We start from the raw sequence: 72,089 nt of genomic DNA, 5'->3' as shown, positions 1-72,089 counted from the left end.
ATTCAAAATGAACGTGGCAATAACGGTAAACTGCACTTCCTGCTTAATAGGAGAAATATTGATTTAACACATATTTTATATATTACACAATCCCCTCTACAATGTACATGTGTGGTTTCATTCAACATGAGAAGTCGTTAAAATGTACATCATCTTGTTTCTACACCTGTCCAAAAGGGTTGATCAATTCAAATTGTGGTCAAATTCGTTTTACAATTCACACATTTTTTTCTATAATGTAAACTGTTCTATGACCTTTAACAATGAAATACAATTCTGTATCATGGAGCTTAAAAACGTAATCCATTTTACCAACAATCTTCACGAAGCATTAGTAAAACATCGCAAAAGGTCTAATAGGATTTGGTATTGCCTTAACCACCAAGGGGTATATTATACGCTGGACTGACAACGGGCCGAGTTGGCAGATAATCGTCATTAGCACGCACAATAGAGTGGATGGAATTGACGAGCTGTCGCTAACATCACTTCCTGGTGTTCATGGTGCAGTTACGATAATGTTAGGCAACTTGGGACAGGAAGCAATTGCTGGGAAAGGCTATCTCATTGATTCCTTTATGTCGCTTATTGTTTGAGGTTAAAGAGACAGTGCAAAATGAATATAACGGACAGCCTTTTTTTCTAAATTAGTAACCCAGGGTATTATTGTTGATATTAATGGGGTTTTTTTTTCTCAAAAAGATAATACCTTGCAGGATTTACATATTTTACAATTATTAGTGAATGTATAAAATGAATTGCATAAATGTGGTAAATGTCACTGACAACCCGATCCATTTGCAATGGTCCCTTCTTGCAAAGTGAGTGAGTTGGGTTTTACGCCGCTTTAAGCAACATTCCAGTAATATCACGGTGGGGGACACCAGAAGTGGGCTTCACACATTGTACCCATGTGGGGAATCGAACCTGGGTCTTCGGCGTGACGAGCCAACGCTTTAACCACTAGGCTACTCCACCTGCCCCCATGAATCAGAACCTTTAACTACTTACAGAACCGCCATATAGCTGGAATATTGTTGAGTGCGGAGTACAACTAAACTCATTCACTTATCAGAAGGTATTTTGGCCATGTAGTAATTCTCTTCCATTTCCTTTTTTGTTTAAAAATATATTTCACAAAATACATTAATCAAAATGCTTTTCAGTTTCATATGAAGGTAAATCCGAAAAATGGCATCCAGGTGTATGATCTTGCTGTAGACTTAAAATAAAACACCTGTGAACTAATCAGTCCGTGACTACAGTGAGGGTAGAGTCTATGTGTGCACCACTCTGTGTGTGCACAATTCATATAGCGAGACCTCTGCAACATCCACCCCTCCTACCCTCCCCCTCCCCCCTCTTCCGGGTGCACATATACAGTGTGTGCACGGGGTGGTGGTATTATGGGTATATGCTATTGTGTACTACAGCACAGTTCGCTTGACTTCACAGTCTGACTCATGGACATGTTATACTTGCACCTCCAAACTGACGGCCTACCGTTTACAACAAGATGTCGAGCGGCAGGAGATGAGAAGATAAGATGATAAGATGAGATGAGATGAGATAAGAGATAAGATTAATATGAATTAATATAATATAATAGTTTATGTCAAAATATGTTAACCTAAATTTGTCTGTTTGTTTAGATTAACTATCGACCATGCACTTTTATTTTCGTTAGATCAATAGATTTGTTAAGTTTTAAAATCCTTGTCAAGCACTTGTTAAAAAATATATGCTCCAGTACCTCCATTACTTCCTATAAGAAACACTTATACTTTTCATAAAATCAATGCATGAGCACCATTATAGGACCAATATCTTCATGACACAGTACACTACGCTTAGATCGAACTCGAAGGGACTACTAATTTTAGTTAATTCTAACCGAAGTTCGTTATACGCATTTCGACTAAACTCTACAGCAAGTGTCCGTTACTGAAATCATTTCGTTATAACCATAGTTCGTTATAACCGTGTTCGTTTTAAACGTAGTTTATTGCAGTTTGAAACATTACGACGTACGTTTTAAATTGTACTTCGTGTTTGAGATACATTCAGCGAGACATGAAACATGTTTATCTTAAGGTCAATGCATGTAACAGAGCCTAAATACACATTGCAGCGACAGCGTGCCTAGTAGATTGCTCTTAAAGCTTGCAGTATGACCACGCCCTGACTCTAATTGCTATCAGTTGACTGCGCATGTCTCTGAATCAATGATTTACCTGTTACTTAGCAACAGGGATGCCATGTCGGCAGCTGCCCCGTTAAACTGCTGGATGGTGCGACACATATAAACACAATCAATAGCATTAATACACTAGTGAAATGACTCATGTCCTATACAGGCATAGACAACCTACTGGCGGAAACCATACAATGAAATGTGTAACGGGACCGAAAGCAAAGCGTGACTCAGTCCATGTTAATTTGAGTAATTAGTAAGACACCGAGGTTAATGAGTTTCAGAGCATAGCATTTATCAACCTAAGGGTATACGTCTCGCACTGAACACATTAAAACACAGGTGTATCGCGGTCAATACACACGCAATCTGAATTGATTTCTCGGGGGTTCGGTTCATGCATGGAAGTGTAGACAGTGTTAAAGGCACGTGAATGTTACTGTCACCGTCACAGGAGCTGTAAAAGATAAGCGATTTTATTGTCGAAGGCAAAGTTATTAAGCATATGTGCAGTGTTTTTTGGACTTTCACTTACACTTATTTCATGAAAGCGAGAGCTAGAGAGAGAGAGAGAGTGGGAGGGGAAGAGAGAGGAGGGAGGGAGAAAGGGAGGGGAGAGAGAAAGAGATGGAAAGAGAGTAAGAAAGAGAGAATAACGTCAGTTCGCTCTATCCAATGTACAGTACACAATACAGTGCTATAGTGTTATAAGGTTCATGAAGGGTGATTAATTAAACACGGATCTGTTCACATTGTATGTAAGTGAGTGAGTGAGTTTAGTTTTACGCCGCACTCAGCAATATTCCAGCTATATCGCGGCGGTCTGTAAATAATCGAGTCTGGACCAGACAATCCAGTGATCAACAGCATGAGCAACAGCATTGGGAACCGATGACATGTGTCAACCAAGTCAGCGAGCCTGACCACCCGATCCCGTTAGTCGCCTCTTACGACAAGCATTCCCATATGTTTAATCCTCTGGTTTTAGGTGTGCACTTTCTTTATAAAACAAGTGTCTTTCTTCTATCAGATAACAGTGTGTGTTAACTGTAACGTGTCTGTCTGACTGCATGTTGACAGAATACGTTTGTCTCTTTGGACACCTTTATTACACGCATACACATGCATACGGTAACAGCTGCCCCTGCCAGTCTGTATAGTCGAGGTTATACGAGTAGTGTATTTATATTCATAAGGCATACCAGGGACCTTGGAGATGGCGGGAGGGAAAGAGTGTGGTAGATCTAACAATAGGAATGCTTTATTTAACAAGAGTAAGTATGGACTTTTTAAATTACACCTGTACAGGTGAGGGTTTAACTTCTCGATCAAGATGTATTCACTTATACAACTCATGTATGGACCTCCCTGACTGGTTTGTAGGTTTATGGTGCAAGCGCATTGAAATATGGCGTATATCAAAATTTATACCCTATTCTGAAGCGTGGAACTGGCTGCAGGGCTGCCAGCCAGTGTGATATCCCCTTCAGGCGAGCCCTGATGGGTAACGATAAGTACCATGTTGTGTTAGGACGGGGTAACGGGTTTGAACCATCGACCTTCCGCTCCCCGTGCAAACGCAGTATCCACAGTGTCAGTGAGGCGGCCGCAGTAGATGTATACCATATCTGTGATAACATGGGTGGCTCCGTTTTAGCTGAATATGTTCCGGGTGTTAGTTCACTACATCCTTTTATACAAACAAAAAATATTCAAATTGTATATTGTCAAAAATATGCAGAAAGTATGTTTAGTAGACATATCATACCATGTTAAGATCGCGAACAGCTCTCATCAGATTCCCTTTAATATTAAGCCGTACTTTCTTCCCTGTAGAACAATACTTTGTTTTGTTATATGATATCGATGTTCAAGATATAAACCGATATATAACATATCCTTTCCTAACACGGGGCGGTGGGGTAGTTCAATGGTTAAAGTGTCCGCTCGTCACGCTGAGGCAACGGTTTCGATTCCTAACATGGGTACAATGTGAAATGGCAAAAAGCGGCGTAAAACCATACTCACTCAATCACTCACTTTCCTTACACGGGGTATGGGTCGAATTTTGCGGTGCATAGTTGCGTCCCTTGTTTAAACCAGGAACCTATGGTTATCGGTGTAAATCCAGGTTAACCCTATTTGTGTTTCTAGGTATGTCAGCACCACTTCCATGCTCTTGGGTTTCACCCAAAGTGGTTAACGTCCAATACCTGCATTTACTTCGGGTTTCCCTCCCACTGTAGACAGACACGGCGTGATGTAATAGTAATACATTACGGGACCACTAATTGTGGTTCGTGATGTAACTGTCAGAGCTACAGATAACCTTTTGGGTCATTGAGTTATGTACTCGCTTGTGTTCATCTCAATTTGGTATCCCAATTTTCCTTTGATAGCCAAACAAATTGTACCCACCTCGCTCAAACTCAATTGGGTATTATGCCATTTTCGGTTTACTGTAATATTATTATAAAGTTTAAATGTTGGTTTTCGTGTTTGTTATTTACATTTGATCTGTAATATGTGGAACGATAAGAAAGACTGCAAGTAGCCAAGCTCATATACTGAAATAGAACCTCTCAATATACCTCAGATATCATATATATTTTTGTGTGTACGCATGTTAGATCAAATTTATTGCGTATTTACAAAAAGTCAAGCGTACTTGTACGCAACAGACTTGATAGGAATTATGCATAATGTACGCAGATACGCAGCGTTACAGTAATACGTTTCAAAGTGGCGGTAACCCAAGCCAGCCCAATTCCGTTTTGTTTCAGGTAGGTTTAGCGTATGATTAAACACGACAGCCATGGGTGAGCACATCCGGGAATTGTAATTAAATACAAATACTATGACTTAAAACATTGTCCGAAAACTTGTCACGAACTATATGAAACACGAAAATTTATAAAAACACCTTCACGACTATAAACGAGAGGAGTTAATATTTGTTGTTAGTTCCTGGTCTGAACCTAATTTCTTGCACAGTTTAGTCTAATATTTACAATCTGAGAGGCAATAGAAAATGGATTTCCCAGCTGATGTGAAATGTCACGATACCTAACACCAGAAAACAATATTTCTTTGAGAGGCATTTTAGAAGTAGAGAAGAAGGAAAACCAAGTCCGAGAAAACCAAGCTGATAATGGTGTTAGTACCTATACCGAAACGTCGCACTCATTGCAATAAAGGTGTTGACTATCCATAGAACTTGGTTTTCCTTAAAAACAATAGTAGTCTAGATTATCAATGGAAAAAGTTTTCTTATTAAATTCAGTCGCCTAAGGAGGAAGTCGAGTGCTAAGGACGCGTGGTAATGGGGTAGGGGGTGGTGGGGTGGAGACGACTTGGGAAAAATAACTGTCATGTTCATGCACGTTACTAAGCATATTTCATGGCGCTGAACACGCCTAACAAGATGTTTAAATATATGTGTAACTGAAAACGTTTTAGTCTACACAAAACTTTTACTCTCCGAGAACACCCTTTGCCAAGGCCATTGATGTGGTTTGTATTCATTTGGACTATATACCGGATATAACATTCATCCAGCTCGCATCAATGACATTCTTGGCTTGTGGTTAAACCCAACAGCACAATAGACAGATGCGGTAAGGAGTGGCTGTTTAGTCAAATTGTTCACCTTTGCTATCGGGTTTTTTCATTTCTATTTGGGATACCATTTACCGGGAATTTGTCGATCAGGATGAACGAGTATGTGTGGCGTCTAATACATGTGCTGCCCTGTTAAACAGATGGGGTTTGTACGTATACATATTCTCTGTTTCTTCAAAATTCCGGTGTCAATGTATCAAATGTATAGGCTACATTCATATGGTTTACTGAAGCATTTTACCCACACGTATCAAAATCTTAAAAACATTTTTCCAAGTCGTTGTTTAGTTATAAGAGTGAGCCTCTGCTAAGCAAACGTGACCGTTACTTTGTATGATGACGTTGATCTACGTCACATCCTGGCATTAATGACAATGTTGTTAATTGTCACTTCATGCGTGTATATATTTTGCATCTTGTTTGATGACATTTGGTATGTGATCATAATTGTATAGTGGTTCGATTGTTATCATCAATTGATCAACTGATCAACCACAGAATGATACTTAAATAAATCCAGTATTCGAACCCTTTTGACATGACATGATACAGCTTGGATTCTCCTGAAAACCACACTCACGTTAAGTTCATATTCTTGTGATATTGAACAATGTTACATATGTATAAATGTGAAGACACGTTTCATTCATTCATTCCAAACATTAACAATCTAAAAGTTAAATATCGTCATCTTGACAAAATCTATTCTGGTAACAGGCAATTCATTCATTCATTCATTCATTCCAAGAGACGGTGGGGTAGCCTAGTGGTTAAAGCGTTCGTTCGTCACGCCGAGGACCCGGGTTCGATTCCCCACATGGGTACAATGTGTGAAGCCCATTTCTGGTGTCCCCCGCCGTGATATTACTGGAATATTGTTAACAGCTCACTTCATTCATTCATTTTAGTATATATTCCAAGCATCAACAATCTGAAAGTTAAATTACGATAACTGATTCAGTTGGGAATAGATAGTAAAGAGTGGTTAAAAGTACATGACTACATCACTGAAAATCAGTGATGAGACGGGGTGTTCACGGAAAGGATAAGCACCGCCACTTTTGACCAGAAATATAGTTACACTATAACCTCTATGTTGTGTACAACTGTAGAGTGCTCGACTATTTTCATAAGCATGTGTTGTTCGGTTTGGGTTAGCATTTGAATCACAATCAGTTAACATGTGAACCACTATCATTTAGCATGCGAATCACTATCAGTTACCACGTACATTACTATCGATCAGCATTTTAATCACTATCGATTGACATGTGATTCACTATCTGCATGTGAATCACTATCACTTAGCATGTGAATCACTATCACTTAGCATGTGAATCACAATCAGTTAGCATGTGAATCACTATCAGTTACTATGTACATTAGTATCAATGAGCATGCTAGTTACTATCGATTAGCATGTGAATCATCACTATCACTTAGCACGTGAATCACTATCACTTAGCATGTGAATCACTATCACTTAGCATGTGAATCACAATCAGTTAGCATGTGAATCACTATCAGTTACTATGTACATTAGTATCGATGAGCATGCTAGTTACTATCGATTAGCATGTGAATCATCACTATCACTTAGCATGTGAATCACTATCAGTTAGCATGTGAGTCACTATCAGTTACTATGTACATTAGTATCAATGAGCATGCTAGTTACTATCGATTAGCATGTGAATCACTATCACTTAGCATGTGAATCACTATCAGTTAGCATGTGAATCACATTCATTTAGTCACTATAAACTATCTACATTAAACAAAAACACATATTCATGGACCTCTGGTGACCTTCCATTTTCCGGGACTAAAGTACAAGGTTTAAATTAATTCTTTTCATAAGGAAATTAATCGACGCCTGTACAAACAACTCGTGATACAAATTCACCATGCTCCATTTAAATTATGTCCTGTTGAGGAAATTCAGTATTTATCACATCTGTTTGAAACGGCCAAAACTTATTACACCACAACTATACACAATTGTTCTCAAGTACCTCACTGTCATTTCTATCACTAATGACGCGGGTTATCATTTCTGGGGAACAATACAAGCAAAGGGCTGCTCACCCACAGCCGAGAAGAGTGAGTAGACAGCGAGGGCAAAGCTTGAGTTCATCTGACCCTAGATGACCTTTGGGGCGAGTACCAGGTCCTGTGACGTCAATATCCCTGGCTATTCGACACAATGTCTGTTGGCTTAGTAACGAGGCCATTGTATCGCCCTCCTTCAAGATACATCGAAGGTTCCTTTGCAGAACACACGTCGTTGCAACAAGGCTGAAAATGAAACTTGGTCTGTTGGTGAACCATTGTTTTCCTTACTTTTTTACCTTACCGCATTTTAAAGCATGCATAATTATGTATTCATCGCGTGTTTCACTTCTAAATCCACCAATGTACAAGGAACTCCCAAAGCAAACTTATTTGAATTGATACTGACTTCAGGTATTACTTGACGTCCTGAAATATAAGGAATTCATCTAGCATGACTATGTAGCAGTGAGTTGTTATGTGTGGCCGTATTGAATTCCTTTATCCTGAAACTGATACCCGTCCAGATTGACAAGGTCAGCGTGACACACATGTATGTAATTACAGACTAGCGTGTCAGTCCCAAACCGTATACACAAAGCTTGTCTCGAAACAACCGACCTGGAACGGTTTGTTCTGTTTTGAGTGTGTCTCTCCTCACCTCGCCAAGATGTATACTGTTGAGACACTGGAGGTATTTTACAGGTATGGAGTGTTTCCACACCTCATTCCAGTAATAAAAGTTATAAATGCAAGTGTTAAAAAGGTGTGTCGATACAGGTGTGTGGGACGTCACCGCATGAACGTTTTTACATAACCGTGAACTCAGTTGAAGATTTCCCTTTCAGATTTGCACTCCATGCAGCTTAACGTCAAAATTGAAGACGAAAGGGGACAGTTTAAATACCTGTTGGTGACGACCAAGAAGGATTCTACTTTGGCAGCGAGTCTCGAGAACGTTCTTCCCGGTCTTCCAAGCTATGTGATAACAGGCCCGACCCCCCAGATCACCTGGCAAACACCTGCTTATCATCTCAAGGTAACGAGTCACCTTGTCTTGTACGCAAGAACAAACAAATCATACTATTTATAATGATAACTTAGCACTGATTTGCCGTATTTATTACAATGAAAGTGAGGACGTCATATACAAATTGCAATATGTACAATACTTTTGCTTCTACCCAAGTTGAGTATTACGTCTGATTATTAATTATATTATGTTACTTGACATTGTCTATTCTGTTGTGAGAGCTTGTGTTTGATGAGCAGAATACGTTCTATTTTGTTCTCGGTGTATTAAAATGATGTAGTTTCTGTGTAGTAAAACCTACAGTAGGTATCGTGTTAAATGTCTTTGTTTACTCAGTCATTATCCCTATCCGGTACATGGGTTGTGTTTACTTTTTGTTCGTGAACTGAGGAGGATTGTCTCGCTGGCTGCTCGAATAATGAATGCCCTGAAGCGGTGTATAAAGTACCTCAGGCCTTGTAGTCGATTTTTCATGTCACACATAACTGGGCGTAATGAGCTATTTAAAGCTTTACGTCAGAGAATTTAAGCGGAAACAAACATCATTGTCGTTCGTGGAACTGCTCGGATATATAAATATAGGTCTGTAGGTTGAATTACAGAAGTAAATATAAAACATCACCGTTGGAGGAAACTCTGTCACGATTAGCTGCTGACACATATTCTTCTGGGCTTAAGAGGAGACTCATCAATGACAGTAATGTGAGTGCATATATGACTCAAAATCAGTGATGACGTCAGGCGAAGCATATCCTGGCGACTGGAAGGGGCGGTGAGTTAGCCCAGTGGTTCATGCGTTCGGTCGTCACGCCGAAGACCCGGGTTCGATTCCCCACAGGTGTGGAGCCCATTTCTGGTATCCCCCGCTGTGATATTGCTGGTATTTTGCTAAAAGCAGCGTAAACCCCAACCTACTCACTGTCTACCTGCAGTACCGCCACCTACAAAAGTCACACTATATATTTAACCATTATTGTGTGTAAAGTTTGTAAATTTGCTCTCGTTAATCAGCTATTTGATTTTTCAAATTTGAATATTTATTTTTCAGGGAACACAGCTGTCAGTTAAGAAAGGGGAAATAACTGACGAATCTCACAGAAGCGTGTATGGCATATTACAGGTATCTTCTCAAAAGAACGACTGGCTGAAGGTGTAACAAGTAACCCAGGCTGTGGGTTCTACTTAGGATGTCCTTCCACTTCCCAGACAACACCGCTTCCCTTCAATATACCTGTGGTAGATGAAGCCTCCTCATCGAACAACCTATGTTCTGTGACTGCGCTCAAAGTCCGAACAAACGAAAGTTCTGATCCTGCAGAAACTTATGAAACGTACAACAATCTCTCACAGTGGGAATCTTCCGGAAGACCATTGCCATGCCAGGACTTGCCAAGCTCCTCAAACTCAAATCCAGATTTCTCAAGTTTTGAACTCCCTTGTGGTCCATCACATGTGGACCGTCAAACTTTGTTGAAGAAGCCATCTTGCTCAGTGGTAGAGTCGTATCCGACATTAGGGTCACTTCCCTCGGGGACTTCACCAAAAGGATACCTGTTTGATCCTGGTCGTTTCAGATCTGCATCCTTTGAACATGATGACGACGATACAACTTTTATGAAACGATGTGAGCCACAGAGAAAGTCAGAACCTAAGCCAAAAAAGCACTCCCCAAAAGTGTCCGACTACGTTCCCCATACACATCCAGTTCTCAGATTTTCAAACCAGTCCACGCCATTTCGCCAAGAAAACTCAAGTAGTATGGCATCATCCTGGCCTCGTCTAAAGCCTTTGCCATGTGTGAAAAATGAAATTTATGTTAGTCATGACAAAATACCCCCTTCTTCCTCCTTGCCACAAATGCCCGGGACAAATGCCAAGCCCATGCCGTGTGTTCTCCAGCAAAGAAAGGATGGTTATATAGATGTTGTGACTCAAGACAAAGGAGAACTCCAAGGCATGCACGGGGCGAATTCTCTTCCTGTGTTGAGGCAGACAAGTGAACCCTCTACTCTCCCTTCTGAAAGAGACAATAAAGAAGAGAGGGAGAGACCAAAGTCAGTTCCAGACGAGTTTAAAAAACCTCCTGCTCAGTGTGTTGTTTCAAAGGACAGTCATGGCTATGCAACATTTGCATCGCAGAGTTCGCTGATGGATGTCGATGTTGAAGGTCGCAGTAGATCGAGTAGTGGTGCATCAGCTTTTACTGTTATAGAAACTGATGCTGACGGATACCTGAGTTACAAAGAAAATATTGAGTCCATGGCATCTACCGCTGAAAGTGCAATGGAGGGTGAGCCTATTGAGAGTTCAATGGAAAGTGATGATGACAGACACTTGACTGTGCCTTTAGTGATTCAACAAAACAGTAACGGCTATTTTGGATTCTCAGCTTCCCCAAGTGTCAACTCGCCGCAAGGGTTACCTGAGGTGCAACAAATTGAGTATATGGCCATGAGTCGGTCAGAGAGCATGCCCGCAGCAATGCCATCACAAATGAATTCAGAAGGACTCGTGTACGCTCGGTTCGGCGAGGAAGATGAGGAACAGGATGCATCCTACTTTGACATGAAGCACATGACACCTTTTGTACCCAAAAAGCAACAAGTGAACCGACACTGGAGTGCTAATGATATGGAATACCTAGATTGTGTGGCTGGGTCCTCTCAGTATACTTACATTGATGCCATCCCCCAGAACCAGCCTCGGTCCCTCCCACCCAAACCTTCTCCACCAATACCAATGAAGAGACTGAGAACGTTCCATGACAGACCTATTGTCAGGGATTCATGTGATCTGGATACAGTGCCGGGATGGTGCCCACAAGAAACGGAGGACTCGGTAAGATACGTTGTCTGTCACTTTTAATAAGTCTTTTTAGTTATGTTAAATTTGGATAGTAATGGTGTGGTGATTTAAACCGTGAAGATCTGGGTTAGAATTGATCTTCAGCACCCATGCAGTAATATTCCAGCTATTTGAATAGATCGAGTTTTGACAATCCGGTGATCTACATCATTAGAATCGATATACCCCCATTGACATGACATGTGTCAACCAAGTGAGCAAACCTGACCACTCGATCCCGTTAGTCGCCTCTTACAACCACTCGATCCCGTTAGTCGCCTCTTACAACCACTCGATCCCGTTAGTCGCCTCTTACAACCACACAAGTTTGGTTGTAGTTTAATGCCACACTGAGCAATATTCCAGCTATATGGCGGCAGTCTGCGAATAATCATGTCTAGACCAAGCGATCTAGTGATCAACAGCGTGAACACCGACCCTCCGCAATTGGGATACGATGACATGTGTCAACCAGGTCAGCAAGCCTGACCACTCGATCCCGTTAGTCGACTCTTACAAGCATGGGTTGCTGAATACCAATTCTGACCCGGATCTTCATAGGTCCATATTGAAAAGTAGCGATTTATCAATAAAAGAAACAGTAAAATCCTCTGTTTGTTTTTTCATAAGGATAACATTTCTTTCAACAGATTAGTACAACCATGAGACGTTACCAACACGAAGATGGCAATTTCATTGTTTGGTGGATTGGGCGCAAAAGACAATATGTCATCACAGTTAGGTAAGTCATCAATGTATTGTGCTATGCAGAGTTGCCTCCCTTAGGCGTGCCCGAAACCGATGTTTCTTTGTTTGTCAGCACCATGCACGTGCTGATGCGTTTCACTAAAACGGTAAATGTCAAACACTTTAACCACATCTAGATAATTGTATATTATCATTTTGGTATCAGTTTTAGCCAAATAGGTAATATTCGACCGATTCGGTTAACCTGTAAAGGAAGAAAAAGTCATGTAAACAATGGTACCAGACGGGCATGTGTTAAATGTTTTTTTCAATTATGGATCGTAGGCAATACTTATAATTTATTGAAGAAGTCTTTTTCTTATTCACTAGATTTATATTTCTGGAGCAGAACTGTTAAAACCTTTCAATACTCTCCTTCCACTTTTTATATATGCACACCAAATTGACATGATCATAAGTCGTAGACATATTCATGAAGAGTATTGTGCCATTGCGGGGGATATTGATGACTTTGTCTTCTTCTTGTTATTATTATACATGGCGGAGATTTTAAACGATTCTTTCCTTTCTTACAGTCATCTCAATGCACTCCGTAACTATCTCGTGTTCGAGCGTCAACATGGCACCCGGGTTCGTCTGTACATCTTTCCTGGTGGCAGAGATTTTGACAACCTCAAGGAATTAGTGGAACATTACATGAGAGAAGGACTGAAAGGGCCGGATGTCAACCCAAATGAACGCAGCAGAGGCAAGAGGTGGCAACAGTTCTCCCACGTGAAACTAAGAAAACCTTTGAGAGTCAAATATTCACACACGGTGAGGAAGAAGTCGTCATGAAATATTTGGAGGAATTTCTGGAATCATTTTCTGAGGATCCTCCTTGGTCATTACATGTCTCTGAGACCCCATCGTTCTTGAGAACAAATGTCCATTTACACAATTCATATCACTGCACCATGAAGAGTGTCCAGTTATCGCCTGCACTCAGCTTCACGTCAAACAGGAGTCGCAAGGTTGACGTTTGGAAAGAAGAAGAAAAACCTTCCTCGTTGTGTGAGCTGGTGTATTGCCTTGAACAAGAGCAGGCGACTAATCCGGGTTCCAGGTCAAGTTATGTTTGGCCATAAGAATGGCCAGTTGTGGAAGACGAGTACATCAAAGATGTATTTGTTTCGTTGAGTTAGTTGAGTTTTTGACATGTCTTAAATACGTGTAGAACTGTGACTGCTTTGGCAAGTACCACGTAGTGGTATAGTTGGTGGAAGTACGACCAGTGTGAGTGTTATCTGGATTTTGTTTACCCGGTTGTTGTGCCTTTACAGAAGATTTAATCACAGATTACGAGTGACAGCGCTGAAAGAATTGTTCGATCTGACTCGAGACAGTTGTGTGTTGTATTCACATGCATTCACAATTTCACATACGCATAATATGCATGTTTTCCAGGAACACCATGACAATACCTTTGATGTACGAGTATAGTCAAACTTGTTGTTTATATATGTATAGTTTTTAACCTCGAAAGGACACGGGTGACCCAGTTGCCTATTGTCAATTAGTTGTGCTTAGTTGCGTCCCTTAGGCCTAACAGGATTATGTGATCTAGGATGAGTGAGTGCGTGTGCTTTTACGCCGCTTTTAGCAATATTCCAGCAATATCACTGCGGGGAACACCAGAAATGTGCTTCACACATTGTACCCACGTGGGGAATCGATCCTCGGTATAACAAGTAAACGCTTTAACCACTAGGTTAATGCAACGCCCATCCGGACTTGTTTGAGTGAGATGAGCCCACGACGTCTTAAGCCTGTACGATTCATTATCAATGCTTCAGAAAAGCTCAGTCCGACTTATGTCATTGTTAGCATTCACATCGACAGCTTCAAAGTATGACAACCTTTTGTTATTGTCATCCTTCCATGGCGTGCCTTCAAATTGTGATTACCAACGGAGCAATTAATCCTCCCTCAAATGTATATTTGGGAATAATACAACAAGCCGTCCAATGTTGTTGATATGACATACGCAATGCAACCTTCTTTCATATGTGATTATATGTGCTTTATACATGAATAAACACGGAATGCGGAATCTGTTTATGTTTATCCTGTAAACATACCAGGGCCTAGATTTTCTAAGCTCTCTTAGCGCTAAGATAGTCGGAAGTTAGTGTTAATGAATGGCATTTACGACTATCTTAGCGCTACGAGAGCTTCGGAAATCTAGGCCCTGGCGTAACAAGGGCCCATACACGTTTGGTTGTTGGTTAATGCCGCATTCAGCGATATTCCAGCTATATGGCGGCGGTCTGTAAATAATCTTGTCTGGACCAGACAACCCACTGATCAACAGCATGAGCATCGATCTCCGCAACTGAGATACGATGACATGTGTCTAGGGCTGGGCAGCAGGGAAAATAATGTGGTTCAGGGACTGTGAGACAGACTATGAATGTGAATTCATACCGATGTCTTTGTCGTCGAAGAGCCTTTTCACCCTGACTATGAGTTTGTTTTGTTTAACGCTATCATTTTAATATCGTCGTGGTATGTCGGCGGTCTGTAAATAATCGAGTCTGGACCAGACAATCCACTGAGCAACAACATGAGCACCGACCTCCGCAATTGGGATACGATGACATGTGTCAACCAAGTCAGCGAGCCTGACCACCCGATCCCGTTAGTCGCCTTTTACGACAAGCATGTGTTACTGAAGTTGTTAATAGACCAACAACTTGTTGTTTGCTGTAGGTACTTGAACAGATACAAGTGTAACTCTGCGTTTAAGTATGGGAGTTACAATGATATTGGTGCTAAGGTCGCTTTGTGCTAGCGGACCCAGGTGACGAGTATTGTTAATTGTGTAGAGTGTGTTTTTAACCGCCCAAAAATCCTCCGATCGTCGGTTGGAATTCAAACTCGCCCCGATTATGATCCTTGTTTTTTTCAGCAGGGATTAACCTCGGAGAATCTTGGATTATTCATTGCAGGAATATATTATATCGACAGCATCTCCTTTTCTCATTGTTCACACAGGGGAGTGACTGGGTGGATATTTTTAGCTTTACGTCATTTAAACCGTAAGTTCTTGTTTCGCTTTTAACTCCACACTCAGCAATATTCCAGCTATATGGCGGCCAAACCAGAAGTAAAGACACTGGATGGGTCAATAGTGGTTATCAAAACCGATCTAAGATATGGTCGGTGAACTGGTGAGAACAGACATTTTTGTCCGATGCAGTTCCTTACGTTGATTTGCACCATACGCTCACGAATACTTTCAGGTGCCAGTAAACAAGCGTTTGCATATGTTTATAACGAGTGCATCCAGTGGGTCATACGCTCACCTTTTCACGAACACCTGGTATCATCTTTATTTGATTGTGATTCATGAACACATGTTCTGTCATGGTATCATTCACTGGGTTGTCTGGTCCAGATTCGATTGTTTACAGCTGTAACACTGCTGAATGCGGGGCCAAACAAACATATTCATGATATAGTCAGTATTGTACAACGGTGAGTGAGTGAGTTTAGTTTTACGCCGCATTCAGCAATATTCCAGCTATATGGCGGCGGACTGTAAATAATCGAGTCTGGACCAGACAATCCAGTGATCAACAGCATGAGCATCGATCTGCTCAATTGGGAACCGATGACACGTGTCAACCAAGCCAGCGAGCCTGACCACCCGATCCCGGTTTACATTGGACTTGGAAATGGGGAAAGGGTTTTATCGTATCTAAACAAAACACTATATAATTTTAAATTATTGTAAACTCTAGAAAATAGTCCTCTGTTATCCCGTGAGTAGGGTAGGGTGGTGGTGCTGAGGTGAAAGAGGTTTTAACGATGCATGCAATGTGCGCTAGTCCGTACTAATGGCGGTTTTAGAGTGTTAACCCTCTGAGATACCATGCTACAATTAAGCAGGAATGTCACGCCCAGACACGGAGAACATACGCCGCGCCGATCAGTTTTGTCCCAAGGTAACAACAAGCACCACATTTAACCACATTTGGTAAGACGCGACCCGGGTTCGAACCACTGACTTTCCGCTCTTCGGGCAGGAACTCTGTCAAATAGACCACAGAGGCCGTCCGGGACGTTTGAAGGGGAAACGTATTTGTCAGATAAATATTAATTAAAGTATAATAAGATAACACACCAAGAATAATTATTAAGGAGTGAGTGTGAGCTGAGTTTACGCCGCTTTTAGCAATGTTTCAGCAATATGACGGCGGGGCACACCAGAAACTGGCTTCACGCAATGTACCCATGTTGGGAATCAAACCTGGGCCTTCGGCGAGACGAGCGAACGCTTTGACCAGGAGGCTAACTCATCCGCGCCGTTAATGGTAATAGCGGTAAAACATTGATGACGTTGGGTATTTGATAAGAATCATTAGAAACGACAATGAGGTTCTCCGTATTTTCTTCTGTGTTTCCCCGGAATTGTCATTCTGACGTGAAAGTTTTCGTATTTCATATTTCCAATCCGTTATGGAAATTTATGCCCCAGATGTGATAAAAATGACTCTTACCCCAGCACACTGTTATAAAAGACAGGTCAGCTTGACCTTTCTTCATCAACACCTATTTTTAAAAATGTTCCCGAAGCAAAGCGATTTATTCTACATCATAAATATATTTAAAACGTATTACCAAGTGATCCAAATCATATAATTTCATAAAAATAAGTTACACATTTTGTGAAAAATTTCAGTAAACATTATAAAAAATGTATTAACAATTTTTTCACCTGCTGGCTAGCCCGCTCTCTGCTGGTTGAAGCTGGAGAAATATAGAAATACGAATGGCCTCATATCTGTTAATACTGAGCTCCGGTGCTGCACGTGTAACTGAGTGGTAATTATCTGAAACTTTCTGAAACCAATGACAAACTGGCCTCTTAGTTAGTGTATTTTTGAGTGACTGACGTGATAATGTGAATTATGTCGTTTTGTGTATCATATTTCGTCAATCACGGGTCTTAATGGCTGACAGCCATGAGCTCCAACTTGTGCTCTATGATGTGCGTGTGTGGGTTGTAGGCCGCTGTTAGCAATATTTCAACCATATGGCTTCCTGAGAACAGTCGACTCTGAACCAGGAAAACTAGTGGCCAATAACACGAGCAACTTACTAACAGTAACACGCTCATCGCCACGTCAGAACCTTAAAGTTACTACTTTGAGTCTTCGCAGTTGGGATACAATGACATGGACTATTTACAACGACAACTACTACTACTACTGCTGCTGCTGCTGCTGCTGTTACTACTACTACTCTACTACTACTACTACTACTACTACTACTACTACTGCTGCTACTACTACTACTGCTACTACTACTACTACTGCTGCTGCTGCTGCTACTACTACTACTACTACTACTACTACTGCTGCTACTACTACTACTACTACTACTGTTGCTGCTACTACTACTACTGTTACTACTGCTACCATGCTGCTGCTGCTGCTACTACTGCTACTACTGCTACTACTACTGCTGCTACTGCTACTACTACTGCCACTACTACTACTGCTGCTGCTGCTGCTATTACTACTACTACTGCTGCTGTTACTACTACTACTGGAGCTACTACTACTACTGCTGCTACTGCTGCTATTACAACGCTGCTGCTATTACTACTACTGCCACTGGCAGCTGCTGCTAAATGCTACTGCTACTTGCTGCTGCTACTGCTACTGCTACTGCTACTGCTACTACTACTACAACGCCTGCTGCTACTGCTGCTGCTACTACTACTGCTACTGCTGCTACCGCTGCTGCTGCATACTGCTACTACTACTACTGCTGCTTGCTGCTACCACTACTCATGCTACTACTACTGCTACAGCTGCTACTACTACTGCTGCTACTACTACTATTACTGCTACCACTGCTATTACTGCTGCTGCTTCGCTGCTGCTGCAATGACTACTACTTACTGCTGCTACTAATACTACCACTACTACTACTACTGCTGCTACTGCTGTTACTACTACTACTACTGCTGCTGCTGCTGCTGCTGCTGTACTACTACTGCTGCTGCTGCTACTACTACTACTACTACTGCTGCTGCTGCTACTACTGCTGCTGCTGCTGCTACTGCTGCTGGTGCTGCTACTACTACTACTGCTGCTGCTGCTACTACTGACTACTTCGCGGTTGGGATACTAATGACACGGACTACTTTACGACTGTTACTACTACTGCTACTACTTACTGCTGCTGCTACTGCTACTACTACTACTACTACTACTGCTGCTGCTGCTGCTGTTACTACTACTACTACTGCTACTGCTGCTGTTACTACTACTACTACTATTACTACTGCGCTGCTGCTACTGCTGCTTACTACTACTACTACTGCTGCTGCTTGAATTACTACTACTACTGCTGCTGTTACTACTACTACTGCTACTACTGCTGTTACTGCTACTACTACTACTACTACTACTACTACTGCTGTTAATACTACTACTACTACTACTACTGCTGCTGCTGCTGCTACTACTACTTCTATTACTACTACTGCTGCCATTACTACTACTGAGTCTTCGCAGTTGGGATACAATGACATGGACTATTTACAACGACAACTACTACTACTACTACTACTACTACTACTAGTACTACTGATGCTGATACTTCTATACTCCTTTAAGACGGCTTTAAGAAGCATGGGCGTGTATATTCACATGGGAATCCCCACGATACAATCCCCAACTGCCGCTACACATGCAATCATTGATCACATGATCAACACGATCTAAATACTTCCTGGTGTTCCTCTGATTTGCAGAAGGAACAATGTAGATGTTTCAGTTAGTGAATCAGAAGTTCCTCTGTTCACTGCACGCAACCTCACTTAGAATCTGACCATGCGTCACTGTTGCTTACAGTGAGTGTAGGTCCTGTGTGTAACGAAAGTCATTCATGATCAAAGTGACGCGGGTGAGTTTGGTGGACAGGGTACGCGGAGTTACCTCCCTTGTCGTGCCCTGCCCTAGGCGATAAATCTACGTATTTCATTCTGTGATGTTGTGAAACCACGCTCGAGCTGTATGAAGCTGGTCTTAATATCCAGTTTAGTTTAGTGATGGATATTGTGATTTTGGGTTTTGGGGTTTTGGCCAGAAGGGCTGGGGATGTGGGTGTTGATGGGACTAAGACCCGTGTTGTGTGAATTTGGCTTGAGCAATATTGTTAAATGCAATGTCATTCATTCTTTGAACTTACTCCTTTTTAATGGCATTTCATGGGTTGTATTTCAGTGTTACTGCATTTTGATATTATACAGTGTTATGCGGGCATTATTGCTACTTGAAAGACCAACGAAATAGGGGACGGAAAAAACCCAAGACATTCATGTTTCTTCCCCCGAGTAGTAGTAGTGGTAGTAGTAGTAGTAGTAGTGAACAATGGTAGTAGTAGTAGCAGTAGCAGCAGCACGCAGTAGTAGTAGTAGTAGTAGTAGTAGTAATTTGTTTGTTTATATGTTGTTTAACGCCCACTCAGCAATATCCCATCTATATGGTGGTAGTCTGAACGTGGAAATAATCGAGTCTTGACTTGGCAATGGCACATCCAGTGATCCACAGCATGAGCCGTGGCGGCGGAAGCAAGCAAGTAGTAGTATGAGCGTATTGCAGCGGGAAGCAGTAGTAGTAGTGAGTGGCAGTAGCAGCGGAAGCAGTAGTGTAGTCGTGGCAGTAGCGGCGGCTTAGCAAGTAGTAGTAGGGCGAGCGGAAGCAGCAGTAGTGGTAGTGGTCAAATAGTAGCGGCGGAAGCAGTAGTAGTAGTAGTGAGTGGCGGTGGCAGTAAGTAGTAGTGGTGCTTGGCAGCAGCAGTAGTAGTAATTAATTGTAGTGGCAGCGGAGCAGCAGCAGCGCGTAGCAGTAGTCGTAGTAGTAGTAGTGTTGACTAGTGGCAGTAACGGCGGAAGCAGTAGTAGTAGTAGTAGTGGTGGCAGTAGCGGCGGAAGCAATGTAGTAGTAGTAGTGTAGGTAGTGGTGGTGGTGGCAGCGGCCGGAAGCAGTAGTAGTAGTAGTAGTGGTGGTGGTGGCAGTAGCGGCGGAAGCAGTAGTAGTAGTAGTAGTGGTGGCAGTAGCGGCGGAAGCAGTAGTAGTAGTAGTGGTAGTGGTGGTGGCAGTAGCGGCGGAAGCAGTAGTAGTAGTAGTGGTAGTGGTGGTGGCAGTAGCGGCGGAAGCAGCAACAGCAGCAGTAATAGTAGTAGTAGTAGAGGCAGTAGCGGTAGCAGCAGCAGCATTAGTAGTAGTAGTAGTAGTATTGGTGGCAGTAGAAGCAGCAGCAGTAGTAGTAGCAGTAGTAGTTGCAGCAGCAGCAACAACATCAGTGGTAGTAGCAGCAGCTGTAGTAGTAGTAGTAGAGGCAATAGCGGCAGCATTAGTAGTAGTAGCAGTAGCAGCATGTAGCAGTAGTAGTAGTAGTAGTAGTAGTAGTAGTAGTAGTAGTAGTAGTAGTAGTAGTAGCAATAGCGGCATCAGTAGTAGTAGTAACAGTAGCAGCGGCAGCAGTAGTAGTAGTAGTAGTAGTAGTAGTAGTAGTAGTAGTGGCAGTAGCGGCAGCAGTAGTAGTAGTAGTAGAGGCAGCAGCGGCAGCAGCAGCATCAGTAGCGGCAGTGCAGCAGCAGTAGTAGTAGTAGTAGTGGCAGTAGCGGCAGTAGCAGGGCAGCAACAGTAGTAGTAGTAGTTGCAGTAACAGTAATAGTGCAATGCAATCAACAGACTGTGTGTAATAACCACGTGGTTGAGAAAAAAGAAGAATATTAAAAGAGAGATAATTACATTTATTACCCACGATTTGATTGGATAACCGATGACCTCTCAATTAGGTCACATTCTGACGTAACAAACACGTGAATTCATTCATTCTACAACTTAAATGCATTGTGGGAATGTAAACATTGCGAACGTTGCCGTGTCGCTGTTTAATTGTGAGTCGAACTGAGACATTATATCCGTCGAAAAACATAAACGCAATGTTTCCACCAGTGATGTTAGCCGAATGAAGCAACTGGAAACCAAGAAACGGGGTGCTACGGAGTAGTTTACTCTAGGAGGCTGTACGAGGCGATGACAACTGACATGCATCGTGACGTCGGTTACCAAGGCAGTGACGTCATTACAGTGTGACGTCATGCAAATATTGTACTACAGTACAAAACTCTTCCGCAACCTCTTTATGAAACCGGTTTCGGTTTGAAACCAAAATAATAACAAAAATACGCTATTTTGTCAATTTAATGCATGTAAGACGTGGGTAATAAATAAAATACCACACTCGGTCTCATTACATACGCATTATACGAAACTCGTGACCTTCCTATGTTATCTGACCGAGCGAAAGCTCACATTTGAATATTTGCTACTACCACCAAGATCTGCACCCGAGGCGGCTCCACTCAGGCTCGCGCCCCAAGCTTCGACGCTCACCTCGGCGACCCTCCATAGGAAGGACACTCGTTTCGTATAATACGTATGTAATGAGACCTGGTGTAGTATTCTCTATATACGTGTATGTCGTGTACATTGTCCGCAAAATATACACTAACAGTTGTACAGTTCAACGAATCTATACTGACAGGAACACCTTTAAACTGTAGGGGCGGTGGGGTAGCCTAATGGTTTAAGCGTTGGCTCGTCACGCCGAAGACCCGGGTTCGAATCCCCACATGGGCACAATTTGTGAAGCTCATTTCTGGTGTCCCCCGCCGTGATGTTACTGGAATATTGCTAAAAGCGGCGTAAAACCAAACTCAGTCAGTCAGTCAGTTTAAACTGTATATCATCGGAAGAGAAGTAAAATTCATGCATTCTGATCCAGTACCAATAAGATATGCAGAGTTACTTCCCCTTCCGCCACTTTCCATTTGAAGCCAAAGCTTTTTTCGATAGTTTGACTGCTCTGCGTTTTCATTGCCTGGATTAACATATCTGATGAGAGTGCATATGCAGAAAACGTTTCAGATAAACCTTGCCTGTGGTTTCAGAGAAAGGTTGTGTGAGGGGCATAGTCGAAACGGTTAATCTGTCAGTGGGGATTCTTAAACCTTACTGAGCTCATAGGACTGGATTGGCGTTTAGTCACCAGAATGAATGAATGAATGAATGAATGAGTGAGTTTGGTTTTACGCCGCTTTTAGCAATATTCCAGCAATATCCCGGCGGGGGACACAAGTAATGGGCTTCACACATTGTACCCACGTGGGGAATCGAACCCGTGTCTTCAGCGTCACGAGCGAACGCTTTAACCACTAGGCTACCCCACCGCCCCCCGAATGAATGAATGAATGAATGAATGAATGGAACTTTATTTGCGAATCGATCTTAGCCTTAAAATTATCGTAAAGTCATCGTAAGGATATCGTAGACAGCTGCAGCATATTTGCGAAACTATCGTATCCCTCAGATGTGGTAAGAATGTCGTAAATCTAAGATAGATCCACACCTATCGTGAGTACATTTTATCTTCATCCATGATGGGGGCATACTTTGCAAGAGATATTAAATAATCTGCAACAGTAGTGACCGTGACCTTGTATAACTCAGGGGCAGTTAATCCTAGTTCACACTTTAGTTGGGAGAGCCTTACCATTGTAAATGTGCAGTCGCTAGACGAGTCCTTCCTCAATGTTAAAGGTTCCTTAACCAGAAGGTCCGGATGTCACGTCCAGGGGCGTAGCAAGCCATTTTTTTCGTCTAAGCCCGATAGGTTGCAAAGCTTTATATTTACAAAGTATTGGGGCTTGCCCAAATATAACAGAAAAAATCATGTGAAAGCCCGGACTTTTTTATAATGGTAGTTACGCCCCTGACGTAGTTTGAAAATGCTCGGCCTATATAAACTCTGTCAAAAAAGAAACGCAACCCCTGTATTTTAGAGATTTTGATCTGAAGTTTTAGGACGACACGGCATTTTTATTATTTAAGACAGAAGTCTGAAATTTGGCAGAATAATAACCCAGATGGGCATGTTTAAAATTGTTATTTCAAAAGTCATCTCACAGACACCAGTTTGTCACCAGGGGGGCGTCTTTCTCAGTATTTCGTATGAGCACCACGAGCTGCAATCACTGCGCGTCTGTGGCGGCGGCTGACGTTGACGTACGCGTCGATCCAGAGTATCCCACAGGTGTTCAATAGGGTTGAGGTCTGGTGATTTAGAGGGTCATGGCAAGACATTGACGTTGGAATTCTGCAGAAAGTTCATTGTTGCACGTGCAGTATGAGGCCGGGCGTTGTCCCGTTGAAAAATCTGTGTCTGTTGGTCAATAATCGGGAGAAGGTGAAGCTTTAACACGTGGTTGGTGTAACGTTGGGCTGTCAGGTTCCCTGGAACGATCACCAAGTCTGATTTCTGGTTGTATGAGATGGTTCCCCAAACCATGACGCTTTCTCCGCCAAATCTGTCCACCTGTCGGACGCAGATGGGCGCAAAACGTTTATGACGTCTCCTATACAGACGCTGTCTTCCGTCGTGACGTTGCAAAAGAAAAACGTGATTCATCAGAAAACCAGATGCGCCTCCAGCTTTGTAAAGTCCGTATCCTTACGTTGTTGCACCACCTGAGTCGCGTCGGCGTCGATGTAGGGGGCGTAGTACAGGTCCAACAACTGGTCTACAGGCACGTAAACCCGCTTCTTCAGACGGTTCCTAATCGTTTGAGCTGACACTCTCCTCAAACCTGGTATTTGTGTGGCAGTCACGGTTGGTAGGGCATGCCGATTACGCAGGTGATGGACCCGATGTACCGATTCGAAGGGGGTCGTGATTCTGGCCTTCCACTTCTCGGGCGATCGTTGGTCAAATTGAAGTTGTTGTAGCGGCTCCAAAGTCGGGATATCGTTGTTTCAGAACATTTAGGTGCCGTGCAACAGTTCCAAAACTTTCTCCGGCTTGAACACGACCAATGGCGATATTTCGGTCGGCAGCACTCAATCGTGGCATTTTAACACAGCTTCGGCGACAAATGAATGAATATAATACGAAAAAGCAATACGGGCTTTATACACCTCTACATTAACCGCCATTTTCATGATTTGCATGTGTTTTTTCATGCGAAGTCACCATGAGGGTTATTTCATGCGTTGTGACGGAATAAGCAATAAAATACACTTATGCGTACAAATGCAGTTGTTTGGATGGTAATCTTCATTAATTACGTGTATAATTTCAATACATTCGAATAAAATTTAGTTTGGAAGCAATAACTTCATTCAAACGAATTTTTCATATCTGAGGACAGGGGTTGCGTTTCTTTTTTGACAGAGTTTATATATAATGCATTCTTATGAACGAAGATGTAAGCTATTACAAGAATGATAATATTAAATACCATATTATACTTTTGTATTATCATATCTTTATCTACTTTATCCATATTAACCTGTATTGTATGTTCAGATTACCTGTATACATGTATGCAGATGGGCGAGTTTACATATATGCAAATTATTATAATGTATGAAACTGTATGTATATGGGCCCGATGGCCTTTGTACGGAAATAAAGTGTTGATTGATTGATTGACGTCCTCTCCTATCGCATTTGCATGAATGTTTTTGCCTTAATGTATTCCTTTATACAGTGTAACAGTTCAGCACTATGACAAAGTACAGAACCATAAGCGTTTGTCGTCAGTGTTACTTCTAGAATCGTGTTGGACATGTTTTGTTGGCTTTCAACAACTGAACTTTCAAGTCAGAGTTTTTATTCATTTAACAAGGAAACATACATAGTCAAATATGTGTACAATGTATTTGTAGGAAGTTTCATTTTTCAAGCAAAAGTTTTTGTGTTTTGTTTTGGTTTGTTTCTTTATTTGTAGATAACACGTAAATTATCAAAATGATTTTAAAAGAAACGTATTTGATGAGTAAGTATATTGTTTACCTTAAGAGCCAGATCACTGCTGAGATTAACGACATTTATTCCATTAAAATACAATTTATACAATTTCATTAATACAATTTATTTTAATGATTACAGCAAAATTCTATGCACAAATGGAATTTATTTACATTCTGTAGAAGTTTTAAGAATATATACTCTCCCAAAAAAGAAACGCATATAGGAATTTCAACTGTATTTTTATGTTTATTTTGAAACATCTTGTAGGCTTTATGAGTCAATGAAATATAGCGAAATTGCACACTGGGAATGCAGACCTATCCGTCTGTAGCACCAACTCGAGGAAAGTCAGTTTTAGTGTCACATGGAGACGTGTGGTGGCGCTGAAGTCAATACCCCGTGTGACCACCGTGGGCATCCTGAACTGCACGGCATCGCCTCGGCATCGAACGAATAAGTCTCAGAATCTCGTGCTGCCGAATCGCAGCCCACTCTGCCAGTAGTGCCTGTGCGAGTTGCTGAAGTGGTTGGGGCTGAGGGTTACGGCGTCGCACCCGTCAGTCCAGGGCATCCCACAGATGTTCGATCGGGTTTAAGTCCGGTGATCATGAGGGCCAGGGGAGCACATTGATGTTGTGGTTCTGGAGGAAGTCTCTAGTGTCACGTGCTGTGTGGGGCCTGGCATTGTCCTGTTGAAACAGCTCCCTCTGGCGATCAATGATTGGAAGGAGGTGTGGGCGTAGGATTTCGTCACAGTACCGTTGAGCTGTCAGGTTGCCCTGGATCATCACCAAATCACGTCTCCTACGGCAGGTGATCGCTCTCCACATCATAACACTTCCCCGGCCGAATCTGTCCACCTGGGGAACGCAAGCGTCGTCGAAACGTTCACGTCGACGTCTGTACACCCGTATTCTTCCATCGCGTCGTTCCAATAGAAATCGTGATTCATCACTGAACCAGATTCTACGCCAATTCGGTAGGTTCCAGGCCTGAACGTTGGTACACCATTGAACTCGATGTCGACAATGTTGTTGTCGAAACATAGGGCAAAAATAAGGTCTTCTGGCACGTAAACCAGCCTCTCTCAACCTGTTCCTGACGGTCTGTGCAGAAAGCCTCCTCAATCCGGGTATTTGTCGAGCGGTACTGGTCGCCGTAGCTGTTCGATGACGCAGGTGATGTACCCGGATGTAGCGATCCTGCGCCGCAGTGGTCGCTCGAGGTCGCCCACTACGAGGGGCATCTGCTACCGCATTCTGCTGGCGATATCTCTCCCTGAGCCGTGAAATGGTGCTTTGGTGAACAGTCATGCGTCGGGCAACTGCACGTTGAGACTGGCCAGCTTCAAGCAAACCAATGGCGATATGACGGTTGGCTTCACTTAGACGTGGCATTTTGCGTTCGTCAACAATATTCCAAATACAGTGAATAATCGACAGACAGCGATCAACCTTTTATACCCATCATTGAGACTATCTGATCCCCAACTTTCACGTGCATTGCATGTGAATTGTGTATTCTGTGACACTACACGCCGAAATTTAAAATCATGCTGTTAAATACGGGTATTTTACGGATGGTGCGTTTTGTTGTGATGTTTCAAAACATAAACAGTATAGGACTCATAAACAGAGCAAAACCTTTTGTAAAATGAATCACGTTTTAATTCATTGCTACATGAAATTGCTATTTTCATTATGCGTTTCTTTTTTGGGAGAGTATAGATTTTAAACATCAAATTCAAAATGGGTTGCCATTGGATATAAAGTGTCGTTAAAATTTAACAGTGTCCTTTTTCTAGTAAACGTCAATATATTGAAATGTACTGATCGATGTATATCGACATCAGTTTTTACAACAATAATCTGTACCCATGGACCCAGTATTGACAACCGACTCATAAATTGATACCTGCTGTTCACTGAAAGGTATCATTTACAATAAAGTGTCTTACTTTCGTCCTTGACTTTGCAAGCAATATGTTTATCTCAGTGGTCTGCTGGTAAGCCAGTGGAGTCATTTGAAGGGAAAAGAATAGAGTAACTTTCGGCACATTATTTCAATACTTACAGTGTGGTAACAAGTTGTTTTGATGATTATCATTTATAAATAAATATGATATAATAAATTGGACATTTATATAGTGCATCATATTCAGAGATAGCCCTGCTCAAGTGCGCTTAGTCATATGCTGTGGAGAAAAGGACGGTTTTGAGGTGGAGCGGAAGCTGCTGAGTTCCTTGATTTGTCTGACAGCCAGGGGCAGCCCGTTCCACACATCAGAACCTGCTCTAGGAAAACTCCTTTCTCCATATTATCGTTTTGTCCGAGAAGGCAGGACTGTTAGCAGGTTCTGATCTGCAGATCTCAATGTCCGGTTCGGCTTGTCAGCTACAAGCAGTTCTTCAAGGTATACAGGGGCTTCTCCATTGAGTAACTTGTGGACAAACGTGAGTAGTTTTATTTATTATATTTCTTGCCTGTGAAAAACATCTTTGCATTGGCACGTATATGTTATTGTTTTGAGTTACATGGTGTTGGTCTTTTATTGTAAGAACGTCTACATGTAGGATCTAGTGTGGAGAGTCACTCAGATGAATGTGGGATGAACTACATGTCCTCACAGTGTGATTATGAATTCCGCGTCAGTTCTCCACCAGTCTGCCGCAGGGAAATCCCCGCAACGTCATTAGGAAGCACCACTTGTTTACAATCTCCAACCTGAATGAGTTCTCTGTCAGAGGTATCTGTCTTTGTACTATCATTTGTCTCAGTTTTGAAAATGTAGTTTTTCTTAAACTCATGGTATCGTATTTTTTATCTTAAGTTCTTAAAACTAAAAGCTAAGGTCCTTCCGAAAATCGAGAACAATCATCGTAATTTCAGGCCTCGAGCTGAGGCAGCCTATTGCCAAACAATCAGATTTCACTTGATTTTTTTTTATTCTTATAGGACCTGGGAGTAAGATCGTAGTAGGAAGTGTTCTTGTGTTGCACGGTACACATTAGTATTATGTTTCACAGATTGAGATAATAAATGCATCAGAGAAGCTTCGGGTGATCCTGGCACAGTCAGGCTGGTACAATGTAAGGCTCATCATCAGCTCAGGGTCTTTGCCCCCGAGAGCTACACGCAGCCCAGACACCGAATGGGACGGCTCCCAGCAAACGCCTCCAAGAACCCACCAAGAACTTTCCGGAGAATAAGTAGACTCCCCAACACTGCAGGCTTCTGCATTACAGTGTCAGAAGGGACTGTGCTCCCGGTGGAGAGCCCGGGCACTCTCCTGATCTGCGCCAAGAGATGACATTGTTGTCAAAAGGGACAGAAAATTCAATTATACAAATAAATTCATTGGCTTTATCAAAAAGGACAAGATCAGGTTGTTGGCTGGAATTCTTCTGAGGCTGTATATGGGCCTATTCCACAGAAGTTTGAAAGCATCTTTTTCCATGACGCCCTGAACATGTTCAGGGTCGTACCATGGATGGACCTCAGAGTCAAAGCTACAGTAATGGCGGGGACGGTAGTAAAAGCAACGAGCCATGCCATCATTTCGTTTAAGATAAGCAGTTTGTGTCAAACAAGGGCATCCACTAACAAGGTGTTAGACAGTCATTGCATATTGATAATTTGCAAGAATCACATTTTGGCGATTGCCAGTGGGAAGTTACTGGTCCTGAGCAGCGAAAAGGAAGCCCTCCGCCGACTTCATTTTTATTCTGCTAATATTTGTACATCGCCAACATCCAGCTCAGCTGCTCAAAGGCGCTTTGTTTTTTCCCTCGATCATTGGATGTCAATCTCAAGCGGCACATCGTATTATCAATCCTAACTCCCTCGAGATCATACAACTCTTACACATAGGTTTGTCTTTGTGGTAAACCATGCCACTCAAAATAAGTCAAAGAACACCTGGACAACCTATATTAATAGGTTTTTTTTTGTTTGTTTTTTATTCCATTTCAAGTCTCACATAAAATACATATGGCAAAGAGGACAACAACCAAATATATATGTACATAGCTTCAGTGATGTTTTGCAAGGTTCTATATGACATAAAAGACAGTATTGCAAACATATACACACACGCGCACACATACATATATACATATACATACATATGCACATACATACACGCATGTATACATATATATAAATATAACATCATGAGATTACAACAATTATATAGATACATAAGATGTCATTAAAGTTTCTGTGGAGGGAATATGAAATTGGAGGGGTAAGGTTGAATAGTATGGTTGTAGTGAGTAGGGTCTGGAGGTCTCAGCTGATATTATAAGTAGAATTTAATGTTTAGCACATAGTAAGGTATCTAAATGTTTCCATTTCCTTATAAAGGGATCTAAGCTATTGTTTTTCCTAGCTATATATTTTTCAGTTGTATATATATCTTTTAATAACTTAAGAAATCCCTCAAGGGAAAGTGTTTGTTGTTTTATACTTGAAACATAAATGAATCTTTTGGCAAGAAGTATAATATGGTTTAGTATTTTATTGTTTGAGAACATTCCAAACATGATAGTGAATTTTGTAAATGTGACATCACACTGGAGGTGGGCATTTAGAAATTGTTCTACTTTTCGCCAAAAGTTTTAACTAAATCACAGTAAAAAATACATGCAATATGTCTTCTGAGGTATTTTTTTTACAAAAGTACAAGTATCATTATCAACTAGCTTCATCTTCAATAGTTCTTTCTTTGTATAGATTATTCTGTAAATAAATCTGTACTGAAAATCTAACAGCTTACAATCATTTGTGCATTTCCTGTAATATCTGAATACATTACTCCACATTATATCCTGCTGAAAGACAGTTTTCCAATACTCTAGTACTTTAGGGGTATTGTTGTTCTTAATCAATTTATCATAGAATATCCTTGAACCTTTAATATTTGAGATCATATCTAGGTAAACTCTATTAATGTTTAATTGATTTAAGCAGAGAGTTCTGTTTCCTACAAGTTGTCTCCAGTTCATTGGAATGTTATTTAACAAATGATGATAGTCTAGGAAGGTCCCGCTTATTTTGTACCTCTGTTTTACATCTTCAAAACTGAGAAATCCATTTTCATTACAAATATCGCTGACATAATGTATACCGCACTTAAACCAATTTCTTATCATGTATGAAGATTTAAAGAAATGGTTTAACCAGAGTGGCTGAGCTAAGATTTGGTCTAAGTCATCGCTGTCAAAGGTGTGTTTTTTTATAAAATATTCTCCATGCAGATACCTATATTAATAGTTAATCTGCAACGGTTTTCTTTTGAGTCGTATATCTGCATAAGAACGTAGGTACGAACTTGTTTTTCTGCAAGAACAAATACGTTGTGGCGGTTCATACTCCAACGAACATTAGTCAGCGTGTAGAATTATAGTTCTGCAGGAAACAAACAGTACATCAAAGCCAATACAATATGGATCGACGAGCATGAATCAGCATCGCCTAGGGGAATCAGAAAGAGTGCTTTGACGGTGTATTCCCATACTGCCTACAGTTCCAGTGCCTACAGGTTAAAACAACATGATAGGTTCCAGTGATCAGGAAGTGAAGTTAATGGGAATACACTGATCTGACCTGTTCTGACAAGTGTTGGTTGGTAAGACATCTTTATTCATTCTGAGAATTCTCAGTCTTTACATGGAGACATGGATATATCATGAACAATTGATGTCTTAGAGTCTTTTACTGGTTTTACAGTCCTTTTAATGGTTTCACAATTACACACAACTGACAAGAATGTCCATTTCGTTGCCATGGACTCCGATATGTGACGGGACCCTGATAAAATGTATTTGCATGATTATTTTTGTTTTGGTGGTATAGTATTCTTCTGTACATGTTATGTATTAGATCTGGTCTTTTTAGTTGTAGAGTAATTTTGGAGAGCCTGTATGGGCTCTTTACCTATTCAGATTTTTTAAACCTTTTTAATTCGGCATCCCATTCAAATTTCCCTTAATACTAGTTGTTGGTTTTTGTTTTGGTAGTAACACCAATCTTTCAAACTTTCTATTTTTCGTTCCCCTCATTTCCTAAAAGTGTACTACCCCGTCGCCGAAATACCTTAGTTGTGCGTGCAACATTAAATAGCTTTATATAGCTAGCTAGAACTGGAGTGTTCATGTTGCTGTAAAACAACTACATCTTAAAACTCACCTGCAACCAACGTCGCGTCCAGAATGCAACTATAGGCGGATCCAGAGAGGGGTGAGTGGTGCAGGAGTGCAGAGGTGCGCACCCCCCTTTTGTGCTAAAAGTTTGTTAAATGACCATTGAAACTCAGGTGAAAATGAAGTGTGCACCCCCCCTTTCTCAAAAAGCTGTATCCGCCTCTGCTCTCGGTCTCAGTCCCAAGTTGACATTTCGGCCTCTGTTTGTTTGGAATGTCAAAAGGAATGCCCGATATATAGCAACCTTATTAAGTTTAAGCTTTGCCTATTCGTATCCATATTTCGCCAGAGGTTAGGTCTCTTTCATAGCACTTCTTTGAAAAGTGTAACGAACACAGATGACCATGCGTGAAGGGGTTCACAAAATCCGCACGACGACAGTAAACAATCTATGCCCTTCCTCTTGTCAAATAGAATTTCTCAGGAAATGTACATCCGTGTTGTTTACGCAGTTGGATGATCATCAAAACTCGAAGTGCAGTTGTCAGTTTCCAATACATAATCACAACACTGTAGTCAGACAGATTACGCAGAGTTACCTCCCTTTCCTTGTAGGGAATCTCTAGTCAACGAAGGTTGACTAGTTGTTCTTGTCTGGTGCTACGTCCGCCGACATGGCCGAAAAGGCTGATGAAGAAAATTGCAAGTTTAATGATATACTTGAAGCTTTGAAGGAGGTGAAAGTGCAGAATAGTGAAACAAGACATAGGTTAGATCGTTTAGACCATGATATTTGTTCTCTTAGACGCTTGTCTAATATCTTTGAGGGCGTTGATAGTCAGTCGGGACCGCATGGTTCAGTGAACTTTGACCCTACCGCATGTGTGCGAGATAGACATAGCAACAGTGCTAGCCAAACTGATGATATATCAAGTAATAATTTCAATCCCGAGGGGATTCAGCACGATAGTGCCCAGGGTGCCGCTTTTATACGAAGTGCAGCTTTGATGTTCAGGAGAGTATCAAACGATACGTGACACTGTAACCAATGTAAAACTCCCTGCAGACTTGAAAGTGCCTGATTCTAAGCAGGGTATTAAACGTGAGGATCAACAACATGCGGCAGTTGTAGCAAGGTGTGCGCGTTATAGTGAAACAACATTGAAACTTTTGTTTCAAGTGGCAGATGCAAGAAACATTACACAGGACGCATTGATTAAACTATATCAAGTTCAACTCGCACAGATACGCTATCTGCAGGAGGAACAGTCATCTCTGATAGTTCAAGGCCAGTTTGACCGCAATACTGCAAGGATATACAGGACACTGCAGAGAAATACATGTTCATTTAATGAAGAATCCTTGAATACCCTACGTAACGCTACCACCATTGCGGCTGCATTCAGGCCACCACGGAACAGCGGGTTCAACCGAGGGCGTGGTTATGTCCGAGGTTACCACGGTTCAGGGGGTAGATTCTCCTACGGTCGCCGGGACGGACCACTTTTTCACAATAACAATCCTCGAGTGGATCAGGAACAGTAATGGCTCTACTTAGGTGTTACCAGAAATGGCAAAGTATTGGATGTCCAGAGTTTATATTATCCTGATTCAGAATGGTGTTAACTTACCTTTCCATTGCTCTCCTTCTGTAAGTGTTCAAGACAATCATCGCTTGACAAGTTCTCAGATTAACTTTGTTAATGAAGAGATTTCAAGACTGACAATTTCTGGAGCTATACAAAGAGTGTCTGATAAACCATATTGTGTGCATCCTCTAGGTGTTGTTCCTAAACGCAATCACAAGTCGCGCTTAATTGTCGATCTGCGATATGTGAACTCTTTTGTTCAGTACCAAAATTTAGATATGAAGATGTCTCTATGTTGTCACACATTATTGAGCCAAATGACTATTTGGTTACACTGGATCTAAAGGATGGATTTCACCATGTACCAATTCACAGTGATGATAGAAAATACTTAGGGTTTTATTGGCATGGATGGTATTATCAGTGGAATGTGCTCCCTTTGGGTTATCAGTCAGCCCTTACTTCTTTGTAAGACTCTCAGACCAGTTGCTCGACATCTTCGCGGGTTAGGAATAAGACTCCTGGTGTACATGGACGATATTATCATTGCAGCTAAGAAGGAGCTTATTTCAGACCATGCTAACAAGGTAATTTGTGTGTTAGAGTCTCTCGGATGGGTGATAAATTATGACAAATCTTCTCTCACCCTAGTACTAAAAGGAATTTCTTGGATTCTTGGTGGATTCTGTCGGACCTAAGGGTGTGCCTGTTCTAAAGGTTCCGAATCACAAGGTGAGAAAGTTGAAGAAGGACATACGGAGAGCGATATCTGTCCCTTACATTAGAGCTAGACATTTAGCGCGCCTTGCAGGCCAGTGTATCTCTGTCTGTAGAGCAATATTTCCAGGAAAACTTAAGCTTAGGTCAGTGTATAGGCTTCTTTGCGAGCAAACACACATATGGGAATCAACATTAGTTTGACTGATGATAGCCTTTCAGATCTGAAATGGTGGATAAGCGCCTTGGATTCTTGGAACGGTACCACTATGCTTGTGAGGACCTTCGACGGACAGCTCGAAACGGATGCCTCGAACACCGGCTGGGGAGCAGTTTTCAAAGGCCTTTCAGCGCAGGGTGTATGGACAGTGGACACTTCATTTCAGTCAATAAACTTTCGAGAAATGCTTGCTGTGTTAATGGCTCTAAAGTCATTTTCGATTCACCTGACAGGCCGAAAAATTCAATTGCTATCGGACAATGTGACAACAGTGGCTTACCTCAGTCACATGGGAGGTCCCATCAAGGAGTTAACAGAGCTGGCAACAAGAATATGGGAGCTCTGCTTAGACAGAGACATTATGCTAGTGGCTCGCCATCTACCCGGGGTGGAGAATGTAGAGGCGGACATGCTATCCCGCCGATTCGACCGGTACGAGTGGAGGTTACACCCACGTGTCTTCAATATGCTGGATTACATGTGGGGACCACACACGGTAGACAGATTTGCGTCGTATCAAACCACACAGCTGCAAGTATACAACAGTCGAACATGCGATCCGTACACTCAAGGAGTCGACGGGCTGGCTCAGAACGATTGGCATATACACAACAATTTTGTCAACGCTCCGTTCAGATTGATACCAGACATTCTGCAAAAAAGTTGTGTCCACAAAGTCCTTTGCCACAGTGATAGCACCATGGTGGCCAGCCCAGACGTGGTTTCCTCGTCTTCAGAAACTATCAGTCTGCTCACCTCTAAAGCTTCCTCGTCAACGACGTTGTTGCCTACCACTATTAGCAAAACCGGAACCACTGGCAAATCCAAAATGGAGACTGTTCGCTTGGAGGATCTATGGAGGGAACGGTTAATTCGTTCTGAGTGGACGACTCGAGCTGCTGATCAGATATCACATGCTCTGGCGCCAAGTACTCTACATTTGTACAATTCCTTTGTTAACAAGTTTAGAGATTTTTGTGTTGAAGAGAAATGTGTCTTTCCACCTACTGGTACATCTGTGTTAGCAACCTTTCTGTGTAAGGTTGCGGATTCATCGCCTAAACCTAGATCTCAGCTGAAAAGTGCATGTGCGGCTATATCTTGTCTGTATGAAACTATGAATCTTCAGAACATTGTGCACACTCCTGATGTATCTAGATTAGTACAGGCTCTGGTGAAGTCTGGTACAGAGGTTCCTATGCAACGTTCCACGGTGATGCCAGTATCTGCATTGAATGATTTGTTTCAGAGATGGCCAGATAACAAAATATTGTCAATAAAACAGCTCCGCCAAAAGGCAGTGACTCTATTAGCTCTGGTGGCTATGTTGCGCCCATCAGATATCGCCCCGAAATCGGTACATTATGATGCCCAGACCCGCTTGACTAAGAGCAACGAGTTTACCACAAATCAATTGTCTTTTCATGCAGATGGTTCTCTGACTATAAACTTCTTTGGCATAAAAAATGACACTTCACGTACTGGTTTTGAGGTTTTGGTTCAGCCTGCAGATTGCAGCAAGTTGGACCCTGTAAAGACCTTGAAGGATTACATAGAGCGGACAGACTCTCTCCGAACGGACACTAGTAGTGTTTTCTTGTCTCTGCATGCACCCCACAGAGGCGTGCAAGCATCTACTGTTTCAGAAATTCTAGAACAATCCATAAAAGATGCCGGACTCTCTTCCAAGGGGTTTTCTGCAAAATCGTTCCGTCCAACTGGAGCAACACTGGCGATTCAGAATTGTCAGGATCCTAAAATTGTCATGAAGGTCGGGAGATGGAAAACAGAGTCTGTTTTCTATGGACATTATGTACACAGCAGAACACCAAAAGACTTTTCAGAGTCGGTACTCAATGGTTGATATCAGTGTTTCTACCATAATTACAGAATTTCAGCATTTTCTTGTTACCATGAGTAAGCCTAATATTTTCTTTAAGATTTTAAAGATACTGGTGTACTATTGTGTTTTTTTTGGGGGTTTTTTGTGTTTTTTTTTGAGAGTTTAACATGTTTGACATGTTAATATGGCAGATTGCTTTATCATTTCCCTTACTCACTATAGAGGCATTTAGTTAAAACAATAAAGACATTGTTGTTTTATTTTTCAATTGTAATCTGTCTATGACGTAAGTTTACCAAAACTGTAGTCAGACAGATTACGCAGAGTTACCTCCCTTTCCTTGTAGGAATCTCTAGTCAACGAAGGTTGACTAGTTGTTCTTGTCTGGTGCTAAATTTTAATGAGTTGAATTACATCTGGTTATCTCAGTTATTACTGTATGCAAATGGGCCTAATTATGTATGTTTATGTATGGCGGTACGTAGCATTGGATTGTGAACATATAGGCATTTAGTTAAAACAATAAAGACATTGTTGTTTTAATTTTCAATTGTAATCTGTCTATGACGTAAGTTTACCAAAACGGCAGACCGATAAAAATAGAAATATGCATACGCGTGGGCGGGGCTAAAGCGGTTTTTGTTTTGGTGCATATTGATAATTTTTACGACTATTTTTCGTAAATGGATAGTGCAGATGTGGTATATATTCATGTTTGAATGGCATTATGTAATAAAAATGCATAGTGTTTAAACCTTTTTAAAAATCCTTTAATATGATATCAACAAGCGTTTATATACACACTCATTCCTCAAACGGATAGATTTAGGATATGCATGTATTTACACGGGATACAAGAGCACAAACAGATAATGTGAGTTGATAAGTAAATTCAGTTTTATTTAGGCAGTTAAAAGAAAAAAACACATGGTACAATAGAACATTGTAAAGGTGGAGGAAACGTGTCTTTTTTTCATATATACTATACATTATTGCAAAATCTGTCGAACTCGTTTTTCCCCGGATATCTTTACTCTGCTCTTAGCATTGTTCCAGCAATATTACAGCGGATGACACCTGAAATAGGCTTCACACATTGTATTCGAACCTGGGCCTTCGGCGTAATGAGCAAACGCTTTAACCACTAGACTATACCACTGCCCATTTAGGCATCCGCAACTGTGTCTTGACATACCCGCGGCTGATTTACTTATGTGTTTTGCTAAAGAAGGAAATTAATCGATTTATTCCATAGTCTTTGTGATGTAGATATTGTCCTAGCGACGCCACTTGCCGTTCTGTAGAACGAATCATTTACCAACGATTAAAATAATTTATTTAACGAAGCGTTGCGGCACTTGTCACTGCGCAGAGTGTTCCTGGGTCGTGTAGGCGTATGCGGGTCTCAAAAATGTGTCCAGGTTCTCATTTCATTTTCTGGATATTTACAACATTTTTCCCTTTCTGTTACCCTTATGAGTGTGGAAGCTTGCTGTTACTGGAACCGTCTATTGAACCTGTTCTGTTTCCATCTCAGAGGATGGTAGTTAAAAACGTGATCCAGTGTGAAACTGCTTGTCGACGAGACTCAAAATGCATATCGCTGAACTATGATTTCAAAACTGGGTTTTGTGATCTGAACACGTACGACCATGGGTACAAAGCTGATTCATCCGAGGTGAAAGATCTCCTTGAGAAGAATTGTGAAGTAAGTGTATTATATACCAATAACAAACACGATGGGCCAGTATTTCCAAACTTTATACATAGTACCCGTGAAGATCCGGGTTAGAGTTGGTCTTCCGCAACCCGTAAAAGGTGACTAACATGATCGGGTGGTTAGGCCGGCTGACTTGGTTGATACATATCAGTGGATTGTCTGGTTTAGACACGATTATTTACAGACCGCTGCCATGTTGCTGAAATATTGCTGAGTGCAGGCTTAAACAACAAACAAAACCTAACTTTATGCACGCTAGGAAATTGATGTCAGATCCGAGGTTTCTTTTGACCAACGTTTGCAATGTACGCATCATTTGGTCTCCATCTTGGCAGGTCATGACATAGAAGAACATACAAGGGACTGCTTGAACACTCAGTATCATCTCCACAGTATCATGTTCATGTTTAAATCACTAGGAACAGTACTGGTTTCAATTCTTCCCCTGTTTTACACCTACACCCTGTTTGACACCTACAACCTGTTTTACTCCTACACCCCGTCTTACACCTATTTCCCTGTTTTACACCTACACTAGGAACAGTACTGGTTTCAATTCTGCCCCTGTTTTACACCTACACCCTGTTTTACACCTACATCCTGTTTTACACATACGACCTGTTTTACACCTACACCCTGTTTTACACCTACACCCTATTTTATACCTACACCCTGTTTTACACCTACGACCTGTTTTACACCTACACCCTGTTTTACACCTACACCCTGTTTTACACCTACATCCTGTTTTACACATACGACCTGTTTTACACCTACACCCTGTTTTACACCTACACCCTATTTTATACCTACACCCTGTTTTACACCTACGACCTGTTTTACACCTACACCCTGTTTTACACCTACATCCTGTTTTACACCTACGACCTGTTTTACACCTACACCCTGTTTTACACCTACACCCTGTTTTACACCTACACCCTGTTTTACACCTACACCCAGTTGTACACCTACACCCTATTTTATACCTACACCCTGTTTTGCACCTACATCCTGTTTTTACACCTACATCCTGTTTTACACCTACGCCCTGTTTTACACTTACACCCTGTTTTACACCTACACCCTGTGTTTTACACCTACACACTGTTTAACACCTACACCCTGTTTTACACCTTACACCCTCTGTTTTACACCTACACCCTGTTTTACACCTACACACCCTGTTTTACACCTACACCCTGTTGTACACCTACACCCTGTTTTACACCTACACCTGTTTTACACCTACGACCTGTTTTACACCTACACCCTGTGTTTTACACCTACACCTCTGTTTTACACCTCCACACCCTGTTTTACACCTACACCCTGTTTTACACCTACACCCTGTTTTATACCTACACCCTGTTTTACACCTACACCCTGTTTTACACCTACACCCTGTTTTACACTTACACCCTGTTTTACACCTACACCCTGTTTTACACCTACACCCTGTTTTACACCTACACCCTATTTTACACCTACACCCTGTTTTACACCTACACCCTGTTTTACACCTACAGCCTGTTTTACACTTACACCCTGTTTTACATCTACACCCTGTTTTACACCTACATCCTGTTTTACACATACACCCTGTTATACACTTACACCCTGCCTTACACCTACACCCTGTTGTACACCTACACCCTATTTTATACCTACACCCTGTTTTACACCTACACCCTGTTTTACACCTACATCCTGTTTTACACCTACACCCTGTTTTACACTTACACCCTGTTTTACACCTACACCTTGTTTTACACCTACACTCTGTTTTACACCTACATCCTGTTTTACACATACACCCTGTTATACACTTACACCCTGCCTTACACCTACACCCTGTTGTACACCTACACCCTATTTTATACCTACACCCTGTTTTACACCTACACCCTGTTTTACACCTACATCCTGTTTTACACCTACGCCCTGTTTTACACCTACACCCTGTTTTACGTCTACACCCTGTTTTACACTTACACACTGTTGTACACCTACACCCTATTTTATACCTACACCCTGTTTTACACCTACATCCTGTTTTACACCTACATCCTGTTTTACACCTACGCCCTGTTTTACACTTACACCCTGTTTTACACCTACACCCTGTTTTACACTTACACCCTGTTTAACACATTACCCTGTTTTACACTTACACCCTGTTTTACACCTACACCCTGTTTTACACCTACACCCTGTTTTACACCTACACCCTGTTTTACACCTACACCCTATTTTACACCTACACCCTGTTTAAAACCTACACCCTGTTTTACACCTACAGCCTGTTTTACACCTACACCCTGTTTTACACCTACATCATGTTTTACACCTACGACCTGTTTTACACCTACGACCTGTTTTACACCTACATCCTGTTTTACACCTACACCCTGTTTTACACCTACATCCTGTTTTACACCTACACCCTGTTTTACACTTACACCCTGTTTTACACCTATTTCCTGTTTTACACTTACACCCTGTTTTACACATACACCCTGTTTTACACTTACACCCTGTTTTACACTTACACCCAGTTTTACACCTACACCCTGTTTTACACCTACACCTTGTTTTACACCTACACCCTATTTTACACCTACACCCTGTTTTACAGCTACACCCTGTTTTACTCCTACAGCCTGTTTTACACTTACACCCTGTTTTACATCTACACCCTGTTTTACACTTACACCTTGTTTTACACTTACACCCTGTTTTACACCTACACCCTGTTTTACACTTACACCCTGTTTTACACCTACATCCTGTTTTACACCTACGCCCTGTTTTACACTTACACCCTGTTTTACACCTACACCCTGTTTTACACTTACACCCTGTTTAACACATTACCCTGTTTTACACTTACACCCTGTTTTACACTTACACCCTGTTTTACACCTACACCCTGTTTTACACTTACACCCTGTTTTACACCTACACCCTATTTTACACCTACACCCTGTTTAAACCTACACCCTGTTTTACACCTACAGCCTGTTGTACACCTACACCCTGTTTTACACCTACATCATGTTTTACACCTACGACCTGTTTTACACCTACGACCTGTTTTACACCTACATCCTGTTTTACACCTACACTCTGTTTTACACCTACATCCTGTTTTACACCTACACCCTGTTTTACACTTTTACACCCTGTTTTACACCTATTTCCTGTTTTACACTTCTACACCCTGTTTTACACATACACCCTGTTTTACACTTACACCTCTGTTTTACACTTACACCCTGTTTTACACTCTTTACACCTTGTTTTACACACTACACCCTATTTTTACACCTACACCCTGTTTTACACCTACACCCTGTTTTACACCTACAGCCTGTTTTACACTTACACCCTGTTTTACACCTACACCCTGTTTTACACTTACACCTTGTTTTACACCTACACCCTGTTTTACACCTACACCCTGTTTTACACTTACACCCTGTTTTACACCTACACCCTATTTTACACCTACACCCTGTTTAAACCTACACCCTGTTTTACACCTACAGGCTGTTGTACACCTACACCCTGTTTTACACCTACATCATGTTTTACACCTACGACCTGTTTTACACCTACGACCTGTTTTACACCTACATCCTGTTTTACACCTACACTCTGTTTTACACCTACATCCTGTTTTAAACCTACACCCTGTTTTACACTTACACCCTATTTTACACATACACCCTGTTTTACACTTACACCCTGTTTTACACATACACCCTGTTTTACACTTACACCCTGCTTTACACTTACACCCTGTTTTACACCTACACCCTGTTTTACACTTACACCCTGTTTTACACCTACACCCTGTATTTTGCACCTACACCCTATTTTGCACCTACACCCTGTTTTACACCTACACCCTGTTTTACTCCTACACCCTGTTTTACACTTACACCCTGTGTTACATCTACATCCTGTTTTACACCTACATCCTGTTTTACACATACACCCTGTTTTACACCTTTACCCTGTTTTACACCTACACCCTGTTTTCCACTTACACCCTGTTTTACACCTACACCCTGTTTTACACTTACACCGTTTTACACTTACACCCTGTTTTACACCTACATCATATTTTACACCTACATCTTATTTTACACTTACATCCTGTTTTACACCTACATCCTGTTTTACACGTACATCTTGCTTTACACTTACATCTTGTTTTACACCTACACCCTGTTTTACACCTATTTCCTGTTTTACACATACATCTTGATTTACACCTGCACTAGGAACGGTACTGGTTTCATTTCTGCACCTGTTTTACACCTACCACTGTGTAACACCTACATCCTGTTTCACACCTATTTCCCTGGTTATATGTCTTATATCTATTGGAATGCAATGCGTTTATTCAAGCACATGTTTTATATCCTTTTTAAACTATTTGATTTTAAATGTATACAGAAGACCCTGATCTCTAACAGAGATACAGCTGTTTTTTTGTAGTCACTGGATTGTGTGGCTCGTCTATAGGCAGTGACCACGTGGCAGCAGTACTGCCGTACGGTGTAAGGCAACAGACACTCACCTTTTGTACAAACTGTGAAAGCGTTGGGTGCTACGGGTGGGGAAGGACATGCTCACCCTTTTCTCGAACAGCTGTTGTAAACACTGATTGTGCTCCATTCATACGATTTAATCACTATTTTGTATGGAATACTGTAAGGGACATTCTCGCGATCTCGACCTTTGGAAACAAGCTAAAAATGCCAAAAGTGCGAGAATGCGAGATCGCGAGAAAGTCCCTTACAGTATTCCATAATTTTGTCTTTGCGCAAACTGGAATCTGTAGATCTGAAGCGGTCATATAGCCGACTAATACATCAAATCATAAAGTGGACATTTGTATCAACAACGGCTTTGTACCTCCAAACAACAATAGTCAGCTGGAACGTATAAACTATCGTATCATGTTGTTTTCGATTTGTGTGGCCTAAGGTCCGGGTTGGAGTTCCAAACAGGTTATAATATGTAAAAGATATTGTGATATTAGTATAATACTGCTCGACGCAACGGAACACCCATGTTTGTAAAACATGATACTTAATGAACTCTCTCTTGAAGGTCCATGGTGTTGACACATGCGCAGACTGCCTACCGGGGTATCGGTGTGTGTACGCAGCCAATAAATATGTGTGTCTCAACGGGCAGGCATCATCACCACTGACTGGTAAGTTTCTTATAAATGGCCAGTGTTAAAATATGGATCTTTTCAGTAATTGTTAAAATATAATCACTAGAAGAAAAGGCATATATAATCTACAAGATGTAAAATTTCTGACTTCCACAAGTAATAGTTGACCTTGGTCACGAGTTATTCTATTTCACAATATGTTATTTATCATATTATGCCAGAAGGCGGTGGCTCACGAGTCATTCTAATTCCCATATGTTATTTGTCATATTATGCCAGAAGGCGGTGGCTCACGAGTCATTCTAATTCCCATATGTTATTTATCATATTATGCCAGAAGGCGGTGGATGACGAGTTATTCTAATTTCCCCTATGTTATTTATCATATTATGCCAGAAGGCGGTGGCTCACGAGTCATTCTAATTCCCCCTGTTATTTATCATATTATGCCAGAAGGCGGTGGATGACGAGTTATTCTAATTTCCCCTATGTTATTTATCATTTTATGCCATCAGGCGGTGGCTCACGAGTTATTCTAATTCCCCCTATGTTATTTGTCATATTATGCCAGAAGGCGGTGGCTCACGAGTCATTCTAATTCCCATATGTTATTTGTCATATTATGCCAGAAGGCGGTGGCTCACGAGTCATTCTAATTTCCATATGTTATTTATCATATTATGCCATCAGGCGGTGGCTCACGAGTTATTCTAATTCCCCCTGTTATTTATCATATTATGCCATCAGGCGGTGGATGACGAGTTATTCTAATTTCCCCTATGTTATTTGTCATTTTATGCCATCAGGCGGTGGCTCGCGAGTTATTCTAATTCCCCCTGTTATTTGTCATATTATGCCAGAAGGCGGTGGCTCACGAGTCATTCTAATTCCCATATGTTATTTGTCATATTATGCCAGAAGGCGGTGGCTCACGAGTCATTCTAATTCCCATATGTTATTTGTCATATTATGCCATCAGGCGGTGGCTCACGAGTCATTCTAATTCCCCTATGTTATTTATCATATTATGCCATCAGGCGGTGGCTCGCGAGTCATTCTAATTCCCCCTGTTATTTATCATATTATGCCATCAGGCGGTGGATGACGAGTTATTCTAATTTCCCCTATGTTATTTGTCATATTATGCCAGAAGGCGGTGGCTCACGAGTCATTCTAATTCCCACTGTTATTTATCATATTATGCCATCAGGCGGTGGATGACGAGTTATTCTAATTTCCCATATGTTATTTATCATATTATGCCAGAAGGCGGTGGCTCGCGAGTCATTCTAATTCCCACTGTTATTTATCATATTATGCCAGAAGGCGGTGGATGACGAGTTATTCTAATTTCCCCTATGTTATTTATCATATTATGCCATCAGGCGGTGGCTCGCGAGTCATTCTAATTCCCCCTGTTATTTATCATATTATGCCATCAGGCGGTGGATGACGAGTTATTCTAATTTCTCCTATGTTATTTATCATTTTATGCCATCAGGCGGTGGCTCACGAGTTATTCTAATTCCCCCTATGTTATTTGTCATATTATGCCAGAAGGCGGTGGCTCACGAGTCATTCTAATTCCCATATGTTATTTGTCATATTATGCCAGAAGGCGGTGGCTGACGAGTCATTCTAATTCCCCTATGTTATTTATCATATTATGCCAGAAGGCGGTGGCTCACGAGTCATTCTAATTCCCATATGTTATTTATCATATTATGCCATCAGGCGGTGGATGACGGGTTATTCTAATTTCCCCTATGTTATTTTTCATATTATGCCATCAGGCGGTGGCTCACGAGTCATTCTAATTCCCCCTGTTATTTATCATATTATGCCATCAGGCGGTGGATGACGAGTTATTCTAATTTCCCATATGTTATTTATCATATTATGCCAGAAGGCGGTGGATGACGAGTTATTCTAATTTCCCCTATGTTATTTATCATATTATGCCATCAGGCGGTGGATGACGGGTCATTCTAATTCCCCCTGTTATTTATCATATTATGCCAGAAGGCGGTGGATGACGAGTTATTCTAATTTCCCCTATGTTATTTATCATTTTATGCCATCAGGCGGTGGCTCGCGAGTCATTCTAATTCCCCCTGTTATTTATCATATTATGCCAGAAGGCGGTGGATGACGAGTTATTCTAATTTCCCCTATGTTATTTATCATATTATGCCATCAGGCGGTGGCTCGCGAGTCATTCTAATTCCCCCTGTTATTTATCATATTATGCCAGAAGGCGGTGGATGACGAGTTATTCTAATTTCCCCTATGTTATTTATCATTTTATGCCATCAGGCGGTGGCTCACGAGTTATTCTAATTCCCCCTATGTTATTTGTCATATTATGCCAGAAGGCGGTGGCTCACGAGTCATTCTAATTCCCATATGTTATTTGTCATATTATGCCAGAAGGCGGTGGCTGACGAGTCATTCTAATTCCCCTATGTTATTTATCATATTATGCCATCAGGCGGTGGCTCACGAGTCATTCTAATTCCCCCTATGTTATTTATCATATTATGCCAGAAGGCGGTGGATGACGGGTTATTCTAATTTCCCCTATGTTATTTATCATATTATGCCATCAGGCGGTGGCTCGCGAGTCATTCTAATTCCCCCTGTTATTTATCATATTATGCATCAGGCGGTGGATGACGAGTTATTCTAATTTCCCATATGTTATTTATCATATTATGCCATCAGGCGGTGGATGACGAGTTATTCTAATTTCCCCTATGTTATTTATCCTATTATGCCAGAAGGCGGTGGCTCGCGAGTCATTCTAATTCCCCCTGTTATTTATCATATTATGCCAGAAGGCGGTGGATCACGAATTATTCTAATTCCCCATGTTATTTATCATATTATGCCATCAGGCGGTGGCTCACGAGTCATTCTAATTCCCCCTGTTATTTATCATATTATGCCAGAAGGCGGTGGATGACGAGTTATTCTAATTTCCCTATGTTATTTATCATTTTATGCCATCAGGCGGTGGCTCACGAGTTATTCTAATTCCCAATATGTTATTTATCATTTTATGCCAGAAGGTGGTGGCTCACGGGTTATTCTAATTCCCCCTGTTTATTTATCATATTATGCCATCAGGCGGTGGCTCGCGAGTCATTCTAATTCCCACTGTTATTTATCATATTATGCCATCAGGCGGTGGATGACGAGTTATTCTAATTTCCCCTATGTTATTTTTCATATTATGCCATCAGACGGTGGCTCGCGAGTCATTCTAATTCCCCCTGTTATTTATCATATTATGCCATCAGGCGGTGGATGACGAGTTATTCTAATTTCCCCTATGTTATTTATCATTTTATGCCATCAGGCGGTGGCTCACGGGTTATTCTAATTTCCCCTATGTTATTTAATATTTTATGCCAGAAGGCGGTGGCTCACGGGTTATTCTAATTTCCGCTATGTTATTTATCATTTTATGCCATCAGGCGGTGGCTCACGAGTTATTCTAATTCCCCCTATGTTATTTATCCTATTATGCCAGAAGGCGGTGGCTCGCGAGTCATTCTAATTCCCCCTGTTTATTTATCATATTATGCCAGAAGGCGGTGGCTCACGAGTCATTCTAATTCCCCCTATGTTTTTGTCATATTATACCATAAGGTGGTGGCTCACGGGCCAGTCTAGTGGTGTTAATCTCCCTATAATGTATATTTATAATTTCTTGTTAGAACCAGTTTAGTACTGAATTAGGAGCCAAATACAGCTATTCATCTCATATTCCCTTGAGCAAAACCCCCTGGTGTAAACATCTTTGAAATCCTGTGCAATTTGACATTGCCCTTGTTGACACTCCCTGATGGTTGGGAGCTCGAATGCAGAATCATTTTTTTCATTATGACACTACAACAGGCTGTCTCATCTCGAAATAAAAGGAAGATACGTGTAGGCGAACTTGATCGCGCAACTGAAAATAATTCTTCAAACGTTGATTCATTAGCTAGCTTCCTAGCTTCAGCCTCAAACCTTTTGCAATTTCTAAGGCTACCTCTGGGATTTGTTGAGAAGTGAAGTCGCCGTAATTGTTCTCTGGTGGAGCGTGCACGTAGCCAGCAATATCTCAATGTGTTCAGAGAATTTTTAACGTTTCACCGCCAAGAAATAGGGCATTATTACGAAATCAAATATATATCAGTTGGCAGTTGGCGTTTGCTCGTTCATCCCTTCCACAGTTTTACAAAACATGTTATTTCAATATCAGAGTGGTTGTATATGTCCCCAATCCACTCCGAGTTGACACATGTCAATATTTCGGCCATGGATCAAAATCCTGCCGTAACTCTGTGGTACGTCACTGCTGTGGTGATCGCTATGACGGTTCTAACTGAGGTGAGGTGAAATTGGGTTTAACGTCGTGCTTAAGAATATTTCGCTCATATGACAACGTGCATGCGTGTGTATGTGTGTGTGCGGCTGCTTGTACTAGCCCAGACTGAAGCTGGTTTTATAGTGCTAGCCCACTGAGACACCATGCCGCAGTGAAGCATGAATACCCCACTCAGACACATTATACTGACTCCGAGCCGACCAGTCCTTGTTGTACCCATTAATGCCGAGCGCCAGGCAGGGACAAACAAGTACCATATTTTAACGTCTTTTTGTATGACGCGGTCGGGGATCGAACCCGCAACCTCCGGGCGGACGCTCTAACCACTACACCACGGAGGACGGTTCTAACTGTGGAAATGAGTGTAAGTGCGCACATCCTGCTACTTCCGGGTCCCAGGGCCGGAGGGGTAGCCTAGTGGATAAAGCGTTCCCTCGTCACGCCGGAGAGCCGGGTGTGAAGCCCATTTCTGGTGTCCCCCGTCTTAATATTGCTGAAATATTGCTGAAGCGACGTAAAACTAAGCTCACTGATCAGCTAACTGAAACACAAACATATCTCTACAATCGGAGACGAATGTAGAAGAATTGTTAAAGCGTTCGATTGTCACTCCGAAATCCTGGGTTCGATTCCTAACACAGCATGTGAAGAGTATCTATCACGTTCCTCGCCATGATATTGCTGAAGACGGCATAAAATCATGCTCACGTAACAGCTAAACATTACACAGCAATTAGGAACAAAAGGGGCGGTGGGGTAGCCTAGTGGTTAAAGCGTTCGCTCGTCTCGACCAAGGCCAGGATTCGATTCCCAACATGGGTACAAATTGTGAAGCCCATTTCTGGTGTCCCCCGCCGTGTTGCAGGCCCTATCCTGTAAACAAATTTCAAAACTCCTTTTCACCTCTGGAAATGGAGGTTACTCTGTCCTCACAGGACAGGCAGAGATACTTATCCTCATTCTCCAGAGATATCCACTTGAGCCACAATGACTCAATTGTCCAATATAATGCAATTCAATTCCAGAGGACCTCGAAAGAATTTTAATGAGGTACAGCTATTAGTTCAAGATTATGTACCGTAAGCAGTATGTCTACAAGAGACGTATCTTACATTTGAAATGAGGCAGTACACATGTTACCATTCACCTTACTTTTAAAGCACCCATTTTATCCAGTAGTGCAACTGGAAGCGCGGCTATTTCAGTTACAAAGGACGTCATTCATAGTGGTGTACATCCTAATACTTATCTTCAAGCCGTTGCTATTTGCCTTACCTTGCATATTGCATTAAAGTTGAGTTTTTCATATATTTTACCTTCATATGCCCTTTGTAAGTTACCCGTGAAGATCCGGGTTAGAATATTGGCCTTCAGTAACCCATGCTTGTAAGACGCGACCAACTGGATCGGGTGGTCAGGCTTGCTGACTTGGTTGACACATGTCATCGGTTCCCAATTGCGCAGATCGATGCTCATGCTGTTGATCACTGGATTGTCTGATCCAGACTTAATTATTTACAGACTGCCGCCATATAGCTGGAATACCGATGAGTGTGGTGTAAAACTAAACTCACTCACTCACCTTTGTAAGTCCGAACTACAGAATCTGTATGATCATCTGTTTAATCCCTGCATCGTCTTGTGCAATTTAAGTGGGCATAATCCTCTATGGAAAAGTACAAGCACAAGCGATTAGAGGAAAGTTGTTGACGATTGTATATCCGATAAGAACTAATGTGTTTTAATATCAAGATTATTCAAACACGTATTTATATCCAGCCATCTCGATTTGTCCATTGCAGACTCAAACCTGAAGAATCAATAGATGGTCTATGATGACCTATGTGGGAGCGGTCACTTCCCCGCCAGTCGTTAAAGCTATCAACCTTGGCGATAATCCACCTTCATTAAGATGGAACTAAGTCAGACTGGTCACTAAAGGAGATGTTATGTATTGACAGCCAAAAACGAAACCTTTTCATTCCTGATAAAGATCCGATACCGTTGTTTTCAGATATACTAAATGTCGTTGCTGAACATACAATACATACCGACCGTAGTGGTTAGAGCGTACGCCCGGAGAGCGGAAGGTCGCGGGTTCGATCCACGGTCGCGTCATACCAAACTACATGAAAATATGGTACTTGTTGGTCCCTGCCTGGCGCTCGGCATTAATGGGCACAACAAGGACTGGTCGGCTCGGAGTCAGTACAATGTGTCTGAGTGGGGTATCGATATCCCAGTGCGGCATGATATCTCAGTAAGCTAGCACCATAAAGCCAGCTTAAGTTTGGACTAGTACAAGCAGCCACGTATACACACTCATGCACGTCGTCAAATGAGCGAAATATTCTTAAGTGCGACCTTAAACCCCATTTCACCTCACCTCACCTTACCATACATACCGAATGCAAACAGGGCAGAAAGTGTAGGCAAAATAGCAGGAGAATATTTTCGTCTTTATTGTGCAGACCATAATTTAGACAAAGTTAAAATTTCAAATACCAAGGCTCGACGCGCATTAAAAAACAGAGTACGTTTCCAAAATACATTCCCGGGTATAAATGTCAATGGTATGGAACATGACATAAAGGATAAAAGGCAAAAATACAAAATCTGCTGTTCGCCATCTCAAAAAATGTGATCATTTATTAACTGACATTGCAAATACACTCGGAAAAAACACTAGTTAAGTATTTTTCACTTATGTCCCTCCGTTTCAATAGTATCAGAAACAACAGGAGAAGAAAAACAATTACTACCATCATTGGTGAAGGCTACAACAAAATATTTTCATTACAAGGGCTACATATATATACAGAAACAGCTCTTGAAGCGTTTGCCTGTATCATGTCTCGACATCCTTTCAGAAATATTCGATCAAATGTCGCTTCAGAGAATTGTTAATCTTCGTGGAACAATGCCATTGTTTACCAAGGACGGGCAAGGATCAATTTCATTAACCAGCTGTGTCTGTAAAGCCACGAAATGAAAGGTAAATAATAGCTTAATAATAAGATATCTGGAAACGAATAGCCAAGTGTAAATATTTAATGTAGTTTCAAGAAAAATCGAACTATTGTTGACAATGTATTAGGCTCTTTTGTTAACCATGTTACAGTAACTAAACAACATGTGAGTTTGGTTTTACGCCGATTTTAGCAATATTCCAGCAATATGACGGCGGGGGACACCAGAAATGAGCTTCACACAATGTACACATGTGGGGATTCGAACCCGGGTCTTCGGCGTGACGAGCGAACGCTTTAACCACTAGGCTACCCCACCGCCCCCCTAAACAACATGTAGTATTAATGTTCTTTGATCTTTAGAAAGCATACGGTACTACCGAGAAGCATGCATTTTGAATAATTTACATGATTTGGGTTTGAAAGGTCGTTTACATCAATTCATATCACAACAAACCGAGTGGGTTCAACCCTGTCTGAGCATTACAAGCACTCGCCACGCCGAAGATCCGGGTTCGATTCCCCACATGGGTATAATGTGTGAAGCCCATTTCTGGTGTCCCCCGCCGTGATATTGCTGGAATATTGCTAAAAGCGGCGTAAAACTAAACTCACTCAATACAATCAACGTGTTCCACAAAGCAGTAATTTATCACACCATTCAGCATTAAAAAAGTGAGTTTTACAAAGCCTAGGTATTAGCTCATTTATTAGATGAATCGCTTTTCGCAGATGATATTAGTATTTCTTGTTGTCGTTAAAATAGTTATACAATAGAGAGACAGTTACAAATCCGTCTCAATAAATTCACAAATGGCCACTTTAAAATGCGTTTAGTTTTCTAAATCTAAAACGAATTTAATACACTTCTGTAGAAAATATATGCCACATAAAATTCAAAACTATTTTAATATTTTAATTTTCTTACTTCACATTAAACTACTTGGAACAAAATGTCTGAAGGGAAGTCATTTGTTGAAACTCACTCCCCACTTTCAAATTCAAAGTGAGAGGGCATAAAATTACCCTCTTTCACTTGTATAAGTCGCTGGTTCGCTCAAAACGTGATTGTGGACCCCATAGTATATAGTGGAGGCTATAAAAGCAACATGAAACTACATGGCTGTGTCCACCATGAGCCTCTAAGACTTTGTTTGGGGTCTTTCCGAGCTTCTGTTGAGTCTTAATGTTGAGGCCGTACAGTTTAGCCATCTCTGAAACAACGCCGTATAAAATTATCCATACATTATTTCATAAAACTTGTAAAAGGCTCAACCCTGCAATTACTGTGTTTTAGGGCTGCGCAATATAACCGGTTTACCGGTATTTACCGGTTCAGACATGAAAACGATACGTATTGCGATACGCTGATCGAAAAACCGGTATTTTGTCTTGCATTCGGAAAACTTCGTAACACTCGGAAATGTTCGGATATGTCCTTGTTTCATTTGTGCCAAATGTTATTCACATTTTTTATTTTATCATGATTAAAAGTTGTTATTAAAGCTTAATCAAGCCTAGTGATTTTGTTGTGTTTTTGCTCTATAAATCAAGAAGTAACTCGATTATAAGTAGTTTTTGTTTAACGATACTTCATGCAATATATTGCAATACATATCGCAATACATGCTTTCGCATCGCAATATATCGCAATATGAACATTCTCTGCAATACCCACCCCTACTGTGTTTTGACTATCTTACTGAGGATCTGTACAGTGAGAAGCAGTCTTCTCTTATTCTTGTTCTATGAGTACGAATTAAATCTTTCATTTCTGCTGCTATCGTTGAAGTAAAAAATATATCCGTTCCACTTGCTTGTTTCTCCACCTGAAACAATTCAAAATGCTACCTACAAATCTTTATACACAGATGGATCTAAGGATGGCGGCGCAATTACTTGAGCCACTGTCTTTGGATTAGAACAATGTGGTTGAAACACATTTTTATTTCGCTAAAACTGGAACCTGGATAGCCGATCAAGCGTAATGGCTTATATAAACGCCGCTTCAGTACATTCTTACAATAGCTGGATAAATAATTGAAATAATTTAACAACAAAAGAAATAAAAATACATACTAGCTGTTTTACATTTTGATAGTAAAAAGGTAGTGAATAACGCCTTCGTTATAATGACCACATGAACACTTGGATGTTTCCGATATATCTATTATATCTGCCTGGGTTTAGATCACTACAGCCGAGTTTGAGGCGAAAATGGATGATATGGCAAAATCTAGTCCCTAAACTTAAATCAAAGTAGTTGTGAGTTTCTGTTGAGTTTACCATAGTTTTATATTGAGTCAGGGAAGTAATCATCGGCAATAAATCCCAAGACATAATCGCTCGGCAAAAATGACCGAAAATATCTTTGCTTTCAACAGTTGATAGTTTGAATGGAAGACCTGTTTCTAAGATAATAGTTGCTTTGTTCAAATACAAAATATAGAACAATGGCGTCTTAATTACACGACAACAGCTCTATTTTCATAGGATGCCAACGCAGTTTTGATTGCTTTTTACATATCGATAAAAGGTCCAAATATGGACAATACAAAAATACTTTTTGATTTTCTTTCGTGCCTTCAGGATATAAAAGAATGTCAAGTAAACATCGATGTTTAATCAAAATAATTGAAATATATAATGACATTGCTTCTGGCAAAACCGACATCGTTTTCTGTCGGAAATGAAAGGCACTATATCACACCACACTTCTCTAAACGTTAATGAATTTCTCTCAATAATACTAACTATGAGCCCGCAGGCAAACACCGGCAACACCGGCAACACCGGCAACACCGTGTGCGTCAGTTTTCGCTGAGCAACTGTTTACATTTCATATATGGCAACTGTTCTCTGTTTGGAAACTGTTTGCGTCGACGTTTCGGATATCGATTCCAGACAAGTCCTGAGGGATAATAAGTCTTTTATTGCATCAATAGGAAGCTAAAGTGAGTGCATATGCCCCAATATATAATATTGGCCAAAATACTGTCGAATATGTGTGACATTGTGCCTTTAATTACAATACTTTGCATTTAAACCAAATACTCAGCCCAGTAGCAAATTGTAGCACGATAACACAAGGAATGATAAAAGTTTCAGCAAATCCTTTTATTTACAGCGGTATAACAGCGTATATAGTAAGGCCAAGCCTAGAATGTGAGAGAGGCTTGGCCTTTTCCAGGCACTGGCCAGATATAACCAGGGTTGTTCTTCAGACTTCTCTTCTGGGCTGCACTGCTGGCCTCGACTGTTGGTCTTGTCTGCCGGTCTGTGTTCAGCGCCTTTTTGTGCCTCAAGCTCCCTCTCTGAAGACTTCATTGACGGTGCTGCTTATATGGGGACTTCCTAACCGTAATGGCCGTGAGCCCCGTCATGAACACGTGGCGACCGTCAAGTCTTTATCTGGTCAGTTGTCAGTAGCATATTTGTACACCCAGCGAGGGGGATCCATCTATATTCTCCGTTGTAGTATATTGGCTACTGTCCAGTGTATCCATATAAAGGGGATACAGACAGTTGTCCAGGCCTGTATGAAATTAAAAGATGTTGTTCCCTATGTTGCCACTGTTAAGAAGTGGGCAGCGGAGTACAAGGACAAGAAAGCCAAAAAGATTATCCAGGAAGACCTTCAACTGCTGCCATGTAGGAAACTGTCGATACTTTACATCATAGGTGAGGTGAGGTGAAATTTGGATTTTACGTCGTGCTTAAGAATATTTCGCTCATATGACGACGCGCATGCGTGTGTATGTGTATGTGCGGCTGCTTGTACAAGCCCAGACTGAAGCTGTTTTTATAGTGCTAGCCCACTGGGATACCATGCCGCAGTGAAGCATGAATACCCCACTCAGACACATTATACTGACTCTGAGCCGACCAGTCCTTGTTGTACCCATTAATGCCGAGCGCCAGGCAGGGACAAACAAGTACCATATTTTAACGTCTTTTGGTATTCCATCATAGAGTAATGTATGATAGACAACGCTCACTCCAGATAACCAAGACAGAGGGCAGCATGCCATGTGCCATTCTAGGCAATGAAGTGGGTATGTCAAATGTTTCGGCTTGCTGGATGCTAAGGCCTCAGAAAAAAACAAAGTTCATTTTCTGGTGAAAATCTACGCCGTTTTAACACAGACCTAGATGTATCCAACGGATGTTTCTTGGGGTCACCGCAATCAGCGAGACACTAAACATTCAAAGCAGTGAAAACATCCTACAACCCCTTAAAGGCAAATGTTTGTTTAGATGTTTAGTATTTAAAGGCACCTTACACTTGAACAACCTATAACAACGCCAGGCTATAAAGATGACCGGTGTGTTGCTTATCTAATTCGCCATCTACATGAGATTATTAGGATTGAATGTCATAGACACATGGACTCGTGGAGATCCGGGTTAGAATTGATCTTCAGTAACCCATGCTTGTCGTAAGAGGCGACGAACGGGATCGGGTGGTCAGTCTCGCTGACTTGGTTGCCACATGTCATCGGTTCCCAATTGCGTAGATCGATGCTCATGCTGTTGATCACTTGATTGTCCAGAGTCGATTGTTTACAGACCGCCGCCATATAGCTGGAATATTGCTGAGTGCGGCGTAAAACAAAACTTACTCACTCACTCAGTTTGTAAGACAATAAAACAGACATAACCACAGACGTCAATATTGAATTGGGGGTTGTTGTTTAACGCCCTGGGGCGGTGGGGTAGCCTAGTGGTTAAAGCGTTGGCTCGTCACGCCGAAGACCCGGGTTCGATTCCCTACATGGGTACAATGTGTGAAGCTCATTTCTGGTGTCCCCCGCCGTGATGTTGCTGGAATATTGCTAAAAGAGGCGTAAAACCAAACGCAGTCAGTCAGTCAGTTTAACGCCCTACTGTTCAATACCTCTCCACATGATGGAAGCCGATAATTGGAATAACCAACCAATTATTGATGTCGTGCTGGTCTGGTCATGTGCTTGAGGCTAGCGGCGTTAAGGAATCACGTTACTGTTGACATGCTGGGAACCCAATCCTCTTGGAAAATTAACACAATATGTTTGTAGATGATTACCCATGTGTAGAGATGATACTTTGCTACATGATCCTCAACGGTTCCAAGTATGCTGATCGACCTCTAGTTGCTGGCGATCATTTTATATTGTACTGTCTTCAATAATAAAATAGTTTCAGATTAACATACCAGGTTTTATGATTGCCTTGGTTGTAAAGTCCCTTGATGACTTCAATTTGTTACAACATGTATTTATTATTTATGCAACACCTTTCTAGTCACGGTATGGCTGAAATACTGCTGGTGTGACCCTTAAGTTAGTTCACTAACGCAATCCTTACGATACAACTGTAGAAGATGGTTGGTTGGTTGGTTGGTTGGTGTTTAACGCCGCACTCAACAACGCAGCTACATGTCGACAGTTTGTAAATATGATCCAATTGCTTCTCGTGCGAAAGAAAATGTATTGCGAATAATGAATATGGACAGACAGGTTTGGTTTGGTTGTATTTTACGCCGCACTCAGCAATATTCCAGCTACATGGCGACGGTCAATAAATAATTCAGTCTGGACCAGACAATCAAGTGGTCAACATCATGAGCATCGAGCTACGCAATTAGGATACGATGACATGTGTCAACTAATGTAAACTCTAAGACAGAGAGCTAAATGGAATTGGGCTATTATCTCTCGAGTATAAGCGAGAAGTGTAACAATACATTTATCAAGGATGACTCCAACGTCAAACAGGTTGGTCCTCTCTCAATTAAGGCTCATGCTTCAATGAACAATAAGCAAAACCTTAAATAATTACCCACCTGTAAATGCACCAGATCATGGAAACCATTCCATCAAAACGTGATTGTTTAGTTTAGTTTAATTATTAAACTTCCCCAATAAATCGTTTGTCTGAATCTGTGGGGTAGATTGGAATGGTCTGTAAGGTGAATATTCAAATGTTTATGATGCATCTTCATTAGTTTATAACAATTTTACTCAGCATGCGAAACCATGCATTCTTTCAAAAATAGTAACAATTCATGCAAATGACAAACCATGGTACGACAAAGCTTGAGGGGGGAATCCAAAAAAAGGACAGATTACGGAGAAAAACCAAGAAAACTAAAAAAGAGAGCGATATGAAAGCTTACAAACATCAGAGAAAGAGAGTATACAACATAAAAAATGTTATGCGAACGAAAACTTTTATTCTAATATTGATGACCTACTTTTGGAATTATATGCTAAAAATAAAACTTTATATTGGAGATAATGACAGTATATTTTTTAAAACTCGGGCTCTACTTTGCCTGCTCCTCCTCTGAAGCAGAATATTGATAATTTTGAAAAAGCTGAAAAAAATCATATTTCGAATCAATATCTCGTCTATATGATAAAGATGTACCATTACCACATTTTCCTTCAAAGGCCAACACGCAGTTAGATAAAATATTTATTTCTAAGAAGGAAATATCTGATGTCATAAAATGTTTGCAGCTGAACAAAGCTTCAGGACCGGAAAGAAAATAAGTCATTATTAAAGAAAACCGCTAAGTCCATATCTGAGACCTATGTTTACTGTTCATTTACTTATCATTGCAATCTAGTGTGTAGAAAAGTTCATATGTCATGTCAGTGTACAAGACTGACTGCCTGAGTTTGGTTTTACGCCGCTTTTAGCAATATTCCAGCAACATCACGGCAGGGGACACCAGAAATGGGCTTCACAAATTGTACCCATGTGGGGATTCGAACCCGGGTCTTCGGCATGACGAGCCAACGCTTTAACCACTAGGCTACCCCGCCGCCCTCAGTGTACAAGAAAGGGTGCGTAAGTCCGAAAAGAAACTATGTAAATTTGAATCAACCAGGTTTTCAATCGTATTTGTCGAAATTATTTCTCGTCATGATACCAGAAAGGAGATCACACTAATGTTTCCCATTATAGAGGTATTTCTCTTACACGCTGCAAAGGAAAACTATTTGAGAGAGTTGTATATAAACACTTGTATAATTATTTCCATGTTGACAAAATATTATATAAGTACGTATCACGCTTACAAGCAGGTTCTTCTACTGCCCATCAATTAATTGAACTTTACCATCAAATATGTACATCTCTCGACAACAAAGAAAGGTGTTGCATGCTAGTTATTGACGTGTCCAAAGCTTTTGATGGTGTGTGGCACAAAGGGCTTACACTTAAATTGGAGATGTATGGTATTAGAGGCAAGCGTTTACTGAGGATCTCGAGTTACATAAGTGATCGTGGTCAACACGTTTGTATAAATAGAGCTGTATCCAAACCCAGATATTTAACAACTTCTTTCAGAGGCATTTAGCAGTTGGATCAATAAGGAAGGATAACAATATGGATGATCAACTTCTTTATTACAGTGAAAGCGAGAGAGAGAGAGAGCGAGAGAGAGAGAGAGAGAGAGAGAGAGAGAGAGAGGGGGGGGGAAGAGATATTTGTATAGTACAATTTGGATTAGGACTGCAATAACCTATGGAAGTCAGTAACAATAACAACACATTGCCTAGGTAGATGGAAGCGTCAGGCCTGCAGCATACACAAAGGGATGGTGAAGTCTCAGTGATGGGTCTCTTTGATGAGTTGGTAGTATGCCGGAGGTATATAACAGCCTTGGTCAAGGTTTATTGATGGATGGAGTGTTTTGATGTAGATCCAACTCCAAGAAGCTATCTACATCAAAAGTCTCCAACCGTATCGTCTTAACATGAAAGATTCTGCTTCTTGTTACTGCGGCAATGCTTGTGAAAATGTACATCACTTCCTATTAGAATGTAAATTGTATAACATTCAAAGAGTTAAATTAATGTTAAATGTGAAAAGTATTGTAAAGCGTGACTCTCCAATGACATTGTTACTTGGAAGTCCAGATATGACTATTCAACGGAATGAATATGTTTTCAAATGAGTACAAACTTTTACTTATCAATCAAAACGTTTTTGAGTAATCAAATAATTACTGTCCCTTCCTCTCTTCTCTCTCTAACTTTCTTACACGTTCTCTCTATTCCTTCCTAAGATCTATAATATTGAAAATGCATGTATGTAAATGTCAGTGAGCAGATATTTTAAGTTGGATAACTTGTCCCCAATCCCTTTCACAATTGTGAATAAAATATCTTTAAATCAAATCTGTAGGACGGTGGGGTAGGCGAGTGTATAAAGATTCGCTCGTCACGGCCGATGACCCGGGTTCAATTCCCCACATGGGCACAATGCGTGAAGCCCATTTCTGGAGTCCCCCGTCCTGATATTGCTGGAATATTGCTTAAACCATACTCACTCACTCACTTTGAATCTGTTTTCAGTGGTCGACTGTGGCCCACCTGACCCTTTAGCCAGCGGTGTTTTCGTGTACAACACGTCGACCTATACTTCCCGGAGTATTGCCATTTGTAACACAGGTTACACTCTGTCGGGTTCTTCCAAGGTGGAGTGCTCAGCTGAAGGGCGGTGGCAACCGTTCAACATTTCGTGCAACAGTGAGTACGATTTCCACATTGCTTTTTATGGCATTGATGGTAGTCACTTACATATTATTCATATGCGTTTAAATGCATTTATTTTATATAATGACCCAATTGCTTCTCATGCGAAAGAAAATGTTTTGCGAGTAATGAATGTGGCCGGACAGGTTTGGTTAGGTTATCGTTTTACGCCTCACTCGGCAATATTCCAGCTACATGCGGCGGTCAATAAATAATTCAATCTGGACCAGACAATCCAGTGATTAACAACATGAGCATCGACCTATACAATTGGGATACGATTACGTGTGTCAACCAAGACAACGAACCTGACCACTCGATCCCGTTAGTCGCATCTTACGACAAGCAATTCTAATCCCGGGCCCCGTTTCAGAATGCTATCGTAGCGTTACGACTGTCGTACCTCCTTTACAGGGCCTAGATTTTCGAAGCTCTCTTAGCGCTAAAATAGTCGTAAGTACCATACATTAACATTAACTTACGACTATCTTAGCGCTAAGAGAGCTTCGAAAATGTAGGCCCTGTAACATAAACTTACGACAGTCGTAGCGCTACGATAGCATTCTGAAACGGGGCCCCGGATCGTCACGTGTCATGGGAGGACAGAATACGGACAAACAAGTCGTTTAATGCTCTGCATCTTGCTGTGCAAAGGCTCCTCTTTTGTGGGAGCGAAGATTCAATGTTCGGCGCTTCCTTGACTCACCCATATCATGAGTCAAGGGACCCGTGAAAATCCAGGGTAGAATAGGTCTTCAGCAATCCATGCTTGCAACAAAAGGCGACTATGCTTGTCGTAAGAGGCGACTAACGGGATCGGGTGGTCATGCTCGCTGGCTTGGTTGACACGTCATCGGTTCCCAATTGCGCAGATCGATGCTCATGCTGTTGATCACTGGATTGTCTGGTCCAGACTCGAGTATTTACAGACCGCCAATATAGATGGAATATTGCTAAGTGCGGCGTAAAACTAAACTCACTCACTCACTCAGGAGTCAAGGGTTGTCACTTCCGATGCTGTAAGGGTTCATTAAGACAATTAAACGTCTTCGACATTTCCATTTGTATTCCCACCACCATTAAGATGCCAGGTTATGGAATAACTGAGTACTGTTCCAAGTCGCATGAAGATTAACCTTCCCTCATGAAATATTACCAAAATGACATTTTGCATTATGTGGCAGTTTCTGTTCACAGTTGTTGATTGTGGACTTCCTGGTTCTATTCCTGGCGGCAGTTTTAACTATAACACCACAACCTACGGTTCTCTCGGCCTTGTTATCTGCAACCCTGGATTCAACTTCTCTGGTAGCAACAACAGTGTATCTTGCACGGAAAGTGGCCACTGGGAAAATGTTTCTGGAATTTGTAAAGGTATTTTCACGTTGTTGTTTTTTCGATTTGCTTCAGTTCACTGAGAACATATGTTCCCCGAGAACAGGTATGATAGTTCAAACTTGGAAGATATAGACAGACAGGCAGAAAATTGTATTTAAGTCTCACCTTATATATACATAGTGCACGCACATATAAATATTGATAAAATATACAAGCCACTCCAACTGGAGTTATGAGACAAGGCATACTAGTATATTAAAAGATGAAATAGCATAAAAAGATAGTAAAGTTTAAAATGTATTATTTATAGTGAGTGAGTGAGTTTAGTTTTACGCCGCACTCAGCAATATTCCAGCTATATGGTGGCGGTTTGTAAATAATCGAGTCTGGACCAGACAATCCAGTGATCAACAGCGTGAGCATCCACCTGCGCAATTGGGAACCGATGACGTGTCAACCAAGTCAGCGAGCCTGACCACGTGATCCCATTATTCGCCACTAAAAGCATGGATTACTGAAGATTAATTCTAACCCGGATCTTCATGGGTAAACCTTTTTATATTAGATATACTTCAAGTATGCAAAATATCCTTGCAGGTTTGGCACTAATAAAGATAAATAAGGGCTTGGCTAAAACGTGACATATCTTTTCAACATCAGGCATATCTCTAAGTGTAATATCATGCCATTTGTAAAAAAGCAGCATCCTGATGTGGTTGTAAAAGGGGCGATGTAGTAAGACGTGTGATTCATCCTCAGTTATGTCCTTGCAGTAGAAGCATAATCGTTTATATATGGGCAAGTTTGCTTATCTTCCCGTTTCCATCTAAAAGGCGAAAGTGCTCGCCTGTTTGCGCGATTCATATTACATGACATATAACTTTCACATGAATGTGCCATTTTAAAAGTCTTGTCCACTCGTATGTGAGTTAGTTAGTAAATGAGTTTAGTGTTACGCCGCACTCAGCAATATTCCAGCTTTATGGCGGCGGTCTGTAAATAATCGAGTCTGGACCAGACAATCCTGTAATCAATAGCATGGCCATCGATCTGCGCAATTGGGAACCGATGACATATGTCAACCAAGTCAGCGAACCTGACCACCCGATCCCGTTAGTCGCCTCATACGACAAGCATTGGTTACTGAAGATCAATATTATAACCCGGACCTTCACGGGTATCTAATCGTATGTTTACATATTTGTTAATGTGTAGCTAAACAATCATAAATACTAAACATATCTATTAATATTAAGCTTGGGGTTCATAAGAAACCGAAGTAGGTTCCCCGAGAGAGTGAACTTATATTCAAGCCGTATTCGTCGTAGTCTTCTGATTGTCTCTGACCTATATTAGTGTGTGAGCGAGTAAGTATGGTTGTGCGCCGCTTTTAGCAATATTCCAGCAACATCACGGCGGGGGACACCAGAAATGGGCTTCACACATTGTACCCATGTGGGGAATCGAACCCGGGCCTTCGGCGTGACGAGCGAATGCTTTAACCACTAGGCTACCCCACCGCCCCGAACTATATTATTATATATATTGGGACATATGCACTCACTTTAGCTTCCTATCGATACAATAAAAGTTATTATCCCTTACGACTTGCCTGAAATCAGTTATTGCTCCATGCATCGAAAACTGTCGCACGCGGTGTTGTCGGTGGTTGCCGAACTGGTTTCAATCACAATTTGCATTAACGCGCTGGAATATTGCTAAAGCGACGTACGGCTAAACTCAGTCACTCAGTCACTCACTGATCAGTTAACTGAGACACAAACATATCTCTATAATCAGAGACGAAGGTATCCTAATGATTAAAGCGTTCGCTCGCCACTCCGAAGTCCCGGGTTCGATTCCTAAGATGGATACAGCCTGTAAAGAGGATTTTATCATGTCCCTCGCCGTGATATTGCTGAAGGCGGTATGAAATCATGATCAAGTAACAGCTGAACACTACTGAACAATTAGGTCCAAAAGGGGCGGCGGGGTAGCCTGGTGGTCACCACCAAGGTCAGAGCTCGATTCCCAACATGGGTACAATGTGTGAAGGCTATTTCTGGTGTATTGCTGGAATATTGCTTAAAGCGGCGTAAAAAACAACTCACCCACTGAAGTCCAGAAAAAAAGGTTTATTTTACGCATATTTTCTAATTCAGGATAATTTATATCTTTCCTGATCCTAATCGGTAGGTGGTGATTCCTCCAACAACGAGATCGGTTTTAAAGTATATGCTCACTTTTTCTTCCAGTGGTTGATTGCGGCCCTGTACCTGAAGCCCAAAACACGCTCATGTCCTTCAACAGCACAGTGTTTGGATCAACTGTCACTATCACATGTGTCAATAATACCGACCTATATAATGGTACTAACACAGGGGTATGTGATGAACGTGGCCAGTGGATAGGGGTGCCTGTGTGTAAGAAAAGTGAGTAATAGTTTTATGGAAATATAAAGTTTAAATGTAAACTTTGAATACAAAACTTTAATTTAAAGAAACTGATTTTTGCAATTGGAGACGTGTCAAAAGGAACTGAATAGGTGCTCAGCACTTTCATAAGAGACCTGTATGTATTAACCTGTAATACGATGCTCATGATATCAATCACTGTTTTGCCTGGCCCTATTACTGCAATATTTCTCCGTAAAACAGCAGGCATTAATCATAGTAGTTCTGAATTGATCTTTGTAGACCTTTAATAATTACTGACTGAAAGGTTTGCTTTCGTTTACATTACAGTAACGTTTGTTTGTATGTTGTTTAACGCCACACTCAGCAATATTCCATAACCTTCTAGCGCTTCACATGCAGCGTGGGTTGCAACACACATCAATCTATTGACCAGGGTTAGCGCAGTCTAAGTACACAAAATATAATGTTATTGTGATCGTCATTTGTGTTTTGTCATTTTACAATGATTACAAGTAATGTAATATTGATGTTTCGGAATTGTTGTAAAGTAATTTTTGTTTGCCTGTTTTCTTTAGTACTGAAGTAAAAATCGATCTCAATTTCACATCGGTAATTCCTTGACACATTCACTTGGAACCGTAGATTTAACATGACAATAACATCGATGTTACATACGCGAGAATATCTTAACTATATGATGTTCAGTGTACGACAATGTTTCATTTTCCAGCTTTTGAGTGAGTGAGTTTAGTTTTAAGCCGCACTCAGCAATATTCCAGTTATATGGCGGCGGTCTGTAAATAATCGAGACAACCCTGTGATCAACATCATGAGCATCGATCTGCCCAATTGGGAACCGATGACATGTATCAACCAAGTCAGCGAGCCTGACCACCCGATCCCGTTAGTCGCCTCTTACGACAAGCATGGATTACTGAAGATCAAAATTCTTACCCGGACCTTCACGGGTCTTCCAGCTTTTGAAATAAAGAGAGTTTGAAATATTCAGATTCTCCACCGATATACATGTTTTGGTTCAATGAAACATACATTGCTTTCAGACTTTCAGTCAATTGATGGCTGGGTCTTACTGCTTCGTGCCACAGCCGACGTCAACATATCGGTGTACGACGTGTGGATGGATGACACCATATACCATGATCACCCGGTAGTGAATGAGAATTTGCAACCCGGATGTATGACCCTTGACACGTCACTTCCGTGTGATATGCATTTTAAAAGTAAACTGGTATCAACGTGGGAAAACGCCAGTATTGGCCGGGTAATTGCAATGTATTGTTAAAGTCACATCAAAGATGGACCCGAATGTCTCCTCTGATGAAAACTGAGATCTTTTTAATATTCAAGTCTTATTTTCAAATGATGAGACGAGGCACAACATTAATTAAACGGTGGTAAACGGATGGGAAGAAGTGATGGTCTTCTATAAAACAGTCGGATATAATATTTTATCGTGTAATGAAAACTGAATCGGAAATAAAATATTTTCGCAAATAATTGTGTTATATTTGTCACATAAGTTTGTGTAAGAGGTCATAATTATACAAATTTAATTATTATTTTCAGGTAAAAGTTGTCGTATTAAAGAGAACACTGTCAAAGCAGAGGTTGTGTTTGATGGAGCCGGGACCACGAAAGACAGCTGGTTTGCCCCAAACCGCATCATCAACTCCACCTGGACAGACATTAAAACTTCAGGATTTAATATTTTCATTTAGTACCATTCATTGAGATCTCAGAGGGGTAGACACGTACCATTCATTGAAATCATTCATCCGACACAACTTGTTTCTTTGGTCTAGACACGTGAAGATTCTGGTCAACTTTTTTCTTTTGGTCTAGACACATAAAGATCCAGGTTGGAATTGGTCTTCAGTAACCCTTGCTTGTCGTAAGAGGCGATTAACGGGTCGGGTCGTCAGGTTCGCTGACTTGGTTGACACATGTCATCGCATCCCAATTCATAGGACTGATGCTCGTACTGTTGATCACTGGATTGTCTGGTCCAGATTCAAATATTAACAGACCGCCGACATATCGTTGAGTACGGCGTTATACAGCAATCAATAAAATCAACCCTTTGGTCTAACCCATGAAGATCCGCCGCCATATAGCTGGAATTTACATCTTTTGATCCTTTCATGATTAAGTCATATTTTCAACTGAACGTAAACAAAAGTCTGATTTTGTGATGATCATCGTATTTTATCGCATATTCTCCCCTCTTGGGTTTAAGGCAGGGCCATATCAACCGTCGGTTCCAGATAAACAGCTACTTTGAGGGTTGTCCAGGGGACGTCGGATGGCTTGTTGTCGTAGATAAACTCCACAACAACCCTTGTTTCTGGGAGAAGGCTGCTTCCAAACCAAATATTTTGTACAGTGCCGGAGTAAACGCATCAGTGTGTGCTGGTAAATATGACAATTAGTTGAACAACTATATATTTAAATGACAGTATTGGAAAAGAGTGAACTACTTATGGTTGTTAAACCATTGTGTAACCCCTTGGAAAAATATTTTAATTTAAATTCCAATTAATGATTTCTTTTTTATTTTCAGAGTTTGAATCCGGCGATGTTATGGCGATACTGACAAAACAAGCATGATTTCTCATTATTTGTGACAGATGATTAAACTCATTTACAGTCCGTTTGGCTCAAAATTGCAATCTAACATATAAAACACAATGAAACGCTGATCATAATCAAAACATCGGACCAACAGAATTTATGTCCTAAAAATAACAAAGTTGTTTAACTAACTGTCATTAAAATATTGACACAGTCGGCGGATGACGTCAGTGGGAATCCTTTTCCATAAGTCCAAGAAAGTATGTTCAAGTTCCTGTCGGTTCGTTGGAGGTGGTACACACGGTCTCAGCTGACACTCAAGATAATCCCAGAGATGTTCAGTGGGGCTGTCGTCGTGCTGCAAAATGACTCCTCTTGGCTGTTGTCGAATAAAGGGCACCATGAATAAAGGTCCCGAATCTGTTCCAGAGGGGGATCTGCCGGTCTTCGGCCGGCGTTGTGTGTGACTCTTGGTCTTCCCGATCTTGAGCGGACTTGAGTCTGGCCTGTTTGGTGGTGGCGGTTGGTGACCTACATACCTACATACGCAAGAACGCACGCACACACGAAATTGATTAATAATTAACTCAATAAAGGGCCACTGATGCAGAGCAATTTCCGTGGACTGGTTGTTGCTTTTGTTATTGTTTTTCTCCCGTGAGTACCCGGATGATATCCCAGAATTCATGACTGGTTCATTACCTCTGCTGCGCCACCCTCATGCGCAACTGATAGTATAGGTATAGACTGATCAACGAAGATGAAATCTTTTTTACTCGATAATCTTGATTTTGTTGTAAATTTATGTAGACTGCATGTGATGAATAATTTGGTTTCTTATAAAAAAATATTCACTTTGATAAAAATGCTGATTTTGATGTAAAATTTTCATTTCATAGTAATGTTGACTTTATAAAAATGTTAACGTAAATGTATGTAGAATTTGATTTAAGAAATAGTTTGACCTTGAATTTGGTGAGAAGCCTGATATAATAGCATTGTTTGAAAGTAAGGCTAACTAAGTACATGGGGAATCTTGGGAAGAGTAGTGAGCTTGGGTTCACTACTAGTCAATCTGAACGCTTATTAAATGGCAATATTTTGCAGACCAATGAAAACATTTTAAGTTTAACCATCTGCCAGTGGTAAAAAATGTTAGGACTGAAATAACGAAGTCAATGTACGTCTTTATATTTTGTCTTATAATCCTAATTAGTTTATTATCATATTTGTATGCATTTTGAAACTTAATAATATGCACACGATCTGCTTATACTTAGTGAATTTATAACATGACTGTAATATCTAGACATCTTATAGATTTCCAACGTGTATCATATTTCCAGGGAGACTATATAAGGGGGAGTGGTCACTCCTCGGAAAGCCCCTTAGCGTATGCCTCGGCTCGTCACGTGACCAGTGTAGCCAATATGGCTGCAGCGTAGTTTTTAAGATTGAGCCCGGTTTATTTTCAACAGCTGATTACATACGCTGAGTGTTGTGACAACTGAAAACCTACATGTAGAAGATAGGTTACCTATTCTGTCACTTCATTTTAAGTCAAATAATTGTTATTAGTGTCAGTATTAGTACAGTAGATTTGTAGAAAAGTTTCAAGTCGGCATGATGTAGCTCACTGGCTTCAATTCTCAGTACACAGCGAAGAAAGACTAAATTCTATCGCTAAAAACTTCTTTCACATATTCGTTTAATTTTTAGAAGGGAAATATACCTTTAGTTGAAAGGTGTTTGCAAGTAATAGTGATAGTTTTATAACTAAAAATAAATTGTTAGGGTGTATTTGAGGTGTGTGAAAAATATGACATACCGCCGATCTGCCATTGAAATACTACAGGGCGTTGTTTGAGTGTTTCTAGTTATTGTTCTAAAACATCTTTCACATACACCTTTAATTTCTATGAGGGGAATATACCATCAGGTGAAAGGTGTTTGCAAGTAATAATGATAGTTTTATAAATTTTAAAAAATTGTTAGGGTGTATTTGAGGTGTGTGAAAAATATGACATGTCGCCGATCTGTTCTGATCCGCCATTGATGCTTGTGATGATTGAGTGTTATAGTTCTAACACAGCAAAAATAACTTCGTTTCCTGACACCGGAAACCTAACTGAAACAAAATGGAAACTTAAGTTTCAGTTAGGTTTCCGGACCGTTTCTGTACATTTCCTTAAAGTTTCCGGTAAACGGAAACTTACAAATTACCCACAATCCGGTAAGGCTCCAGTGCGTTTCCGTTACCCAGATTCCCGTAAGGCTCCAGTGCGTTTCCGTTACCCAGGTTCCCGTAAGGCTCCAGTGCGTTTCCGTTACCCAGCTTCCTGTAAGGCTCCAGTGCGTTTCCGTTACCCAGATTCCCGTAAGTTTCCAGTGAGTTTCAGTTACCCAGATTCCTAAGAGGTGCCATTGGGTTTCTGCTATCCTCTACTTTCAGTTCCTCTACTTTCAGTTGGTTTTAGTTATTTACTTAATTCAATTAGGTTTCCCTTTGATTTCCGTTTCTATTAATCACATTAACTATATTCCATAAGTTTCAGCTAATCGTCGTCGCAAGGTCTTCATTTTTGCCATGGCTCTGGAGCATGCTGACGCCATTCGTTCATTGTCCAGTAGGTGTGCGGAAAAACCTGTGGACAAAAACCCCTAGCCTTGGGGAAAAAAAACCCCACCATGTAGGACAAAAACCCCATCACAATTTGGGCACTAACCATCAACACAACCTGATGTTATGTCCCACACCGATCAGAAAGTCTTCAATGGAGATCTTAGCATCTCTTCGATTGGATTACCTCCATGCTGGAATGCTACTGCCTGCTTAGTTTATGGAGCATATATTTATACCAGTTGTAATATGATAGTGAGTTGAAATATTTCATAATGTATACACATCTAACTATTAAGATAATTAATGAAGCCTGTTAATCCCTATCAGGGATAATCTCTTTTACTGATTCAATCAAAACATGTCACTTAGGTCAATCACTCAGTAGTGAAAACATATTTGGGGGTTTTGTACAGAGGTCCTCATTTGGAGGTTTTGTCCTTATGGGTTTTTGTCCTAGGGGGCTTTTGTCCACAGGGTTTTTTGTCCTACAATCGCCCAGTAAAGTCTTATAGTGTAGCAGCTTCTCGCTTTCCCATGTAAATCCAACAGAGTGGACAAGATTACAGTCCTCTTCGTCGGACACCACATGTGATGTCAATTCTGGGGTTAGGACTGCAGCCACCTTCTGCTTTCTTTTCTCAGTCCAGTTAATACTACTAGGGGCGGTGGGGTAGCCTAGTGGTTAAAGCGTTGGCTCGTCACGCCGAAGACTCGGGTTCGATTCCCCACATGGGCACAATGTGTGAAGCCCATTTCTGGTGTCCCCCGCCGTGATATTGCTAGAATATTGCTAAAGGCGGCGTAAAACTAAACTCAGTCAGTTAGTCAGTCAGTTAATACTACTAGATTCATCGGGCGCTGTTGGAGTTTCTGGCGGAAAAATACAATTCATGCATTCTGAAAGTTATGTCCAACATGTATTCTTGAGAGAGGCACTTGGTCTAATTAGATAATTGTATTACAGTTATGTTGTGGTGTGATAATATGTAGCGCATCATGTCAGTTAAATGAATAAGGGTGTTTCAAACTCTGGTGTCAGGAAGTGTATAAACCGGTACAAATGGTATTATATAGTCCAGTTTCAGGAACTTACAGATCCGATTCTTTTGTTTCTTTTAGCATCTCCCGTGTGATTTTGATTCTTTCCTGTAATCTGCAATGTCGGTGGTCCCTCTTGCTCTTCCAGGTTATCCAAAAGGCTTCTATTAAGAAAAGCAAATGCGTTCATTTTGATTTTTCAATAATATATTATTACAATCCGACAACACTTATTTTTATTATTATCATATTCACCATGTATCAAGTGAGTGAGTGAGTTAAAATTTAAAGTCACTTTGGGAATATTTCAGCCATATCGTGACTAAAACAACATATATATTAACAATAATTAAAGATAGAGTATAAAATCCTGTCAACGAAGGACAGTAAAAAAAACCTATAATATAACAGATATAAATGTAAAACTAGTAATTAAATCTAAAACATTTTAACTATAGAGGACAACACAATACACCATGTATCAAACCAAGTAATAAGTAATTGTGGTATTTGCATTACTGAGAGGGTAGCAGAAGTTTTTTATTAAGATGGTCAACATGATTAAGTAGAAATTATGCAATACACAAAGCTTTGGTATGCTATGTCAATTCTACTAGATATTGCTAATTGACAGAATGAAATAATTAGATGCTAGATTAACCAAACTGTGAACAAAAAACGAGTTGATGACATTGTTAATTTTGGTTTGCATTTATGTGTAAAATGGCGGAGGCGATGACATTCGTTATCTTATAAAAGTTAAAACCCAACATATATATTATTATCATGTCGAGCAATAATAAAACTTGGAGAAAGTTATTTTACCTTAAATAAGTCCGTTTTAATGTATTTTCAAGGGACTCCACGGACTTTCCCATGGTTCTTCTCACAACAGTCTAAAACATAAAGAGACAAACATTTGGATTATGAACATATGTCGATTGGTAATATTTTCCACCTAATTATCATGAACTACTTATACCATCAATATTTGTTTCTTTGCTGCATATTACCATTTCCGACTCAACAAACAGGTATATTTTAAAGGGGAACACGGAAAGCGTACTTGTCTCATGGTTATATCTTAACTGAATGTTCAGCTGTTATCAACAATAATGTTGTGTTTTACAGATTTCATACCAAAAAGCAATGTCCACATTAATAACCGTGAGCGAAATCGAAATGCGAGCGAACCGTTACGGTAAAATAACGTTTCTACCGAAAACGTTTAATTCGATGCAAACTGACTGCTATGATAAGAAGAAAATAATGAATTTCAATTTCATCTGAATTCAGCCTGACAAGGACGGGGTACAGCTAATTTCTCTGCCCTGGGTTTCCGTTGAGATCGCTCAAGTTTCCGGATCCTCAGTTCCAAAGCTTCGATTGTGAAATATGTTCCCATGTCTCAAGAAAATTGTATATAGACTGCCATTTCTACTACCTTACTCTCATAGACCTTACTTCAAAACAACAATTACGAAGTATTTCCCATCTTGTGCTTGTACGTTTGAACAAAGATGGCGGCATTTCAAACAAAGACTTATGGGTGCTCAATTATTTTAAAAAAATTCTATTGTAAACATGCTAATAGTCTGCTTACCCTTCACAGTTTTAGAAAAACACTGATAGCTGCAATATGTGTTTATGTAAATTGTTTGTTTTTACAATGACCATCACATCTCGCGGGGCCTTGTTCATTCCTAATCAAGCGCTTCCAGTTACGTGGTCTGGCTGCCAGGTGGACAGCACCTGCTCCATCGACCGGGACGGACACAGGGACCGGGTAGCTGTCTACCTTGGCAGGATTTCTTCAACCTAATCAATAAAAGGTGTCAGCCCGATCTGTCGACAAAACAAAAAACCCGGAGTGTCGACATCGCGTGGTCAACATACCGTGACGGTGTTAATTAATGAAAGAGAATGTTTGCTTAGTGGTTTGCAAGTGGCTACAGCTATGCTCGTATCATGATTAAATGAATTAAGTTGATTAAAGAGAATGTCTTTTTAACAATTTGCAAGATAATTAAGGTTGCAAAAACAGACTATTATTTTACGTTATGCGAGTGGAAGGATTACCATTACCAACTTGGAATCATTTTGAAAATGATGGACACAGAACTAACAATAATTTGGAAGGTTGGCACAACAAAATCAACAAGTATGCCATGAAGACGAATGCTACAAAAAGAACAGTCATCTACTGAAGTAAAAATTCAGCAGGTCCAAGGACAGCAGAGAGATCCCGTCCGTAGACGTCGCTACCGAATCATCGACGCAAGGATTCGATCCTTGAAGGCCGACCTTCTTTCCGACAGACTTACTGACTTGCATTACACAGACCATGTGTCAGAGCTGCTTCATCTTGGCTGAACATTCAGATTACTTTAGTGCAGATATAAAGGAGTTTTGGCAAGAAGAAATAACTGGACTCATCTTTTATATCTTTATTACTTATACACCTGCAGAAATTCCTTATTTATATAAAACACACACACAAATATATTGTGTGAGCTTTATGAAATAAATATACAAATATGTTATATTGTGTGACATATGCTACATGCATGATACATGCATGTTATTATATTGACTGAATAAATATATTGTCTACCATATATATCACACTCTGTTTTAATTGGTTTGTTAATTTCGAGAACACTGGGAGTGAAGTCACTCATGTAGAACATTACCTCCCTTTTCCCTGACTGTCGACAAGTAATTTGGACGGATTATTTCTTGTTGTCGACAGTCCGGGCATAAACCCAATGAAACAATAAGAACGGTGGATGTAGTTCTAGTCTGATTGTAATAAAGTATTGCAGCAGTGTAAGCTTTTTGACATTTTCTGATGCGTCGCTGGTATGATGACCGATCCAATTTGATCCTATTTCTGTGTTTTTTACAAGAAACAACATGATGTCTGATGACCTGTTATATTAAAACCACGCATTTGATATATTGGAATTCGTAAGGTAAACAATCCCCACTTTGCCATTGCAAGATTTACTTGCAATAAATTGGTATTTAGGTTTACACACTTTTTAACTTTAGTACACAGCAAATGCTGCTTTTCTTATGCAACAATGAAGTTCCGTTCATATCCTCAAACAGCGTCGACCCCTAAGTCTTCTAGGCAATTAAAATTGTATGCAATACAGCGATCACTACTCCATTGCTGTAACCCGTGTTTGGTGATATAAACCTACACCTGTTTATTTGTCATCATTCAATTCATGGTCAAATTAATGAATTTATAACAGGTATAATTAGTGGTAACACCACTCAGATTACCCGACAAAGATTCCCATTTAGCATTTCTCAAGTCTACACTAAATATTCAAATTAAGGTCTGATGTATTTCATGTTATGTAATGCATGCATGGAGGTGCAGCAAAAGGAATTATCAACTGAGTTAAAACACCAACACAGATGAAAGGATT

At 40.9% G+C, this 72,089-nt stretch overlaps 2 protein-coding genes and 1 long non-coding RNA gene across 5 annotated transcripts in view; all 3 read left to right on the top strand.

Moving 5' to 3' along the window:
- The window catches only part of LOC124269023, a 17,311-nt gene extending 2,767 nt beyond the window's left edge, over positions 1–14,544 (top strand). The window contains exons 1-5 of one of the 3 annotated variants that reach the window (XM_046704053.1): positions 8,467–8,572; positions 8,716–8,906; positions 9,949–11,738; positions 12,395–12,486; positions 13,028–14,544. In XM_046704053.1, the coding sequence (XP_046560009.1) occupies positions 10,515–11,738; positions 12,395–12,486; positions 13,028–13,289 (1,578 nt within the window). In that variant the 5' untranslated portion in view covers positions 8,467–8,572; positions 8,716–8,906; positions 9,949–10,514 and the 3' untranslated portion in view covers positions 13,290–14,544. Of the gene's footprint in view, positions 1–8,466; positions 8,573–8,715; positions 8,907–9,948; positions 11,739–12,394; positions 12,487–13,027 lie in introns of those variants that run through there. The other 2 variants (XM_046704052.1, XM_046704054.1) reach the window with 2 other exon arrangements.
- Positions 14,545–37,204: 22,660 nt separating this feature from the next.
- On the top strand, positions 37,205–59,842 carry LOC124269027 (CUB and sushi domain-containing protein 3-like). The gene is made up of 4 exons (XM_046704055.1): positions 37,205–37,554; positions 42,694–42,799; positions 58,459–58,632; positions 59,823–59,842. Exons 1-4 carry the CDS (start codon positions 37,243–37,245, stop codon positions 59,840–59,842), a joined length of 612 nt encoding a protein of 203 aa, XP_046560011.1. The 5' UTR covers positions 37,205–37,242.
- Positions 59,843–59,876: 34 nt separating this feature from the next.
- On the top strand, positions 59,877–63,491 carry LOC124269024. The gene is made up of 3 exons (XR_006896401.1): positions 59,877–60,012; positions 62,232–62,408; positions 63,455–63,491. It is a non-coding gene; the product is annotated as an uncharacterized LOC124269024 (long non-coding RNA).
- Positions 63,492–72,089: the final 8,598 nt, after the last annotated feature.

The sequence above is a fragment of the Haliotis rubra genome, unplaced genomic scaffold, assembly GCF_003918875.1.
Source record: "Haliotis rubra isolate DU_JTF1 unplaced genomic scaffold, ASM391887v1 Scf1411, whole genome shotgun sequence".
NCBI classification, from domain to species: Eukaryota; Metazoa; Mollusca; class Gastropoda; order Lepetellida; family Haliotidae; genus Haliotis; species Haliotis rubra.
This window is presented reverse-complemented; position numbering and strand designations above follow the sequence as displayed.

Coding starts and splice junctions, on each gene's coding strand:
- LOC124269027 (XM_046704055.1), top strand. CDS start 37,243: ATGCGGGTCTCAAAAATGTGTCCAGGTTCTCATTTCATTTTCTGGATA. Junction 37,555..42,693: donor TCCTTGAGAAGAATTGTGAA/GTAAGTGTATTA, acceptor TCTCTCTTGAAG/GTCCATGGTGTTGACACATG. Junction 58,633..59,822: donor GTTCAACATTTCGTGCAACA/GTGAGTACGATT, acceptor ATTATGTGGCAG/TTTCTGTTCACAGTTGTTGA.